The sequence below is a fragment of the Apium graveolens genome, chromosome 2, assembly GCF_009905375.1.
Source record: "Apium graveolens cultivar Ventura chromosome 2, ASM990537v1, whole genome shotgun sequence".
Taxonomy (NCBI): Eukaryota; Viridiplantae; Streptophyta; class Magnoliopsida; order Apiales; family Apiaceae; genus Apium; species Apium graveolens.
The window spans coordinates 147511112-147583200 of NC_133648.1; the positions used below are offsets into that span (position 1 = coordinate 147511112).

At 35.9% G+C, this 72089-nt stretch overlaps 1 long non-coding RNA gene and 1 other non-coding gene across 2 annotated transcripts; one reads left to right on the forward strand and one right to left on the reverse strand.

Moving 5' to 3' along the window:
- Positions 1–26352: 26352 nt before the first annotated feature.
- LOC141710341 (small nucleolar RNA R71) lies at positions 26353–26459 on the reverse strand. Its single transcript, XR_012570867.1, has one exon. It is a non-coding gene; the product is annotated as a small nucleolar RNA R71 (small nucleolar RNA).
- A 21060-nt stretch (positions 26460–47519) lies between these two features.
- Positions 47520–47954, forward strand: LOC141706476 (uncharacterized). The gene is made up of 3 exons (XR_012568838.1): positions 47520–47617; positions 47722–47823; positions 47924–47954. It is a non-coding gene; the product is annotated as an uncharacterized LOC141706476 (long non-coding RNA).
- Positions 47955–72089: the final 24135 nt, after the last annotated feature.

A 72089-nucleotide genomic window follows, 5' to 3' on the forward strand; every position in this document is an offset into this window, starting at 1 on the left:
ATCAGCAAAGTAATTGTACCTTCAATTACTATCTCCAAGCCACCAGTTGCAGATGGTATAGATCTAATTAAAGCAGGAGCAACAAATTTGAAAGTTGCTGAAAAAGGAAAGTTGAGTTTAATCAACTGGGAAAAGATTGATGAGGAAATTCAGAGAAAGTTTAAACAAGTCAAGGAGTCAGTTAAGTCAGCCATCCATCACTCTCATGTTAAACCAATCAGTGTGAATGAGATGAGCATGAACTATCTGGAGAAAGGACAATCTTCCTGCATCAAATCACAAAAGGCTGAAATAATTCTCAAACCAAGGGTAAATTATCCAAAGTCATCTTTGAAGAATCCCTTGGACACTGTGTATGAGACACCCAAGCCTGATGAAAAGAAGCTTCTGTCAAGATCCATTATCTTCTATAAAGATCCAACTGATTCAGCCTCAAAAAGGAGAATTGCTAAGATATTCAGAAATGGAAAGGAAATTTGTGTGGTACCTGGACATCCACAATTTGCTCAAGCAAAGAAAAAAGAGAAAGCAAGATTAAAGAAAGCAAAGAGACAAGCTGCTCTAGATGCAAAGAAATCTAAACAAAAGAAAGAGCAGATTGTCATCTTGGCCAAGCTACAGGCTGTAAACTCTTCTCAACGAATTCCCTCTCAACCATCTGAAGCTGCTGAATCAAAGAAGAAGATTGAAGAACAGAAGAAATCCCCAAGAAAGTAAGAATTGGCTAGAAGAACAAAAAGGAAACTGGATATTGTTGACAAGAAATTGGAAGATCAATTTTCTAAGGAATCCACACCAGTTAAAACTCAAGCATCAAAGCCCTCTGTGGTAATTGAAGATATAAGGGTGGTGGACCCCTACAGGAACATACATGGAGAGCCTATTGTGCCAAAGGATGAGCCAATAGAGTGGGATAAATTACCAATTCCTGACTTCAACTTGCCAATCCTTACCAAGCCAAAAAGGACAAAATCAAGGGCAGTCAAGAAAGTGAAGTTGTCACCTCTCAAATTCAAGTCAGTAGTTAAAGCTCAACCCAAGGTCAACAGGGGAGACTACTTGTACTTGTGTGACATCAAAGAATTCTCAGATCTAAACCTTTATCTGGATGAACTGGATGAAGTAAGGGCAATTGATGCATACAAAAACCTACCTGAAAGATTGGTGTTCAATTACAAAGGAGGAAGGGAGATTCAGTGGCCTCTTCACAGAATACTTCAAGAAAGCCAAGTTGTGTTGATCAAAGTCTATTCATCCTTCAAGAAAAACTTTGGGTTCAATGTAACTGCAAGAAGACTAGTATTGAAGAGGATTGAAGAGCTGAGGAGTGTTAGAGCTAAAGATGCACTTCCAAAGACTCTAATCATCCCATACACAGGGAGAAGAGTGCATCTAAGGCCCTACTGGCTGATGGAATTCATGGATGACAAGGGTGTGAGAAGATTCTTCAGACTAGAAGACCAATTGAGTATCTCTAGCAATGATACTCTCTTGGAGATGCAAGAATTGCTAGATATCTCAGAATCTGATTAACTAGAATTCCACAGGCAGCTCCAGAATCGAATTGAAGAAAACCACAGAAAGCTTGGAAGAAGATCCAGACCTTCAAGGAACTAGAAAAACCTGCTCAGGCTAAAGGAGCATCTTGAACTGACTGTGAGCCAAACCTTGTACATTCTGTTTAATTGAAGCACTTTCAGTTTTATCTACTTATCTTTAAAGATATATGTTTAGGATATTTTGTTATCATCAAGTATCTCTTTATTTATGGCTACAATTCCAGTAGACATAAATTGGGGGAGATTGTTGTGAATATGTTGTGTACTTGATGATCACTTAAACAAAATATCTAAGTAGATTTTAATTAGTGAAATAATGTAGCACTCGACGGATAAGAATTATAGTCCCGACGGATAACTCATTATAGTCCCGACGGATGATTAACTTATTATCCATCGAGCGAGTAGCTTATGTAACAATAAGTTTGTAGCACAGTGATGTATGCACCTTTGTATAGAATCTGTAGTAGCATATAAGTCATGTTGACTTTAACTAGATATGCAGAATAGGTTGATTAATTGTACATAAGTAATGTCTTGTAATTCTGTATAAGTGAAATGAAGTCAAGTGCCAAAATAGCTACCGACAGATGATTAACAAAGCCTTCGACGGATGATCAAAAGACTATCAACGGATGTTTAACATAGTAGTCGACGGATGATCAATTAAGTCATCGACGGATGATCTGAAAGTCGACGGATGATCATATCAAGAATTCAAACATCAGTTGAACAGTGAAAGCTAACACACAGCCGTCGAGTTGTATACAAACACATTGTGGAAGCCCATTAACTGGGTAATAGAGGACGAAAAGCAGCAAATATTAAGACTGTTAGATTTTATATTTGTTCAGTCTTTTTGACTTTGTAATCTAGGTATTATATAAACCAAGAGAGTAGCAAATAGAAAAATAACTGAGATGACTGAGAGAAACACAAAAACAGAGAAATATTTGTAAGCAGAATCTTTAGCATTTCCTGTAAACTCAGTAGTTCATTTGTTAGCAGCTATGAGCATTCTTGCACACAGAGTCCTCTCGATATATTATATATATCTCTGGTGGAATTGTTTAAATCCACAAGAAAGTTTTTAAAGACTCTTATTTTTAATTACTTATGTTTTGATTCATTATATTTCTATTCCGCATTGTGCCAATCAAAACATTATATCTATATTCGAGTTGAACATTTTTATTTCAAGAAAAAGGTTCAAGAATTTCATTCAACCCCCGTTCTGTAATTCTTGCTATATTGTTAAGGGACTAACAACATTATGTGTATATCATTAATTTATGTCATATCATAATGTCAATCTGGTCGGTACTGGCTAATTTTTGAAGCCTTAAGATAAACGTACTCATGATGAAAGAAATTATGGATGATTTTTGTAGTTTGAGTATTTAAATTGGATTTAGTTGTATTTTTTGCAAGACAAATGAGGGAAAATAAAGGTATAATGCACAAATTATATTGTTACTTATCGGAGATTTAAACATAATTTAAGATTTCCGTTAATCTTTGTCTGTGAAAGAAATTCATTATTTTAAGAAAAGGAAATGTTTTTTGTTCTAAACAATTATTTTTTCTTTAGTTACTTGACTAAAAAAAAGTTTAATTGTTGCGTGTTTTTAGATATTTGAAAAAAATGTGAATGCACGCACACACATATATTTTTAAATTTTTAGTCTTTAAATTATAAAATATTTTAATGGTTTTATTCTAACATTTTTCACAAAATTCATTTTTTGTCGGCTAATTTTGATAACAATTTAATTGTTTTATGTATGAGATATTTTTCTTTCTTTCTTTTTCTTCAGTTTTTAAAATACCATTAAACTATTTGTCCTGCTTAAAATACTCTAAAATGGTAAAATGTAACATAATTAGTTCATTCTTTCATAAAAACTTGAAATTATTTTAAGTAAATTTTGTGATATGTATATAATATATTATAATTATTTACTTAATACCTAAGTTATTCATATAATTTTTTATTAAAATTTCCAATATTTTATTTTATTTATAATTTAGTGCTTTTATTTTCAAAAATTTATATCACCTAAAATTGAATCTTTTTAAAATTGTAAATTTTTACTTAATATTTTAAAATTTATAAATATTTTGATACAAAAAAATCCCGTACAAAAAATTGGTGTAGTAAGACACAATTTAGTAGTGCACTATTTTATTAGCTATATATTTTTTGTAACAAAATCGTGTAACAAAAATGTTTAATGTATTATTTTATTTTATTCATAATTTATTAGCTTTCTATTAGAAAAAGTAATTATCATAAATTGATAATATTAGAGTGTGGGCATAATAATATATATAGTCTTTTTGTATAATATATAGTAAATAAAAGGGGAGAAGAAGTTATCGATAAAATATATTTAATTAAGTATTTTAATTTACATTTTTTTATAATATTTTATATATAACTTTTTTGTAATTTTAGATGAAATAATATTTCTTACTTTGTTGGATATACAATGGGCTAATAAATAGTAAATTTACATTAATATGGATTAATGGGCTATTGAAAAAAATATACTTTTACTTCATAAATAAAATTTACAATAAATCTTAGAATTAATTTTGTTATATTACAAGAAATTCCGTGTGCACCGGTAAGATTACTAGTTAGTGTATTAATTTAGTACTAATAGAAATGATTTTGGAAGAGAAGTAAAGATAGAAATGATTTTGGAAGAGAAGTAAAGATCCTTTGTATGTGTTCTTTAGTTTGTTGGAAAAATGAATTTTTTTTAGGAAATCAATTATATATATTTATAAAATAAGAGTGTAGGTTACTGTAAACACTACTAGGAAGTTCTAGAAATATTAACCATATGCATCTATATATATACATACATATATTCATTTATATATTTAAACAAATATCTCATTTCTTTCAAAGTATCTTGATAAAAATAATAATAAATAAAATTATAAAATTATCTCAACTTTAGAGTTCTCTTGTATAAATTATCTTATCTTTTATCAATTGTTTTATCTCATACATCTATCACTACCTGAATAAAATATTGCTATCTGGCACCAAAATTTCCCAAATATTTTAACTAATTTATTTTAACCAATTCTCGAAAAAATATTCACATAATAATAAAATAACTCGGTTTTATTCAGATAAATGAATATATATATATATATATATAATTATGATTAATATTCAAATTTCAAAATTAATAATTGCCTGTTAAATAAAAATTCATATGTTGCTTTCGCTAAATTTTGAAATATAAATAATCTTGATAATACTCTAAATATTTAAATACTACCAGATATTATTAATAACGCTCACTTTAAATAATAATACAACTTCAGTTATTCTTACTATTTTACAGAAATAAAGTTCAATAGCGACGCACCTCCAAAGTAGCAGTAGTCCCAAACTCACGATTTAGGTCATTACGGTACTCTCACGAAATTTTAAAAAAATATTAATAATAATTTATAATAAACTTTAATCACCAAATATCCATTATTAACCCCAAAGCATTAATTTCACACATCCACTAATCCAATATTTATATATAATTCCAATCGCTTAACTCTAACAACTAACTTTCCGTACTTCTTGCCTGCAGAATCCCACCTAAGGATTTCACATTATCTCGATGGAAACTGAGAAATAAGTATCTATTTTGCAGCTCATTTCCAAGTGAAGTGGAAAGAACTTCAAATTCAGATTTCTGCATGGGTCTGGTCAAGTGGACAATTCCCTACTAAGGGTCAATATACATGGACAATCGGTCTTCAGAGAAAATCTTGCATTATGAACCACAAGTATTAATAAACCATATTTAGATTATGTATAATTATGTCTTACTGGAATGAATAAGTTGCTCTGCATTCACAAATTCGGTTATATAAAGTTGCAAGTTCAACTCTATTCCTTCCCTCAGAACTTTATTGTTCTCATTTGCAAAAATGAGAGTGAATCTTGTTGAACTCTTATCTCTAATTAAGATTTTTATTTTCTTCTATAACTTCTTTTTTTTTTAAAAAAATTCTTTCTAATTAAGATTTTTATTTTCTTCTATAACTTCTTTTTTTTTTAAATATTCTTTATTAAGAATTCGTCTCAAATATATTTTTAGTTACTGCTTTAAGAGAGTACTATATGAGGAATTCTCGTCAATTAATTCAATTCTTTGATTTCTTTAAGTAGAGCCTCCATTACATCTTAAGCCATTCATTTTATTTCAGAGTATAGCTTATAAAAAATATATAGCAAAATCATCAGTTTACAAATATAAAGCAGGTTTATTGCGAGTGATCTAGACCAATACTTTTACATGCTGATGGATATTTTGTTCTCCTTGGTACTTTTGTTCCTCTACAATTGTTTGAGACACAATCTGTCCAAGATTATATTTAAGAGATCCTTTGGCAACTTTAGAATCTTAAAGAGATATTCTGGAACTTGTTATGAACTTCTTCTGTCATGCACTCACAAATGGATTAAAAATTCTTGGTATCCAACTTATTCGTTCGGGTCCGATTAATTGTAAATTTTACTTTTAACAGCGGTAACAACAATTTCATGCATTTTAAAAAATTCAATAATATCTAATTAAACCAATCTGCACAAGTGTACTAGGTAGCAAGTAGATTTATAGATAGTTAATAATTTTCTCTGGGTAACACATATGGAACAAAGAGAATTAACAAATAAATCACTAATTCTTTCTAATCCACTCATGTAATTGTATGTCATCTTATTATCTCTATTACCTAAGTCAGTTTTAGATGAATATTTGTTCTATAAATACTACCAACACGAAAGGTAATGTATCCATCTTATAAACTTATTATCCTAACAAACAATTCAGAGTGTGACCAAATCACATTATATTAGGGAGACTAAAAATAATCTAAAACAAAAGTCTTATATGCCGGAAACTTAACCCCTAAAAAATTAAGCATTATTTCCTAGGAACACTTCTATCTCACTAAGGCAGTTAATCATGTTCAACAAATATTCATACAATATTCAAGATCTTATAAAGCCACATGCACAGAGTAATCATCATCCCTAGTTACCGGAGAAGTCTTATAAAGAACTAGTTCAAAATTATCTATGCGTGATGCTATCAATACTTGTGTGTGCATTAAATATTTAACCACTAAGATCTGAACATGCATTGAATAATGAGAACTAAATACTACAGTGGTTCAAGAAATTGAATCCTCAGATATGTAAGGTGAATCATTTTCAGAGATTTCTATGGAAGCGATATATTCATGATGATCCTTCTCATCATCTGATACATCCCAACTATTTGCTTAAGCATTATTAGTTCGGTCTGAGTGCCTCCATGGATATAGTTTATGTACTCTTTCTGAATCTAACAAGACTAAACTTCCTTGACATGTGTGAAACACTACCATGTAGTCCACTCCCTCAAGATTTTCTGAAGTGTACACATCACTTTCATCAACCTAAGCTCCTCTTAGTTCATCTATCAGTAACTCTATTGTTCTGTTATAAGGTTCCAATATTAATGCATGTAGCTAAGATGTTTTAATGTCCAGTCTATTCTCTATATCCTCCTTAATTCCTGCCTTTATGATCTCTTCTGATTCCTAGATAAATGTAGTATTGGTACAAATCACTTTGTGATTGTAAAATTTTAAATCAATAGAATTGTTTTAAAATCTCAGAAGAATTGTATTCGTATAAACTATCTTTATTTCCCGCACCTCAAAATATAATAGGATCCTATGAAGTAAGTTTTTTTAAGAAGTTGTGTAATTTTTTCCAATAGGTCCTGAAATCAGTTCTATTAGTTCTATTAGAATAAGAAAACCATTAATTTCAATTTTTGTATTCGGAAATTTTTCGTCTGAATAACACATTATATTCGTTTTTTTAAATATTAAAATCATTTTTCAGTTCTGGAGGAATCATGACTCTACCCATTATTTGATAGCTCCTAATTTAATATTTATGAAAACTTAAAATTTCCAAAATGATAACGGTGAGATGTTTCATAGCACTAACTGTTAGCTGGAAATAGACTTTACATCAATTGGATGTAAACAATGCATTTTTGCATGGGGACTTAAATGAATAAGCTTATATGGTAGTTCCAGAACGTTATCCAAATCCACTCAACAAAGTGAGCAGGTTACAAAAATCTTTGTTTGGTTTGAAGAATGTATCCAGACAATGGTCTGTATAATTGGCTACAGGGTTGATTTCTCTTGGTTTTGTTTAGTCAAAACATGATTACAGTTTATTCATGTACAAAGCAAGTTTTGATATTACTATAATGGGAGTGTATGTAGATGATATTATCATCACAAGAAGTAGTTCCGAACATATCCAACATATTATAGATCATTTGAATCAGGTTTTTAGTATCAAAGACCTTAGAAAGTTACATTATTTCTTAGGAATTGAAATTTCCTATGTTATTGATGGTATTGTTCTCAGTAGAAAAAGTTTCTAAGGACTTATTAGATTATTTTCCTGATGTGATTAAACACAAAGATTTTACACCCTAGCCTCAAACTATCAAAGACTAAAGGATCTGTATTTTATAAACCATAGCTATACAGGTCTTTGGTAGGAAAGCTTAATTTTCTTACCGGTACATGACCTGATTTGAGCTATACAGTTCAAGTGCTGAGTCAGTTTATGCATTCTCCAACAATACAGTACATAATGATGCATTATTGCACACTCTTAGTTATATACAAAATACTGATGGTCAAGGAATTTTATAACAGGATTCCTATAGATTCCATTAGATCTGTAACTGGTTATGTTTTGTTATTTGGGAGTTCTCCGATGGTATGGAAATCAATCAAAGAAGCAGGCTACAGTATCTTGATCGAAATCTGAAACAGAATATCAAGCTATGGCATATGTTGCTTCTTAAATAATATGGACTGTTAATTTATTTCATGAACCTGGTGTCAATGACTTGTCTCTAGTCACTTCTCAATGGTATATTCGATCAGCCATCCATATAACAAAGAATTTGAGTGTCACTTTACACGTGATAAAGTTCTTGAAGGCTTGATTCAATTAAGCTATTTTCAAACTCAGAGTCAATTAGCATATTTTCTAACCAAGACTATTCCTTCATCTCAGTTACAATTACTATTAGGCAATTTAGGTTTGGTTGAGACAACCACCCCTAACTTGAGGGGGGATTCAAATGCTAAGGCTGATGCATTGTTTACATCAAAAAATGTGTTGATTATATCAGCACAACAGATATTCTTTATGATCCACCTTAGCTTAGTTGTTATTTTCTTATAACATAATTGTAATTTAACAACTAGTGTAGCTTTGTATATATAATCTAATGGATCATTTCTTTCAGTGTAAGCTCTACAAATTAGTTTACACATTATAACAGACCTCGATGTTGCCAATACTTGTCAACCATGACTTCCCTGAAGCATGTTTCTTGATTGCGTAAACATGCTGTATGGGTGAGTTCTTAACAATATTAAATAATCTCTTCCAACTCATTTTTGTCATTTTCCATGTTCAGACTTCAAACTCCATATATATTATTACAATAATAATGCTCGAATTAGTCGAGATGCTCTACCTTGAGAGAGAAGAATAAAAACCCTATCAATGCTAGAAAAGAATGCCCTCCCAACAAAAACCTAACGTGAAAACACTTTTATCGAATTTTACATCAAAGTTATATAATTATATACACAATATTTATTTATATTATTTATATTAAAACAGAAATTTTTGGAAAAAATTACAAAAATAGCCGATTTTTGAAAAAATTTAACAAAAATAGTCATTCTGAAAAAAGTTGCCAATTTTGGCCGATTGAATACTCCACTGTCAGTTGGATATCCCAATTTGTATAAGATACTCCACTGGTATTGGGGTATTTCATATATGGGATACTCCACTGTCAGTTGGGTATCTTATATAAAGTGGATACTCCACTGACAGTTGGGTATTCCATCGGCCAAAGTTGGCCAACTTTTCAGAAATTGATTATTTTTATCAATTTTGTCTAAAAATAGGCTAAATTTGTCCTTAACCCAAATTTTTGCTAGTAGTCGTCTGGTGACATGTATTTTAGTCACATACATATGTATACATGCATATGAGACGAACATGACACTATTTCTTTTATAAATTTTTGTAATTTTTAGAAATTAAAATGAAACATGTATATCATTTTATTCTACAGTCTCACAGAGATGGTTTTAATGGGTAAAGATTCATTTATTCATGTTATTCTTTATTAAATCTAAATAAATTAACTTTAACTATAACCTGACGGTTGTTACTTTAGTGAATTTTAGTTGTATTGTTTTATAAATCTATCAAAAAATATAGTAATTAATTACCATGAAATGATTTATTTTTCAATTCCAAGTCTTCCGTGGTTGAAATCTCTTAATAACTAAATTTCAGAAAGAACTATCCAAAATAACCATGGGCTGGGCTGGCGCTTAAAATGGCCAAAGACAAACGCATACAATATATGCGTATCTCAAGCCACACTTTTAGGTTATGCGCATCCCTATACTTGCATTCGAGTGTTGCGTATACAGAACCTCCTGACAATATTTTATTCAATATATTCTTCTATATACGCATTGTTTAAATGCGTAATCAGGCCATGCAAAAACTTAATGTCCGTACTAAATAAATATAATTTTTAGCTTTTGAATTAAAAATATATTTGATGAGTTAGGATCCACAATTAAAATGCCGTACTTGTCACTTTGGATTTCTATTAGTTTAATGATTTTCAATTTTTTTTATTTCTCGCTTTTCATGTTAAACTTTACTTTAAGTAGCGTCTTACACTTTTTAATTTTTTTTTAAAAATCAATGTGTCTTTTATTCAACTTTTAATAATTTTTAAAACTTAGGGAAATTTTTGAAATCTAAAATATTAAAAACTGTTAAATTTGGATCCAAAATTTAATTTAAAGTTGGTTACTTGTAACGAATATAAATTTTAAGTAGATCACACAATTTTAAGCGGTTTAATTTGTGCCTGACGATATTAACAAATATACGATGATATCGAATTAGTAGGATTTCGTGCATTTAGAAATTCCAATTATTGTAGATACAATGGCTTATTTTGATAAAAGGGAATAATTGTTTCACTAGTTTATTATTTTGTAAATTAGTACTATTTGGCAAATCTGAATCATTTATATCTGAATTATTAATATTTCTGAATGATCTGAATTAATCAAAAATCTGAATATCAATTGATTAAGATCATTTGTTATATATTTATTTTTATGATTTCTGAATGATTAAATTTTGTGATTAAATGAGTCTGAAAAAATTACAAGATTTTAAAATTGATATAATATTGAATGTTAAAAGTGCTAAGCATTTAAAATGCTAGATGCACTAAATATTTTAAAAAATTATGTGTTTTAATTAAAAATGTAATTCAGACAAAAACATGTATAAATTAAAAAAGGTACTAATACGCTTTAGTAAAAGTAATTGGTTAGTTATTAATAAATATAATATTTTATTAAATAAAATTGCTCGTGATTTTTTTATAAAAAGAAGTGTTTTAGTTGGGTAAAATAAAAAGAGCATTGTGTTTAACTTGAAAAAATTTATTGATTTATATATTAATTAAGTTAGGATAATTAAGTAAAAATAAAATTTAAATAAGGGTAGTTAAGTAAATTAAGCAGGTATCGTACTATCGATCCACTCTCAAAATTTTAAGGTTTCATTGATTATAATATAATATAGTGTAGCTAGATATTAAATTTGGATACATGGGAATATTATTAAAAAATTATTAACTTAATAAAATAACTTGTTTATCATAATATTTGTTTTAATGTTAGTGCAAAATGATATAATTATGAATGTCATAATAATTATAGTTAATAAAAAAATATTAAAAATAAAAGAGAAAATAGGCTTTTGCAAAAAAGAAGGAAAAAAATAATATAAAAGTTTGATAAAAAGTGTGGACAGTATCATATGAATCATTCCGATAAAGTTATCTATATGAATGATTAGATGATTTATGAATCGCTCATGTGTTAAATGTTTTCAGACAAATGACCTGAATTAAAGATGCAGTCAGATCAGTGTTCATTCACTAACATTCAGGGCCAAACAAATGGGGCCTAAGGTAAGGTTTGTTATCTTTACTATTGTTCTCACGTGACCTTTTAAAACTACACATGATGCCCAAAATTTTTACACTGTTTCTTTGTATCATCTAAAGACTGATATACTTTTAAGTTCTTTTGTGTTATATAGTGACAACAAAACCACATGAAAATCAACTTCTTATATTAAATTACTTTCTGCTCGTTGTTATTAGGTTAAGTTTCTGATTTTGTTTAGAAACTAATATATATGTTTTTTATTTCCATTTCTTTCCTAAAACTAATATGCGGTTTATAATATGTAAAAAATATTTTTTTTCTCTAAATCATATATTACCATATTTAGAAAAAACTGAAATGAACGTACAGTATTTATATCTGTAAATAGTTAACATTGGTATGTTGTTCCTAGGGATTGTATTGGCTGCAGCACACCAGTTATATTTCTGATACTAGGTTTCCCAACTTTAGAATAACTTCACAAATACTTTCCATTATTAGGCTAATTATAGTTCTTCTCGTAGGCAACAGAGTTGTAGTTTAATATGCTACATTATTAGGTATAGATTTGACTTAGTTTTTCAAACCTGGAAAATTGTTTAAATTAATTAGAGACTAGAGATACATTACTCAATGATAATAACTTAACAGAAGTGTAATACTGATCAGGTAAGATTTCCACCAACAAGAACATGCATATTAGGCATGATATATTGTCAACTTATTTTTGAACAGGTCGAGACTATTGTCAGTCATTTTTATTTTATTTTATCATACTTTTTACTTCAAAATTAGATTTATTCATTTTAATTTTAAAGGCAATTGGGTATAACTTAAGGTTTGTGGTAGTTATAGTAGTTGTAGTTTTATATCTTTTGGTAATGAAATATTATCATCTCTTGAACGCAATTTACAAAGGCCATGCTCTTTCCTTGTACCAGGAGAACATGGCTTAGTTTGTCTTGGTTGGAAAAATTATGATACAATCCTAAAATAAAACTTGATATTGGAGATTTTTGGGCTACCTTCTCAAGTGATTAAGACGAAAATGGCACTTCTATCACTCCAGCAACTCAAATTCCATGCACCCAAGGCGGCGCTTTTCAAATATTTTATCAAAGTTGTATTTCATCGTACTTTAGTATTCATACTTCGATCAAATATTATATGGTTGTGATTTTATGTTTTTTTTTTAAGTTTGGATATGTATTGAAGTAGTTATTATTGAAGGAGATGAGAATGTTGTGGACATGTGGTTTAGTGTTTTGATTTATGTTAAAATTGGGATTGTTGTATGAATAGAGCAGATTTTTCAAAATTTTATATAATTAGCCGTTGCATTTGCTTATTCTAGTGTAATATTTATATACTGTAGTGTTACGTTAACAATTGATAATGTTGCACAATTAAAATACAGTAGCGTTACAATATATAAAACAGATTGTTACATTAATCTATGTTAGATCCATTTTTGTAAAAATAATGCCAACCTAATGTAATATTATAAAATTGTTACAACTGTCCATTATAGTGTTACAATATGGCCCTGTTGTAATACTTTCATTTCTTAACAATAGGTAGCCAAAATGTTACATTAGAGGGCCTGATGTAACGCTCGCAGGTGTAATGCCTTTTGCTGTTACAATAGCTCTATTATAATGATTTTGGCCTATTGTAACATCAGAGAGGCATTGCATCAAACCACTTATGGCGTAGTGAGGTAAGATTGGGCCTTGATCATGATGTGTACATGAAGACTACTAATGAGTTAGTGGCCCACGAAAGCAAACAATGAATGACATTAAATTGTTTGGAGAGAATATTCCACGGAAGCAAACAATGAAATAGTTTTATTTGTTTGGAGCATCTTGGAAATTGTAGCTAAGGCTAGTAAGGATATTTTCTTTGGCTACTCAGTGAAATCTCTAACCTACATGGCATTTGTGGTTGATCAACAGAAGCTGATAGACAGTTTTAATGCATAGTTCAATAACATCATGCTCGAAACTGTTACAGGAGAAATTAATGGCGATAATATATATCCTTGTAGTGGTTGGTAGTGTAACTACACAGCTGAGTACTTCAACAAGTCTGACTCAATACCATATTGAAAATCATGATAACACTTCAAGAACATATCTGCTTAGACAAAAGGTTAGATGTCAAGACCATTCATAGACTCTAGTTCTCAAGTGATCTAGATGGTGGAGTGATAACTAGCAGGGCTAGTGAGCATAAATAATTATTTCTTTAGTTTTCTCTCTGAAGAATAAACTAAAAAATTACAAAAGCATTGATATATCTGGATTGGTTATTGCAAAGTAAGATGAACTCAATCAGTACCAATACATATTGTAGGGAAGTTGGTATCCAGACAAATGAAAAAATTATAATTGGTACAAGGATAACTAGAAGTTAAACTAGATGACAATGGAATTGTTACGAGGGACAATGCCAACCTGGATGCTAGGCTATTATTAAAAATCAGTATCTGAAAAAACACCAGTGACGAGACTTGAGGATAGTACAACATATATGGCACCTGATGCATATTCAAACCTCAATATTTATAAGTTAAATGTGAACAAGTGCATTCCTAGTTGGTGAGACAAAAGATGAAGTTAATATACAATAGTTACTGGACTTTGCAGTTACAGATCAATTGTACTATGTACATCTCATCTTCACAAGCTCACTACAGGTTGGTATGAACTAGTATCAATACCGAAGAAATAGTCAAGTACAACGTCTGACACTCTAATTGAGTATGTAATTTAACATGAACTAGTATAGTCGTCATATGATCAACTCTCATTACCAAAATGCACAAACATACTATTATATATGTGCAGTGATATCATGATTATCATATATGTTGGCCTACTAAAATAATTTGTGCAAATTATGTGCTAAGTTGTTATAGAGTAGGTATAGATAAGCGTGTTGGAAAAGTTATAATTCTTTTTTGAGTTACTTCAAGGAAGCCATTAAAATAATTCTTTTAGGAGCTCAAGCAAGCCAAACGAATAATTCTTTGGGAGAACAAGTAAATTAAAAGAATGATGGAAATACAAGTAAATCAAGGATCTTTTGAAGATGTAAAATTCGGAAGATTCTAGACATGCCAAGACTACTTACCAATAGAAACCACTAAAGCTTGATTAGGCAACTAAACAATAATGACAAGTAGTAGAGGTATGAACAACTCACTCTTTTACTCAAATGCAAGTATAAAATGTTTAATGTTCTCAAGATGTCAATGTGCAAGGTTCCTAATGGATCCTAGATAATCCAATCTTATAGTTATTAACAATATTTTTAGATATCTTAAAGACTACCAAATCTTGGATTAGTGTAACCTTAAGATTCAAAGGAATATGTCCTAAGTCCAATCATGTATAAGGATTTAGGAATAACTTTTATGTAATCTGTTTTGATTTCATTGATATTAATAAAAGACTTGTTTTGTTTTTATTATGGGCTTTATCTATTTAAGTGTTTAAATAAGATATACCATAGTTTAGAGTAAAGCTTTTTATGGATTATGATGAGATCATAATAGTGAGACCTAAAAAGATGATAACTCTAAACTTAAATAATTCCTGGTCATAGGATTACTAACTGGTAATTAATAATCCGCAGAGATCGGTACATACTATGCTTGCTTCATTATGAAGGATGTCTGTTCTCATAGACATTTGTGTGGTGACACTATAGCTAGTATGTAGGTACTTATTATGGAATAAGTTCACTGAACATGACTCGCACAGCTGAACAACTGATGGAGTTCACTCACGTGTCAGCAGTTGTTCACATAGTGATAGTTATACAAGTATCCTTAGACTTGAGGTCATCATAGTCATCTTGTGTACACTGAACTATGCTTTGGTTTAGTTCATAGTCTCCAGGGACAATTATTAGGGCTCTTCTGGGTATAGGAATTTGTACACGAAGATAGTGTATGATCAATAAAGGATCTACCCCTTCCAGTGAAGGAAGCGAATGTTCAAGGCTGATTCACTTATGCTAGTTCAGGAATCTCTGGCCAGAGTGAATGAAATTAGAAAGGAGTTTCTAATTTGCATAGAACTACACATAGTAAATGGTAAGCAAGTGATTAAATTAGATAGGCTTGACACAAGATCCATGCCTTGTATTTAATTGGGACATTGTAGGGTAGAAGGAGTTTATTGTACGGTAACTATTCACTGAATAGGTTCTTGGTATTCTAAGCAGTGAATTCATATTATCCGGATAGTCGCGATATGCTGAGAAGTATCCCTCACGATGTAGAATAAATGTGATTAATTAATTAATCATATTTAATAAATTAGAGAATTTATATAAATAATGATAAAATAGTTTTATTATTATTTATTTCTACTACCGGCTTAATATTGAACCTACAGGGTCACACCATAAAAAGAGAATGATTTAATGGTGGATGAATTAATTAATAATGGCTAATAATTATTTATTTGTGAAATAAATAATTAATTGGCAAATTTAATAATTGATTAAATAAAATTTAATTGATTAAAAATTAATTAAGAAAAGTTCTTAATATTATTAATTAAGGATTTAATTTTTGGAAATTAAATCAAGAGAGAGAATTATTTCTAAACTGTTTAGAAAAAGGATTAATAATTAAAAGGTGTTTTAATTATTAATGAGAATAATAAATGGGATAATAATAATAATATTTATGGGAAAATTTCAGCTGAAAATTTTATGGGAACCCACACAAAACCCAAAAAGTTTGGAAAACCCAATTCTCTCCACCTCCTTCCTCCTCCTTAACATCGTTTTCTTGGTGGATACCGGTGGAGTGCTTCACACTTGAGGAGCAACTGCTAAGGATCTCTGATCGTTGTCTCCGAATTATTTTTAAAGGTTAGGTACGATCCCTCGAATTTTTATTCATGATCTATATGCTTTTATTTGGATTTTATATGTGTAAAAGTGTTTTTCCATGCCCCCGCTGCGTTTCAAATCCAACAATGGTATCAGAGCATAGGTTGTATGCATATAGATATGTGGTAAAAATTTCAGAATTTTATGTGCTTGTATGAATTAATTATGATTTTTACAAGTTATATCATGGATTAATTTTGTCTGATGAGAAATCATTTCTCAGAATAATTTTGAATGTTGATCTGGGTTCTACAAGTGTTGTAGATCGTCTGGGTATTTTTTTCATAATTTTATGATGTATAGATTTTTTATTATGAATTTTTGAAGTTATTGTAATTAAAATTTGTAATTAGATAAATCATATATATATATATATATAAATTGTTTATAAGTATGTATATATATCTGTACAACATCTGTATGTTGTTTGTTGATGCTGTTGGCACGGAGAAGGACTGTCAGTACGGCGGCACGTAGATCGAGGAAGAAGTGACGGCTGCTGCAGAAAAACAAAAAAAAATAATAGGGGTGTCACGCATTCTGGGAATGCGTTACACACCTGTGACGCATTCACGGAATGCATTACACCCTTAAATGGCTTAAAAGGTGTGTAACGCATCACCGGAATGCGTTACAGGGCTTGTAACGCGTTTCTGTAATACGTTACAGCCCGACTGTTTACATTAAAATTGATTTTCTGGGAGTTTCGTAACTCCGTTTTGGGCGTGCAATATACCGTTGGATTCGTTTTTCCGAGACGGATCTAATGGAGTGATCAATTTTAGTTTATATAAAATTTTTGAACTGTTTATATTTCCGGAAGTGTTTTAAAGCTGTTTTTAACTGTTTTAACTGCTTTTAAATGCTTCATGTGATACATAGAGATGTATAATGCTTAGACCAATATGCTAGATGATGTAACATGCCTACCTTGATGTTTATTCATGTTTATATATGTGATATATGCTTAGTTTATCATGCGATGATAGATTTAGGTGAACTTAAATGAACATAAGGCGTTTGTTAGACAACCTAGTATAGTGAAATTGTTTCATAACCTTAATAATAATATTATGAATACAATCATGAGATTCTTGTGTTTATGAAACACGTAATTGAATATGAATTTTCGATATGAGAGAAAGGATGATTCTGTCAACAACAGATTTCTATCTGTAAGAAAGGGTTATTAAGTGACGCCTCTTGACAATGCTCCACCCGATCTGGGAATCATCTGATTATTGATTATTGATTTGAAATATTTAATTTAAAAGGAAGAATTTCTTTATAATATGATTATGATTGTAACGTAATATAATCCCTCTAAAATTAAATAATATCAAGTAGTAATTGGCCAATGACACAACGGGCTTGTGTCGGTCATAGCCTTCCAACATGATAGAAAAGTAGTTCTTATTTTTGAATCATTGTCGTTTCATGCCACAGCCGAGGGCTTTGATTTCGAAATAAGAAATACTTGTCTATTACATAGAGATGTGTACATTGAATAAGAATCTAAAGGTTGTTACGTGCCACAGCCGTGGGCCTTTGGGGACTGATTCAATTGTACGAAATGTTGGGTTAGACTTGACTTAGAATATTGAGTTTGTCGTGCCACAGCCGTGACTCAATTATTCAAGAGGCTAAAGTTTGATTAGGGAATAACATTAGATGTAATTGACAAGAGTTGTCTGCCTATTGAACATTACATGATGTTTCGTGCCACAGCCGGGGTTGTGTAATGGAATGTAGGATCCCTATTCCCACTAGCATTATGAATGCTTAATTTTTCACGTAGGGGGTTGAATAAATTAGATAAACTAGTGGGAGCCACTTATGAATAAAGACCCGATTCATATAGTGTTTTAAAATGAAATCGAATATTTGCTAAGTGTTGTTATGTGTTTATCATTTACAGATTTACAATATATATTATGTCTTCTGCACTATCACTAAGGAGCATACTGGATGCTCACAAATTGACTGGTCCTAATTATGCTGACTGGCTTCGAAACTTGAGAATTGTTCTCAGGATTGAGAAGCTGGAATACGTGATTGACTCACCTAAGCCTACTGAACCTGCTAGTGATGCACATAATGATGAACATGTTGTGTATCGTAAGTGGATAAATGATGCAGATGTTGCTCAATGCATCATGCTAGCTTCCATGAACATTGAGCTACAGAAGCAACATGAGCATATGGATGCTCACACTATCCTAATGCATCTACAAGAGTTGTATGATGTGGCGGGGAGGACAGCTCGATATGAGATATCGAATGAGTTGTTCGGTTGTAGGATGTCTGAGGGATCATCTGTGAATGACCATGTACTTAAGATGATCAATTTGATTGAAAGTCTTGGATAACTTGGTTTTGCCATGGATGGGGAGTTGAGCCAAGACTTGGTCTTGCAATCGCTTCCGAGTTCGTTCTTGCATTTTGTTGTGAACTTTCACATGAATAAGTTGGATGTCAGCCTGCCTGAACTTCACAACATGTTGAAGACTGCGGAATCGAATTTTCCCCCTAAGAAGAGTTCTGTTCTTCTAATTGGTGAAGGTTCCAATCCTAAGAAAAGGAAGAGGAACCCTTCCAAGAAGAAGAAAGTAGGTGAGAAAATGCCGGTTCCACCAAAAGCTTAAGACCCCAAGAGCAAAGTTGTTTGCTTTTACTGTAACAAGGCGGGGCACTGGAAGAGGAACTGCAAGGTTTACCTTGCAGAATTGAAAAAGAAGAAGGGTAGTGAGACTACCGCTTCTGATTCAGGTATGTTCATGATAGAAGTGAATATGTCATTAAATCAAATTTCTACTTGGGTATTAGATACCGCCTGTGGTTCTCAAATCTGCAATTTATTGCAGGGACCAAGGAGAAGTAGGACTCTTGAGGAAGAGGAGGTGATTCTACTGATGGGAAATGAGGAAGAGTTGCTGCTGAAGATGTAGAATCATTTCATTTACATATGCCTATGGGCAAGACTATTGTTTTAAATAATTGTTATTTTGTTTCCTCGATTGTGAGGAATATTCTTCCCATGTTAGACTTGGCTGAATTTTCATTTATTATTGAGAATAATGAATGTTCTATTCTTAGAGATAATATTCTTTACGGACGTGGTGCTTTAAATAATGGTCTGTATATATGTGACATAATTTACTTCAGATTGAACAAACTAATAAAAGAAAAGGGATGATGAAAATCTCACTTTATAGTGGCACTGCAGTCTCCATTTATTAGACATGGAGAGAGGACTGCAAATTTGCTAGGAATGGTACACACAGATGTATGTGGACCAATGTCTACGCAAGCCATGGGTGGATTTTCATACATCATTACTTTCATAGATGATAGATCTAGATTCGGATATGTGTTTGATGAAACACAAGTCTGAAGCCTTTGAAAAGTTCAAAGAGTATAAGTATGAAGTGGAGAAACAAACCAAACATAGTATTATAATTCTTCGATTAGATCGAGGTGGTGAATACTTGAATGGAGTGTTTCTAGATTATCTCTAAGTAAATGGTATAGTCTCCCACTGGACTCCTCCAGATTGGTATCTGAAAGGAGAAATCAAACTTTGTTAGACATAGTTCGGTCCATGATGAGCTATGCAAATCTTCCAGTATTCCTATGGGGTTACGCATCGGAAACCTTAGCATATTTACTGAATAAGGTGCTTTCCAAATCTGTTCCTCAAACTTCGTATGAGATATGGAAAGAAAGGAAACCGAGTCTTAAACACGTTAAGATTTGGGGATGTCCAGCTTATGTCAAGAAAGTTGACCCAGATAAGCTGGAATCTCGATCCGTAAAATAAAGTTTTGTGGGATATCCTAAAGAGATTTTAGGGTATTACTTTTACACCGATCATCGGGTGTTTGTCTCCAAACATGCTACCTTCTTGGAAAAGGAGTTTATCCTTGAAGGAAACAGTGGGAGCAAAATTGAACTTGATGAAGTTCAAGAAGCACAAACTACTACGGATCAAGTTGAAACACCTGTTCTGACTTAACAACCTTTTGTGGAACAGCCCATTCATAGATTAGGGAGAGTGTCTCACCAACCTGAGAGGTAATATGGCCTTGTCATTGAGAATGACAATGAGTTGTCGATCATTGATGATGACGACCCTGTGACCTATAATGAGGCTATGAGTACTGTTGACTCAGAGAAATGGCATAGTGCCATGAAATCCGGAATGGAATCTATGTATACGATATACAAAAGATAGATTATAGCAGATGGCCAGGTGGAGACCTTTAAGGCCAGGCTTGTGGCAAAAGGATTCAAACAAAGGCAATGGATTGACTTTGATGAAACCTTTTACCTGTAGCCCTGTTAAAATCAGTTCGGATTTTGCTTGCGATTGCTGCTTACTACGACTATGAGATCTGGCAATTAGCCAGATGGTTTTCTTTCCAAGGGAAATGAAAACCTAGTATGTAAGCTGCTGCGAACCATATATGGTTTAAAGCAAGCTTCTCGAAAGATGGAACATTCGTTTTGGTGAGACAATCAAAGAGTTTGATTTTATCAAAAAAACGTAGATGCACCATGCGTCTACAAAAGGGTTAGTGGGAGCGCGGTAACATTTCTTGTATTGTATTGAATTAGAGTTGACACACATAATAACATAGCAGACCCACTCACAAAGCTACTTTATGAAAGTCACTTTGATCGTCATAAAGACAATATGGGTATTAGATACCAGAGTAATTGGCTTTAGTACAAGTGGGAGATTGAAAGGAATATGTCCTAAGTCCAATCATGTATAAGGATTTAGGAATAACTTTTATGTAATCTGTTTTGATTTCATTGATATTAATAAAAGACTTGTTTTGTTTTTATTACGGGCTTTATCTATTTAAGTGTTTAAATAAGATATACCATAGTTTAGAGTAAAGCTTTTTATGGATTATGATGAGATCATAATAGTGAGACCTAAAAAGATGATAAATCTAAACTTAAATAGTTCATGGTCGTAGGATTACTAACTGGTAATTAATAATCCGCAGAGATCGGTACATACTATGCTTGCTTCATTATGAAGGATGTCTGTTCTCATAGACATTTATGTGGTGACACTATAGCTAGTATGTAGGTGCTTATTATGGAATAAGTTCACTGAACATGACTCACACAGCTGAACAACTGATGGAGTTCACTCACGTGTCAGCAGTTGTTCACATAGTGATAGTTGTACAAGTATCCTTAGACTTGAGGTCATCATAGTCATCTTGTGTACACTGAACTATGCTTTGGTTTAGTTCTTAGTCTCCAGGGACAATTATTAGGGCTCTTCTGGGTATAGGAATTTGTACACGAAGATAGTGTATGATCAATAAAGGATCTACCCCTTCTAGTGAAGGAAGCGAATGTTCAAGGCTGATCCACTTATGCTAGTTCAGGAATCTCTGGCCAGAGTGAATGAAATTAGAAAGGAGTTTCTAATTTGCATAGAACTACGCATAGTAAATGGTAAGCAAGTGATTAAATTAGATAGGCTTGACACAAGATCCATGCCTTGTATTTAATCGGGACATTGTAGGGTAGAAGGAGTTTATTGTACGGTAACTATTCACTAAATAGGTTCTTGGTATTCTAAGCAGTGAATTCATATTATCCGGATAGTCGCGATATGCTGAGAAGTATCCCTCACGATGTAGAATAAATGTGATTAATTAATTAATCATATTTAATAAATTAGAGAATTTATATAAATAATGATAAAATAGTTTTATTATTATTTATTTCTACTACCGGCTTAATATTGAACCTACAGGGTCACACCATAAAAAGAGAATGATTTAATGGTGGAGGAATTAATTAATAATGACTAATAATTATTTATTTGTGAAATAAATAATTAATTGGCAAATTTAATAATTGATTAAATGAGATTTAATTGATTATAAATTAATTAAGAAAAGTTCTTAATATTATTAATTAAGGATTTATTTTTTGGAAATTAAATCAAGAGAGAGAATTATTTCTAAAGTGTTTAGAAAAATGATTAATAATTAAAAGGTATTTTAATTATTAATGAGAATAATAAATTGGATAATAATAATAATATTTATGGGAAAATTTCAGCTGAAAATTTTGCCTATAAATACACTATTATAGACCCTATTTTTATGGGAACCCACACAAAACCCAAAAAGTTTAGAAAACCCAATTCTCTCCACCTCCTTCCTCCTTCTTAACATCGTTTTCTTGGTGGATACCGGTGGAGTGCTTCACACTTGAGGAGCAACTGCTAAGGATCTCTGATCGTTGTCTCCGAATTATTTTTAAAGGTTAGATTCGATCCCTCGAATTTTTATTCATGATCTGTATGCTTTTATTTGGATTTTATATGTGTAAAAGTGTTTTGCCATGCCCCCGTTGCGTTTAAAATCCAACAAAGATACTATAAGGTCCCGTAAGAGGGCTATATTAAGCTAGAAGGGGGGGGGGTTTAATATCTTAATTATCAATTTAAAAATTATTATGGCATTTTAAAATAATTATCCCATTTTAAAACTTTACCGAGTAGTTATGCAGTTTATATGTACGGAAAATAAAGTGCAAGAAAAGAAAATATTGGGCGGTGATTTTATCCTGGTTCGCGATGGTGCGGCCTCTAATAGATTCGATCACCCCCTACGTCTAGTCCTTGATCTCCTCTCCAGGACTCGGGATTTTCCTTTATAGTCAACTCATTGCTTTAGTAGGTGGAGAAGCCTTTACACCCTTACAAGTATTTGTCTTGGTGCGCAACAAAAGGTTTATCACCTCAAAATAAATGTAAAACAACACAACTTATCTTAAACAATAACTCCCCTCTATTTCTTCAAAGTTGATGTAGAACCTTTGTGTAGACTTGGCTTCCTTAACTTTTGTTTGACGCCCTCCAAACTCGGGTAAGAAGTTTGGGGTTCACAACACACACACCCACAATATATAAACTTGTTTATGAAAATAATATATGCAATGACTTTACTTACCATTACCACGGATCGTAACAGGTTAAAATTTGCACACAAGCCACAACCTTATTTACATTAAAAACGTACTAAAACCCAACTAGTTTAACTTACATCAGAAAACAAAACATTCCTACAAATTTTCAAACTCAAAACTAAAACAAAAGCCTTCAGCTAGCTTATTCCGTCTCAACCTGAAATACTAGCTCGCACATTTGTCTGGGGATCCTCGCTACCAACAGTTTCCTTTTTAACTGGAAAAGGACATAAATAGATTCACAAGAGTGAGCTAACTAACTCAGCAAGTCACAGTAATAATACACTACAAGAAAAATATCCATAGACATCGGTTTTTGGCTGATGTCTATGTTGTTTGGCAACCGATGTTGATGTCAGTGATGTATATTCTAGACATCAGCCATAACTCGATGTCTTTTACTTGCTTAGACATGATTTCTGGAAAACTGGCTGATATCCATGCACTATTGTTTTACAAAAAATGTTAGAAATAAATAATTTAATAAATAAATTACACCTATTACAACAGATTCAATATATATTGAGCTATGTTATTTGCCACATAGACAACATATATTTTCATTTAGGTGATGTAAAATCAGATATTAAACATTGATTTCTTTAGTAAAAGGTGATGTCTATATTTGCACATAAATATCAGTTGTATCCCAAATAAAGTGATGTCTATGTTCAATTTAGACTTGAACATGTCAGTCTTTGACATCAGTTTTTTATCTAAAAGCAATGTTCATTAACTTTTTTGACATCGGTTTTTCTCTTTTACATCAGTGATCTCTATTTTCCTTTTAGAAATAACATATATTACAATATGTACCATGATAAGTGGATTTTATATCCACTTGGAACGCTTCATTACAAGCTTAAATGGGTGTTTTTGACTCAAGTTGTTGGTATTTTGATGTGTTTTTGTGTTATTATGTTTCTGGTATCAATTAAATAAAGAAAGGAGCTTTTAAAGGAAGTATGATGAAAAGTGATCAGATTTGGAATCCAAGGCCATTGTCAAGTTGTAGAGAATCTCGTTAGCTTCGCGTGGGCAGTTGAATCGCCTAATTCTGACGAGTAGAACTCAAGTTATGGCAAAAACAAGATTTATCAGAATTTTTCCGGACAGGCTGCAGGCGCCCGCCTGGGATGTGGGGCGGCCGCTTGGGAGCTGAGGCGCCTGCCTAGAGAGTGGAGGCGGCCGCCTGAGGCGCGGCTAATTCGCTGGAAAACCCTATTTGAGTGGAATTTGACGATTTTAAGGGTCCAGGTCCACTAGGGGCGTATATATACTTAAAAAAGGGTTTTCATCATCCGGGAAGATTGGAATACTAAGGAGAAGACCTAGAAGCACAGAACAACTCCAAAAAAGATCTTGTTTTAATTATTATTCAGTTTATTAAGACCTTATTTTATACCATGCTTTCATATGAACCCATGGTGACGAGGAGTTCAATTATGGGCTAATCGTTATCATGGGATTCTAGCGGATTTACTTAAGGATTTCAATAATTAATTTGTTTCGATATCTTGGTGTGTGGTGATTGATTGATATCCTAGTATTGGTTGTACTTATTCGTCTTATGTGCATAGCTAACATATAAGATAGCGTGTTAATCTCTATTGAAGCGACAGTGAATATAGAGATTTAGAACTTGCCATGCTAGCATAGGTTCATGTATTTGTTATGCATGATTCGTAGGTAATTTTAACCATCTTACTTGCCCTATGTAATCACGATAGATAACTTGCGCATTAAACCGTTATATTTTCAATTCTTATAGACAGATAAGGACTAAGCATAATTGGTGTCTATTCAACTTCTATCTCTTTTGTGGATGCTTGGTAGTAGGGTATTCGTACAATGAAAGTTGGCATTTACTAGTTTCGTGTTATATGATTAGTGTCATCACCATTACATGCTAAGGTTAAGAACAATAAGGCTATTGAATAAAGTATTTGATGAAGTTAGAATCCCATGTTTGTCATATATAGTAATTCAACCTCAATTGTCTTAGTTAATGTTATTTAGTATAATCTCTTAGTTTAATCAAAACCCAATTTGTTATTTTTCTTAGTATTGAGCGATAACCATACATTGTTGCATAGGTGCATAAATTGAAATTAAACTAAACCAGTCTTTGTGGGAACGAATCTGATTTATATCTTATACTACTTGCGAACGCGTATACTTGCGTGAATTTTAGCGCGTGTTTTCCCCCTAACAAGTTTTTGGCGCCGCTGTGGGGGACTCGGTGTTAATTTTTAGTTTTTGTGCTTGTCATCAGTGGTCGTTAAAGTTCACTGACTCGGATTCTTTTATTTTCACAATTTATTTGTTTGTGTTTCAGGTACTCATTACAATGGGAGATTCAGCAGCACGAACGAAAGCCTTGATGGATTTTTCTCAACCCAAGATCAATGCCATTCAATCTAGCATTGTCAGGCCAGCTATCACAGCTAATACCTTTGAGATCAAGCCTGGCATAATTCAATGGGTACATAATTTAGTCCAGTTGGGGGGGTCTCTAACGGAAGATCCCAATACACACATTAGGGATTTTATAGAGATCTGCGACACCTTCAGGTTCAATGGTGTTTCTGAAGATGTTATTAAGCTGAGACTTTTCCCATTCTCTCTGAGGGACAAGGCTAAGAGCTGGTTACACTCTCTACCAGCTGGTTCGATTGCTACTTGGGAAGGTCTTGCTCAAAAGTTTCTCACTAAATTCTTCCCTATGGCGAAGACAGCTGCATTCAGAAATGCTATTACTCAATTTGCGCAAAAAATGGGAGAATCTTTATGTGAAGCTTGGGAGCGCTATAAGGAGATGCTTAGGAAGTGTCCTCATCATGGAATGCCTTATTGGATGATCATCAATTGTTTTTATAATGGTTTGGGAGCACAGTCCAGACCCCTGCTCGATGCAGCAGTAGGCGGAGCATTATGGGCAAAGAGCTATGAGGAAGCTTATGATCTAATTGAACTGATGGCTGCTAATGAATATCAGTATCCAACCTAGAGATGTCCACAGGGCAAGGTAGCAGGAGTTCTTAAAATGGATACAGCTACGGCTATCACTGTTCAACTAAAGGCGTTGTCTATGAAGATCGATTCTCTGGCTAACTATGGTGTTAAGCAGATAATTAGTGTTTCTGAGCTGTGTGTAGATCTGCATGTGACAGAGCAATGCGCTATATCTAGTGACAGAGTAATGCGCTATATCTAGTGACTCAGCTCAGTTTGTGAGCAACTTTCAGAGATCGCAGCAACCAGTGCAACTGGAATCATCCTAACTTCAGCTGGAGCAACAATCAGAATGCGATGCAACAGTCGTTCCAGTAGTTTAGAAATAAGTTATTCAACTCCCCTGGTTTTTAGCAATAAATTACACCAAAACAACAAACTCATGGTGCATGTCTATCTTCGAATGAAAAATCTGAATTGGAGGAGTTGCGGCTTATGTGCAAAAGCCAGGCTGTTTCTATCAAGACTCTGGAGAACTAAATAGGGTAAATTGCTAATTCCTTATTAAATTGACCACCAGGAACACTTTCTAGTGATATAGAAACAAGTCCAGGCAAGAGGGAAGTTGAAGAACAGGTGAACGCCATCACCTTAAGGTCTAGAAAGTTCGCAAGCCCCCCAATTCAGCAAGACGAAGAGCCTGAAAAATCTGAAGTTTCAGAAAATGCAGTTGTGGCTGAAGAAGAAGTGCATAAGGAAGCAGAGGTGGAACCAAGAAAGACTACTGTGGAACACACTCCTCCTGAGGGTAATACAGGGGAGAAACAGATCTATCCTCCACCTCCTTTTCCTAAGAGGCTGCAGAAGAAAAAGCTGCATAAGCAGTTTGAGAAGGTTTTGGAGGTGTTCAAGAAACTTCATATCAACATACCTTTCACTGAAGCTCTTGAACAGATGCCTAGCTATGCGAGGTTTATGAAAGGTATTCTCTCTTGAAAAGTGAAGCTCGATGACTTAAAGACCGTTGCTCTAACGGAGGAATGCAGTGCTGTGCTGCAACAGAAGTTGCCTCCGAAGCTTAAAGATCCTGTAAGCTTCACTATTCCTTGCACCATCGGAAACTTGTCATTCGACCAATGTTTATGTGATTTGGGAGCTAGCATCAATCTGATGCCCTTATTTATCTTCAAGAAGCTTGGTCTGCCTGATCTGAAACCAACATATATGTTATTGCAACTAGCTGACCGTTCCATCACTTATCCATGAGGTATAGTGGAGGATGCCTTGGTCAAGGTGGATAAACTCATCTTTCCTGGTGACTTTGTAATTCTTGATTTCGAGGAAGATAAGAAGATTCCCATTATCTTGGGAAGACCATTCTCGGCTACAGGCCGAAGTATGATCGATGTGTAAAAAGGAGAGCTTTCGATGAAGGTTTACGATCAAAAGGTCACTTTTAATGTGTTTAAGGAAATAAAGTTACCCACAGCTAAAGAGGAGTGCTTTAAAGTAGAGTGGGTAGACTCTGTAGTAAATTCAGAGCTTGAGCAATTTCCAAAGTTAGAGACCTTAGAGAGATCCTTAATGGGGAAATCATTTATTGATGATAAGGAGGGAGCAGAGCAACTGCAGGTTTTGAATGCACCTCCGTGGAAGAGGAAGTTAGATATGCCATTCGATTCTCTTGGGTTAGCAGAGCTAAAAATTTCTCAAGAGCGTCTCGAGCCGTGTATTGAAGGTGTTTCCATACTTAAGCTTCACCCACTACCAGATCACTTGAGTTATGCATTCTTAGGTGTACCACATGATAAGGGCTTGGGATATATTTTTGATGATGTAGAGGCTAGCCGAACGAACCCTCCAATGCCTACATAAAGTTCTTCTCATGTGCAGCAGGTAGTTGATAGGACTGGTATTGGTGATGAGCAGTACAGGCGAGTAATTAGGCGTATAAAGGCCATGCACGACATTCACTGTCATTTTGCTGCAGATTTGACACAGTCTTTGGGTACTGTTGTCCGAGACACTGGTGGGGAGGTTGATTGGCCACCTGATCCTCCACCTGAAGAGGGTGACTCTCCTGCTAATTAGGTATGCCTAAAATCCTTATTATTACCTTCAATGAGGACATTGAAAATTTTAAGTTTGGGGGTGATAATGTAAGGATTAGTAGTGTGTGTGTCCATATAGATACATATAGATTCATATTGCATGTTTAGTTGTAGTTCATTCATATTTTTGCATGATTGTTCACATAGGACATATTTGTTGTTTTTATGTGATTTCATATAATTGCATTTGCATGCATATTTAGCATGATCCCTTAAGATGAACTATGATATTTGATAAATTGATGTTGATTTGAGTGTAGTGACGACGAATAGAGGGATGTTTAAGTCCTAATGAATTGATTTGCATGCCAGAAACAAATATTTTCACAAAGTCTTATAGGGTTGCTTTTGATCTAGATCATGATCATACTTGTTTGTTGTTGAGATTTAATCACTTGGTTATATTTTAATTTGTGATATTCTCGTAATGACGTAAAAACACTGATTGTTTTATCTGGAGAAAAACTTGGATTTCATTGCTAGTTGTTGTAAGGCTAGGAGTCAAATGGCTAGTACTCGGCTCATATTTTTATGAGTAGTCTAGGGTTGAATGAGATGGAGCAAAACACACTCATTCAGAAATTATTGAAAAAAAAGGAAAAAAAAAGAAAAGAAAAAAAGTATGTGTTTATGCATAATTAATCAAGAGTGAGCTCTTTAATACTCGAGTTATTAAGTTCTAGGGGACTTTGTGCCTAGTGACCTAAGGCTTTTATAGTTTGGGATCCGCTAACCTAACGCTCGCTACATGGGTATTATTGTATCAGTCTTTTGGGACCTCATTCATTACACGGTCAAATAAGCATCTTTGTTACGTGTTCAATAATATTGTGAATACTTGTATAACTCTAGTAGAAAGGAGGTTGTGGCACCCCAAAACCCGGGGTCAGGAGTCTCGGAGGCCACGCCATCTAAACTCACACAACTCACACTACGGTATATAAATACTCACGCTTCACGACCCCACACTTATCACACACACACACTTACAGGTTATTGTCTTGGAAACGAACTATCATAACTAGAGTAATTTTCAACCATCAATTGACATTTATTACAACCCAAAAGTAATTAATCTTACCGGGGAGGAACCTTTAAGTAAGGCTAGTCTGCCGGCCAAATATACATTTCTTGTTTCTTACCTTACATAAGTCATACGTTTAAATAAGCCGAACTATAAACAACTAAAAACTAATCCAACTTATTCTGACTACCTGTGGTACAACACCAAACAATCTACGGAACAGCTGGCCATTTCCTACCCGTTTCCTGGCTGTGGTTCTCATGGCAGGCATCTTGATTCACTGTTGTGTTGTGTAAATTTAAGAAAACAAGTGTGAGCTATAATGCTCAACATAATAAAGTACAGTATGAAAATGACTGTATGATAACATCATATATGATAATTATGTTTTATTCGAAAAATGTTTTCCTTGGTGATACACACCTTCTTATGAAAACAATTTTTTAAGGGATTTTAATAACCTGCGAATACCTTAATAGTAATCCCAGCACCTAGGCTTGGGTTAGGGTATTTCATCGCAATTCCAATTGAAAGAATTAGGACACTCGTTGGAGCCACCGTATACGATGATCAGTCGTAATACGATAATAGTAACCTTTTCTACTAGTAGAGGGATGACACCTTCACATCTTGGTTATCACCCTTGCCGCATACGGGCTATGTGTCCTCATTTCGGGTATACACACACTTCGCAGGTCCATAGGTACATATTGTACCGTCTCCTACGGTACCAATAGTCTATCCAATACATGAAGTACTTGGATCCTACCCCTCCCTTGTCCATTAGGAAATCCGATCATATCTCGAGAACTCGAACCACATCGAAGTTCCTCCAACCGTTTTGCTTGTTGATAGGCATAGCTTTACTGTATATATATATGTACTTCCGAAAGTTTCGGAGGAAGTACTAAGGATGTGAGTTGACCATTGTCAACAGATAATTAATAAGGGGGAAAAGTTTCTCCTTGAAACTATATTTAAAATATTAATAAGTCGGGATAATATTCACCGACGATCTGAAATTATTCGAATGATATTCCGAAATCAGAAAGTATGTTTTAAATCAGGATCTATGATTTTTAAATCAATAATAAACCCTTTCATAAATAATAAATAATTAAATTATGATTGATAAATAATTAAACCTCGAATGAGTTTACTTTTTAAAATAATATTTAAAAATAATATTCCTCAACTAGTTTGTGTCTACATAATTATTAATCTTTAATGATTAATCAGGTTTGAAATAAATAATTGATGGGGTATACTACACCCATGATAAAAGAATAAGTATATAATATTTATTATTCGAACAATAAAATATAGTTGAGGGAATATGATCGTTGGGAAATTGTTTTAATAAAAGTTCGAGGTGTTTTAATGTTTCGTAAGTGGACGTTGAGTCCCTTTAAAACGTACTATTATGGACTTATAATCATCCTATAATATCATCGGAATGATTCCCGGGTTTTATCTTAAATCCCGACCGACTCTCGATCTCATATAATATGTCATGCTTAAAGCGAAATAAACATTTCAAGATATATATTTATTGTACAACATCACTACATTATGCGAAACTTCAACAACTACGTATCATGGAAAACATGGTATTTATGCAATGATAGTAAAACAATCGTTTCACAACACAACAGTAAAATGGAGTTGGGTTCGTAAACTTTCCTGGGTATCTCGAGGTGGAGGATGCTCTAGGTTCCGCTCGGAAATCTATAACCATAAACACATTTCATTTCGTTAGGTTCCGTTCTAATTTACGGCAACCCGCACTCATGCGTTACTTATTATGCACCCTCTCAACTTACACTACCCTTATCATTCCTTTAAGTCATATTCACATTATGGTCACTTCATTTTCCTAAGTATCTTAGGTTCATTCTTATTATCGCCGTCGGCTCCGCTTATGGATTCTCATGGTTTCTACTTGCGCGGTCTCGGCTCCGATATTTTTATAAAATTGACAAATCATTATTTTCACTAAAAATTTTCATGGAAATTAGGAAACTCAATATGTTACTCTCTGTAAAAATTTCATGATTTATGAACACTTTAAGTCTATCCTTTATATTTTCAAAGTTCGTGATTCGTAGAAGTTTTTGTCGCGTAAATCACTTTTAGTAAAATGACCATAACTTTTGATCCGTAAATCGGAATCAAGCGATTCAAGTGCCTAAACAATACTTATAACATTTTTTATCCTAAACAAAGGTTATTTTGCAAGAAACTACAGTTTACAACTTCGGGACGTTCTGCAGAAACTTAAAGTTATGATTTGTTAGTTTTAACGGAGTTACGTTTACGATCGGGGTTTCGTTTACGCCCTAACTCTTAACACAACCACCAACAATCATCATATCATCATCAACACACAAAATCCTCTCAAGAACATCATGTTCTTGAGGCAATAACAACCACCCTTAAATCTATTTAATTTAATCATCAAGATTTCACCCATAACACTCATTATACTAGGTTTACTACCACATACTAAATGGATCTTAAAATGAATCTTAAATAAAGTTGGGCCAAAGAGTTTTACCTTTATTGAAAGCTTGAGATGTGTTCTTGAGGATGGTGGAGGCTTGGAAGTGCTTGGTATGATTTTTAGAACCTAAAACCACCATTGAAATCAAGAAACAAAAGAGAGGTTACTATTCATCCTATTCACTAGTGAGTTTCTTGAATTTATTCCACCCATCAAACCTTGATAAAAAGAGATGAAAGAATTTTCTTACCTTGGTTTAATTTCTAGGAGGCTTGAGAATTAATTGGATGATTTTACAAGAGCTAGAACTTGGAGATTTGAATTTGAATTCCCCTTTTTTTCTTCAAATTGCCGAATGGAAGCAATTGGGATGGGGGTATTTATACTACTCTTGGTTGCTTCTCTTGGTTGCTTTGCTAGGTTGCTTCTATGAAGATGAGGTGATATCTTTTCAATTGATTTTGTTCTCCTAGTATAGCATTCTAGGTTGATTCTTGGTTGCAAATCTTAGGGACAAGTCTTTGTAGCTTGCTAGCTTACAAGCTAACTACAAGGTTTAGCTTCCTTAGCACACTATTTTTCTAGCTAGCTTGATCATCCTATGGTTAGCTCACTATTTGATAAGTAACCATGGTTACTTCCTTACCATGGTTTAGTTAGTGTGTTACGTTTATTTAATCGTTTACGCGTTCGCTCGGTTACGTAAATGTTCTTCGTAATACTCACTCGTATATGGTTCACGATGTAATTCCTTCTGTATTTATTCCTTATATTTTTATTTATCCTACTTGAATATAAATCCGTAGGATCTTAATCTCGTAATTATATTGTGATTCCCATAATCCTCAATGAGTCGTAAATACGGTCGTTTTTCAAAGTTCGTTTTCTTCGAAAACTAATAGCATTTACATACACTCATTTGGTACATATAATCATAATATCAACTCCGAAACTCATTTTCTCATGCATTACAGAGTGTGGGCTCAAAAGTTTTTCCCGTCCGTCAGGGTTACTATTCATTAAACGTTTTACAAGTTCTCAAAAATTCGAGTTATTACAGTCTTACCCTCTAACAAGGATTCCATCCCAGAATCAATTAGAAAATAAGTGGGGATATCTATTCGTCATTGTGTCTTCAAGTTCCCAAGTTGACTCTTCGACATTTTCATTTCTCCACAAGATCCTAACCAGCTTCAACGTCTTGTTCCTCAGTACTTGTTCTTTCTGGTCCATTATCCTTACTAGTTGCTCGATGTAGGTCAGGTCTGGTTGTAAATCTACATGCTCGTATTCTATTACATGTCGTGCATCTGCATGGTACTTCCTTAACATGGATACGTGGAACACGTTGTATACTTGTTGCAAATTAGGAGGCAAGGCGAGCTCGTAAGCTAGAGGTCCTATTTTCCTTAAAATTTTAAAGGTTCCTATGAATCTGGGACTCAACTTCTATTTCTTTCCAAATATCATCACTCCTTTCCACGGAGATATCTTCAATAGCACGGAATCTCCTACTTCATATTCCCTATCCTTCCTGGTCTGGTCGGCGTACTTCTTTTGTCTGTCCTGGGCTGCTACCAGTCTTTTCCTGATGAGTCCTACCATTTCTCTGGTCTGCTGGACTAACTCTAGTCCTAATATCTTGTGTTCTCCAACTTCATCCCAATACAGGGGAGAGCGACATCTTCTTCCGTAAAGAGCTTCATACGGGGGCATTCATATGCTAGCGTGATAGCTATTGTTGTAAGGAAATTCGATCAGGGGTAAGTGGTCATCCCAATTCCCTTTGAAAACAATGGCACATACTCGTAGCATATTGTTATAGATCAAAACTAATATATATATAATTGTTGTATTTAATACTAAGGAACGTGAGCTTCAAGGCTCGATTTGACTGCTCTTGTGTTTCGTGACTCAATCTGCCTTAACAAGATGCCTACGTACCTTGCTGATTGCCAAGGATCAAGTCAAAAAACGTAGTTCTGATCTGTGGGGTGAGACCCCTTATATAGATGTTGGGAGTCCTTGAATTGGACTTGGTATAGAAGACTTGGTGGTCAAGTCTCTGATTTAGGATAGATTTAGGAGTCCTAAGGAGTAGGAAGCTGATTCCTTATCCCATGAGGTTCCTTGGAGGCCAATCTACAAGGATTTATATCCTCACTAGGACTTATCTTAATAGAAGTTTTTCTCCCTTATTTATTAATTACGAAATTAATAAATAATCAGGGTTTTTGGGCCTTCTTTGTTCCATTAGGCCTGATCTGGTCCATCAGGCCTGATCGATATGTTAACCTTTCTGGTCTGAATGTCATACATCTTCTTATTGGGCCTAGCAGCCCATACCTTGTACAATTAATGTAATATTTAATTATACAATCAGGATTTATTCATCCCTATCATTTGCCCCCCAACTTTTGGGAAACATTGATTAGGTTTCGCAGAAGTTAAGTCTACTCATTCGCTTACAGGGTTTCGTTTTTGCGTAAAGTGTGGAGCGACCTACACATTTACAACGATTTTTCCTTTAATTCAGAAATTATCTTAATTTCCAGGAATTTTTCCCTTATTTTCTGGATTTTTCCATCATTTTCTGGATTTTTCCCTCATTTTCTGGATTTTTCCCTTAATTTCTGGGATTTATCCTTAATTTTCTGGATTTTCCCTAATTTCTGGAATTTATCCTTAATTTTCTGGATTTTTCCCTTACTTTCTGGGATTTATCCTTAATTTTCTGGATTTTTCCCTTAATTTCTGGGATTTATCCTTAATTTTCTGGATTTTTCCCTTAATTTCTGAAAATATTAGTATTTTTCAGAAAATATTTTAAGGAATTTCCTTCTTTTTCCTTTTTTTCCGTTTTTTTTATACAGATTTCGACCAGGAATCCATTCGACCAGGATCTTGGTCGAATTAACCTTCAGTGTGCCTTGGTCGACTGTATTTCGAGCAGGGTGCATTCGATCAGGAATCCTGGTCGAATTTCGGCCAGGATTTTCCCCTATATATATATATATTTTTTTTTTATACAGATTTCGACCAGGAATCCATTCGACCAGGATCCTGGTCGAATTAACCTTCAGTGTGCCTTGGTCGACTGTATTTCGAGCAGGGTGCATTCGATCAGGAATCCTGGTCGAATTTCGGCCAGGATTTTCCCCTATATATATATATATTTTTTTTTTTTGTTATTTCGAGCAGGGAATTTTCAGTCAGGATTTTGGGTCAGAACTCCTTGCCTTGACCGAATTAGCCATCCTTTTGAGCCCTGATCGAAGCAATTTCGACCTCCAGCATTTCGACCAGGATTTATTCTGGCATTCTAGTCGAATGAATTTATTTCTTGACCGAATTAGCTCCCTTTTTATCCCTGGTCGAAGCCTATTCGACCTCAAGCATTTTGATCAGGATTTTCTCATGATTCCTGGTCGAATTGGGTCAGGTTTCTGATCTTTTTATCCACTTTTCCCAGGGCTTTGTTTTTGGGCCATCTTCACTTAGCTGGGCCTTTTTCTAGGCTTGTATTTAGGAAAGTATTTAGGCCTTAATCTTGGTCTTTTTAATCAATTTTTGGTCCCTTTTTACGGGCCTTTATTCTGTTCTGACTGGATTTTGGCTTATGGGCTTTTAATCTCAAATATCTGGGCCCTTTTCTGGGCTTTTGTTTTTATTGGGCCCATCCTTAGGCCTATTTATTCAACTGGGTTTTTTTTTCTGGATTCTTCCAGATTCTTCAAAAACTCAATTTTTTCTCTTGAATTTTCCAGGAATTTCCTGGATAATTCAAGAACCTTCTAGCTTTTGGGCCCAAATGGGCCTTTTAAGGCCCATTATCCACTTTTTCTCCTATATATAGGTGGGGGGAGTGTGCATTCACTTCACACTCTTCACTCTTCATTTCATCTCAAACTTTCTCCTCTCTCTTTCTTCCCTTAGCTTCCAGCATTTCGTTTCTCAAATCCCTTCCCTTAGTTTTCCAGCTTCAGGCTTTTTCCAGCTCATTAATGGCTGACAAGAGTTCCGAGAGGGCGGCAAAGATAGCCTCGGCTTCGAAACGAGGTAAGGATATCGAGATCCGTTCTTCATATATGTCTTTAATCGATATGATTAACACTATGGGGGGATGAATATCCCTCCACTGCACATCTTGATTCTTTTTTTTTTGCTAAGTATTCTTTTAATCATTATAATACTTGGCACAATATAGATTTCGATAAACTAAATGCACGTTATAACGTCCTTCCTCCTCTTAAATTAGTTCCAGTCTCTGGTGGTGACCGTACTTGCCATTGGAGACCCGACACTCTCTTTATTTACACAGATGCCCTTAATGCTGGGCTTAGGTTTCCTTTCCACCCTTTTATTCCTCATCTTTTAGCTGATTTACAAATCAACCCGTGTCAGCTTCCTCCAAACGCCTGGAGGAACATTTTATGTTTTATGGTCTGCTGCCTTAGGGAGGGCTTTCCTCTTTTTGTAGTTGTCTTTAGGAAGGTCTTTCAGTGCTATAATAGCTCTTCCAGTATTTCTGGCTGGGTCTATGTCAAGCAAAGGCCCAAAAGTAAACACATCTTTAACAGCGCCTCCATTCCTGATAACAACCAAAACTGGAGGAATAGTTTTGTTGGGTTACGTTGGGAGAATGGTGACTGGGGCACACTCTTCCGATCTTTCTTCGGGAAGGTCAGTGATGGTAGCCTCAAATCCATTCACTTAACTCCTGAGGAAACTATTATTTATAATGGGCTTAATCAGGACAACGGCACTACTACCAGCTGGACTCTCTTAGAGGAGTTCTCCCTCATTCACGTGGGACTATCCTCTGTTTCTCAACAGGGTATTTTTCTTCCCTTATCATCTTTATTTCATTTCATGCATTATTAACATCACTTATTTTGTCTTTTTCTTTGTTTTGCAGCTGCTAAGGAGATCAACGAGGACAATGTACCTCTCGTTGAAGAGACTGCTAGGATGAAAAAAGCCCGTCTTGCAGGCCTAGACACCCAAGGGAAGGCCACGGAGCCTAGCTTCTTGAGAAAACACAAGGAGCCTAGCTTCTTGAGAAAACACAAGGAGCCTATGGGGGAGGCTTCAACTGAAGTAGCTGAGGGCCACAACGCTCCCATCACTGCTGATGTTCCTGCTGCTGCTGCTACAGGCGCCTTCCAGCCTCTCTGGGGATTTCGCCGAGGGGATACCGTGGTTGGATCCACGAAGCATGCATGGGATTGGTCCTACCATAGCGTGACTCCCAAGGACTTTACTGATGTGGTGGCCACCCCTGACCTTGAGAGGATTAAGCTCATGGGAGCTCAGTCTCTGGCTTCGGTATGCCTTCTCTTTTTTGAACTTATCTTTCGCTCTTGTAGCATTTTCTTGCCTTATACTTTGTTGATTGCTTTATTTCAGTCTAACGCCTATTTTCAAGGCGTTGTGAGGCAAGCCGAGTCATGGAAGCGGGCTTCTGATAAGGTCGATAATGCCCTCAGGAGGCAACAGAAGAAGTATGCTACCCTGGAGAAGAAGCTCAAGCGCAAGGAGGAAGAACTCGGAGAGTCTAACGCCGAGCTGGTGGTACTTCGGGCGGAGAAGGATAAAGCTATAGACAACTATCTGGACTCGGAGGAGTTTGCCCAATCCATGAGGACTAGGGATGATTCAGTCTTTCCCGGGTTTTTTAGGACTGGTTGGTACATGGCCCTTAGGACGGTGAACGAGGCTTGTCCTGATATTAACCCGGCGGACTATGTCTGCCCTGATGATGAGGCTTTGCTACAGAGGTTTCGTACCTGAGTAGTTGTCTCGGATCATGTTCCTCAGGATCCACTCCTTCCTCCTCCTGAGTCTTCTTCCAGACCTGCTGAGGACGATAGCTCTTCCTCCTCCTCCGAGACGACAGAGACATCCAGTGAGAGCGGAGAGGATGATGATATGGATGCCGAGGGTACCTCAGCTCCTTAGAGCTTTTTCAGCCCTGCGTGGCTTGTCTTATTTTCGAGACTTTATTTATCGAACTTCTTGTAATATTTATCCGATCTATTTTGTTTATCACCTTTTATGCTTGCATCCATGCATTTGGTTTTTATTTGTTAGGCCACAAACATACTTTGAAGAACTCATGAATTTCATAAAATTGTCTGGGATTCATCCCTTACACAAGTCTTAATAAACATCGTAATAAAACTAAAACATATAAATCCTAAGCAAGCAAAGCTTCAAGGTGCTTTTCAACCTACTCGCCATCCTGACAAGTGAGAATCGTATCCAATTGCCCTACACATAGTAAACCTTTAGGTTTTGTGCATGCCATGTTCTCGGGACTTCAAAACCATCCATAGTCTCTAGCTTGTAGGTTCCTCTACCTTGAACACTCTTGACTCTGTACGGGCCTTCCTAATTTGGGGCAAGCTTCCCTTTTTGTCCTACACCAGATGCTTCTATCTTCCTCAAGACCAGATCACCTTGTTTGAAAAACCTTTCTTTAACCCTTAGGTTGTAGTAGAATGAAGCCTTTTTCTGATATTCTACTATCTTTGCATGTGCCTTATCTCGCACTTCATCAATTAGATCCAGGGCTAACCTCTGCCCTTCTTCATTTTCTTCTGCATTGGAAGCCAGAATCCTTGGAGAGGAATGTGATATCTCCACTGGAACTACTACTTCTGCCCCATATGCCAACATGAAGGGAGTCGCTCCTGTCGTGACTCTACAGGTAGTCCTATACGCCCATAATATGGGAAGTATCTCATCCACCCAATTATTTCTTGACTTCTCGATCCTCTTCTTTAGTCCATCCAGGATTATTCGATTTGCTACTTCCGCTTGCCCATTGGCTTGTGGGTGAGCCATAGAGGTGAATCGTAACTCAATTTCATTTTCTTCACAATACTTCTTGAATTCCTCGTTGTTAAATTGTGTTCCATTATCAGTGACTAGGATACGGGGAATTCCATATCAGCACATAATGTTTTCCCACAGGAATTGTGCAACCTGCTTAGTTGTGATTTTGACTAAGGGTTTGTCTTCAATCCATTTGGTGCAATAATCAATGGCTACAATCAGAAACTTTCTTTGTGCCGTGGCCATAGGGAAAGGCCCCAGGATATCCATCCCCCACATAGAAAAGGGAATGGGCGAGTTGATAGATGTCAGCATCTCGGGAGGTTGTCTAACAACAGGTGCATGCTTCTGACAGTGGTCACACTTCTTCACATATTATTTGGCATCAGCCATCATTTCTGGCCAATAAAAGCCTAGACGAGTTATCTTATGAGCCAAGGCCCTGCCCCCAAGTGTTGTCCACAAATACCTTCATGCACTTCTTCAAGAGCCAAGCGTGCTTCATCGGGCCTGAGACACCTCAAGTAAGGAACCACGAAAGATCACTACTAGAAATAGTAGATACGATATCGGTCCTTAGACATCGGCATGTAATGCACCTGATGTTAAAATGCAGTTTAACATCGGTTTTGTAAAAAGCGATGTTGAATACGCATATTGACATCGGTTTCACTTAGTAGCCGTTTTCTATCTTCAGAAATTAAAAAGGCCACAAATTTGTTTTTAACTTTGACATCGGTTCATTTTTTTAACCGTTGTCTATGGCCTTTTAAAAAAAATAAAAATTACTTAACTCCCCCCCCCCCGCTTTTCAGTACACTTTCCCCCTTTAATTTTAACAAAAAATTCACTTTAACATATTTTCCCCCCCTTTTCCAAAATACCTCCCGCGAGCCTCTCATCTCTCCCCGACCCTCGCCTCTCTCGTCTCTCTCGCCTCTCCCCTCCTTCTCTCTTAGTCTTCTTACCTTTCTTCTCTCTTTTTACCTTAGTCTCTGTTAACTGTCTCTTCTCTCTTTTCTCTGAAACCCTAATTTTAGCCCCAATTCTAATTCAAGATTTGGAGCTTCAAATTAGAGCAAATTAAACTTGAAATTGAGCTAGTATCTGGAGGTTGGAGCTAGTATCTGGAGGTAGACAGCATCTGGAGGTTGGAGCACTGAGGTTTTAGAACATTGGGGTTTCGGAACATTGAAAGCATCCGGAGGTATATTCTTCTTTACATCTTTACTGTTTATCTCCCTCATTTTTATGTTTAATATCTTCTTTGTGCATGTAAATGTTTTATGTTTATCTTCTTTTGTTCTTTACTGTTTTTCTTCTTTGTGCATGTAAATGTTTTATGTTTTTGGGGGTTTTATGTTTGTTTCTTTTTGGGGGTTTTATGTTCTGTTTTTGGGAATTTTATGTCGTGTTAAATATTTTAGGTACACTGATGTAAATCAATATTTTAGGTACATTGATGTAAATGTAAATGTTTCTGTTCTGTTTTTAATTATGTGTTTTCTGGGGTTTGTTCATACATATTAGTGTGTTTTGGGGGGGTTTTGGGGGCTGCATTTGAACAGGTCTCAGATATGAACAAGTCTCTGCATTTCTTGTTTTGTATGATAGTCATTTCTCTGATATGAACAAGTCTCTGCATTCCTGATATGAACTATCTGTTACTTGTGTTGTATTATAGTAATTGTTTTGTATAATTATCCTTCTCACATATACAAGTAACAGATAATTTTAATTTATTTATTTATGGGCTAAATTTGTTTCAATACTCAAGTTCTCACTGAGTTTTATTTATGTGAAGGAAATTTAACAATTGTCTGGGCTATGAATGTTGGAATTATTGGTTTTTAATTATGTGATATTTTCAAATATCTTGGTTTAATTTGTTTTAATTATCTTGGTTTAATTTAGTCTAGTTTATAAATTTAGTCTAGTTTTGTAATTAATTGGGTATATGTATAGGATCTTAGAGTAATGAATTAGTACTATAAATTATTAGGATATCAAGGTATTTACTCCTTTCTAAGTTTATATAATTAATCCCTACAGTAACCAACACAAATTTGATATGACTTTTATTAAATAATTATAAATAGGTATGTGATGGATTTTTAATATTTATAGTGGCTATCAGGTAGGGAAATTTGATGGATAAGACATGGATTTTGCAAGATAGGGATTCTTTAGCATTTGAAATGGGGGTGGAAAACTTCTTGATATATGCTGAAGAAAATTCTGAAGATCGTAACAAAATTCCTTGCCCTTGTGGACAATGCGCCAATTTTAAAAAATTCTCTATAAAAACAATCAGGGGCCATATCTATGACAATGGCTTTTGTCTAGGTTATGTGCATTGGGTTTGGCACGGGGAGACTGCTTCTACGGGTCCTAAATCTTCAAGTGCTAGTTGTCCACCTGAAGAGCAAGCTCCAGACCCACCTCCTGAGCAAGCCTCTGATGAAGCATCAGAGCAAGATCAAGAGCATGTCGCTGCTTCGGAAACTGTTGATGTTTGTGAAACGGCATATAACTCGAGTCAATATGATAATGATTCATATCAGTTTAGGAGGTTATTAGCCGATGCTGAGCAACCTCTATATGAGGGTAGTGACTGTACTAAGTTAGAGTCGATGTTGAAGTTGCATAACTGGAAATCTAGGTTTAGTATTATCGATAGTGCCTTCACTAACCTCCTTTCTTCTGTTGGGTCTCTACTTCCCAAAGATAATGTGTTACCTAGTAATGCATATGAAGCAAAAAAAAACCCTCTCCAATTTAGGTCTAGAGTATATAAAGTTCCATTCATGTCCGAATGACTGTGTACTGTACATGGGTGTACATGTTGATGCAACCAAGTGTCCTAAGTGTCGACTTTCTCGGTGGAAGTTGACAAAGAAAGGTGAAGAGAGGATTAATCTTCCAGCCAAAGTCATGTGGTATTTTCCAATAATTCCTAGATTTAAACGTATGTTTAAATCTCCTTCCACCGCTGAACTAATATGTTGGCATGCACAACAGCGGACACAAGATGGTAAAATGCGACATCCAGCCGACTCTCCATCTTGGAAAAATATAGATTATAGGTGGCCATCCTTTGGTAGTGAACCGAGAAACCTTCGCTTGGCTTTATCGGTGGATGGTGTAAACCCGCACAATAATGGCCTATCTAATAGATATAGTTGCTGGCCAGTCATATTGGTGACTTACAATCTTCCTCCCTGGTTATGTATGAAAAGAAAATTTATGATGTTGTCGATATTGGTCCCTGGCCCGCATGAGCCTGGTAATAACATCGACATCTACTTACAACCGATGATTGATGATTTAAAAAAGCTTTGGAAGGAAGAGGAACCAAATATGTATGACGCGTATAACAAATCATTTTTCACTTTAAAAGCAGTTTTAATGTGGACGATAAATGACTTCCCTGCGTACGGAAATTTATCTGGCTGCGTTAATAAGGGTTATAAGTGTTGTCCAGTTTGTGGAGATGACACCGTAGCTAAATATTTGACTCATAGTAGGAAAATGTGCTACCAAGGGCATTGTCGATATTTGCCTCTACATCATCCTTATAGAAGGCAGAAGGCTGCTTTTAATGGACAACAAGAGTTTGGGCATCCGCGTCGAACCCTATCCGGAGAAGAAGTGTTAGCAGAGCAAGAACAAATCAAATTTGAATTTGGGAAGAAAATGAAGAAGGCAAAGAAGGTTGAAAGTCCATGGAAGAAAAAGTCAGTATTTTTTGAGTTAGAATACTGGAAATTTCACCATGTTAGGCACTGTATTGATGTCATGCATGTCGAGAAGAATGTATGTGATAGTCTGATTGGCACATTACTAAATATGCGCCATAAGACAAAGGATAGTGCGGCAGCCCGTCGTGATATGATGGAAATGGGCGTTAGATCTGATTTGGCTCCCCAAGTAGGAGTAAAGAAAACCTATTTGCCTGCTTCTCCCTTTACTTTGTCAAAGGCAGAAAAAAGGACTTTCTTGTCATCATTAATGTCGATGAAACTTCCATACGGACATGCATCGAACATAAAAAAATTGTGTTTCCATGCCTGATTTGAATATTTACGGGCTGAAATCACATGATTGCCACATTCTTCTCCAACAATTACTCCCGGTTGCAATATGCTCCGTTCTTCCGAAGCATGTTAGGGTCACAATTATTAGATTGTGTTTGTTTTTTAATGCTTTGTGCAACAAAGTAGTAGACGTGTCAAAACTGGATAAGTTGTAGTCAGATGTTATACTAACCTTGTGCGATCTAGAAAAGGTTTTCCATGCGTCATTTTTTGATGTAATGGTACATATAGTAGTCCACTTGGTCCAGGAACTACGCTTATGTGGACCAGTATTTTATAGGTGGATGTATGCGTTTGAACGGTTTAATAAAGTACTAAAGAGTTATGTTCGAAACCGTTATTATCCCGAAGGTTGTATGGCAGAGAGTTACCTTGGAGAAGAGTCCGTAGAATTCTGCACCGAGTTTTTTAGTCAGAATTACTCCACTGCCGGTCTTCCAAAGGACCAAGATAATAAGATATCAGGTCCATTATCCGTTGTGATAATAAAATCAGTGGAAGAGAAAGAGCGAGATGAAGCACATCTACATGTCCTTCTAAACAACGCTGAAGTGTTTCCATATATTCTATGAGTTTATGCAGTTTGTTATTTTCAATTCCTCATTATCCAGTAATTAGTCTTGTAATGTGTCTTTAATATATCATTCCATATGTATTTTTCAGAATGCATAAGGAATATCTTGAAGAAATTCACCGAGGGAAAAGGAAAAGCTTACATTGGCTCATGAGAGAGCACAATCGGCTCTTTGCTGATTGGTTTTAAAATAAAGTCAGTGTTGTATTAGGTTCTTTGATCTGTAGTGTAATGACGACTATTAGCTATTTAGGAATTAAAATTTCTTATCATATCTGTAGGTGAATGATGAACTAAGGGAGAACAACAAAGGTGTTTTAGATACGATAAGATGGCTCGCTGCCAAGCCATCATTTTCAGTACTAACTTATCAAGGTTATCTAGTGAATGTAGTGCGATATTTTACAAAGGAACGAGATGACATACGCGTTGTTCGAAACAGCGGGGTGTCTGTCATTGCTAAAGCGGTCCAGGTTTCTAGTGCCAAGGACTTGAACCCCGTAGAAAGTGATTTGACATTTTATGGTATCATACAAGAGATATGGGAATTAGACTACCATGCATTCAAAGCTTCCTTGTTCCTGTGTAAATGGACAAGTAATGATAAAGGAATAAGGGTTGATAATCTTGGGTTCACACTTGTGGATTTTAGTCGACAAGGTCACAAAAAAGATAAATATGTTTCTGTTGACCAAGTCAAGTAAGTGTTTTACCTTGAAGATCCCGTTGATGTTACCTGGTCTATTGTTCTGTCCTCCACAACTCGAGACTACCATGAATTGTATAATGAAGATGACTTAGGAGACACGATCATGGAACATCCCCCATTCTGCACTGACATCCCCGCAACTGATGTCACTACTGATGATGTCGCTCATACTGCTAGACCTAATGTTGAGGGAATTTGGATTAAAAATACTGCTACTAAAACTCCTGCACCTAATGTCGTTACTGACTGATGATGTAGCTTTATGTAAAATATATATCTAAATGGGAATTTGGATGACTGAATGAACCATATATATTTGCCTTTAATTGTGTTATAATGTGTAAAATATATTGTTAATTTTTTTTCTTTTATTTTGCATTGTTATAATCATATAAGTAATTCATCCATAATTACTGATTGTACTGATTATTTTTTCTTTAATTATTTTGCATTATTTAATTGTACTTCTTTAATTAATGACAGACTGAAAATATATTGTTCAACTGATGGCTTTATTATTCAGTTTAATGCAGACTAAGGGAGCAAAATGGCAAAGAAGCAAAAAGCCAAGAAAGTAATTTTTCGAAGAAAATGACAGGAAGAATAACTCTGAAAAGGTTGAGGATGAGATTGTTCCTGATGTCAAAACTTCAGAGACTTGTAATGATAAGTTGGTTCAAGTCCCTCCACAATATCAAACTCAAAGTAGTGGTGAAGAAACGATGACCACTTCTGAATCTGCAAAAAAAAGGCTAGGAGGTGCGCGTGGTGTTTCAGCTCTTCACAAAGTAGTGGTGAAGAAAGCTCGGGGAAAGAAATTTAAAGTTAGATACAATGATTTTGGAGTTCCCATCGGAAATACCAGGCCTACTTTACAGTCTTACATAGGAATGCTCGCAAGGACAATGATTCCAATCGACACTGAAAACTGGCCAAAAGTGGATTATGATCTAAAAGCAAAATTATGGGATGATGTCCAGGTAAATTATATCCCTTGTTGACTTCTTCATTTTATTTAAATTGTGACTGTAAATTATGTGGCTAATTTATATTATGTGGCTCTTTAGGACACATTCAAAATTGCCCCAGAAAGTGAGAAGCTTGTGCTACAATCGGCAGGTGAAAAATGGAGGCAGTTTAAAGCTGATTTAACTGCAAAATATGTGATGCCATTTATTGGAAAAAAGAAGAAATTGATGAAGCCTCCGAAGAAGTATGCGTTTGTTGGTAAAGAACCTTGGAAGAAATTTGTTGCAGAGAGGACGAGCCCCAAATGGCTGGTATGAATATATTCTACTAATAAAATATACAGGATTACCATTTTACTTGCTAAATGATTAAATAGATTTTGGTTAAATAATATTTATTAATTTTTACTAATTTATTTTGGTGCAGGAACAACGTAAGTTACAGAGCAATAGAGTGGGTAAACGGAAATATCATCACCGCTTGTCAAGGAAGGGGTATATTGGTTTGCGAGAAGAAGAAGTAAGAACCATATCTATTTGGCTTTGCAATTCTAAGTTTTAAGGGAGTTTAAACATTTTCTCTTTTTTAACAGATAAAAAGGGAACTTAAAGCGGAAATAGAAACCTGATCGTACAATTTTTTGGTGGAAGGCTAGGATGCCAAAGAATCCTGATGAGCTTACTGAAGAGCAAGCGGAAATAAATGCGAGAATTGTAAGTGATATTTTTAATACTGCATTCCCTTCAAAGATAATTGCGTCATAAATAATGCACTAATTGTTTGCATTTATTTTACAGGCTGAGTTACTTGAAATGAAGGAGAAGGGTGAATTTGTTCCACATGGAACAGAAGATGTGTTGACTACGGCACTTCAGACTCCTGAGCACGCAGGAAGGGTTCGAGGGGTTGGCGGCTTTGTCACTCCAACAGCATTCTTCAATTTGCCGAAAGCGAAAAAGACTAAAATTACCAAGGCAGAGTTGTTGGATCAGTTGGAAAGAAATCAGCGGGAGATGGCTGAACTTAAGGCCTTGGTTAATGCTTCGAATGGTCACTCTCCTATGTTCTCTGACAAATCAAGTTATCAAGTACCTGTTAATAAAGAGGGAGCTGCTGATAAGTGGAATGTTGGAGTTGCTGTTAAACCGCTGAGTGCCAAACAGTTGTTGGTAAATGATGAAGACTTTGTTGGTTTTGACCCATCTCCTCCGAGCGGAAAGAAGGTAAAATATTATTAAGATCTACTAGATATATGCCTACAGACTTGGGATTTATGCAATAAAATTAAATTGATCCCTCACTATAATGTAGGGTCCACAGTCATTTGAGCTTGCACTGGATTGCATAGAGAACAAGGTTGCTTTTGGAACAGTTTTTGATGATCACGAAGAGATGAATGTTTCAGTAGACGGAGTGCCTCTAAAGCCCGGACATGTTCGTGTGTCGGTTGACGGACACATCCAGCCAGAGGCGTCGGTTCCAGTGCCCATACCTGGTGAAATTGAGGTTATACGCCAAGCAGTTGGCTCTCACGTAGCATGGCCTCGTGAATTGATCATCTACCCAACTGTGGCGGTATGTTATATAAAAATTATGTCAATATACTCTGAATTGATTGTTGCATTCTATAGTAGTTATGTCAATAATAATCGATTATTCTTGTTTTATTTAATTTTGTGTAGAAAAAGAAAAAGGAAGTGTTGCAGGGGCAGTCTAAGCGGAAAGATGAGTTGCAGAAACTTCAAGATGATTATAGAAAAATGAAGCTAAACAAGAATGTGCCAAAGCAGTACAAGGTGTTATACAAACATGCTGCAGTCTTCATGAAAGCCACTGGGGAGTCAATACCAATTCCGTGTGATTCAGACGTGTTTGGGACTGAGAAAATAATTTATATATTGCATGAAAATGTGAAAGCATTGTTGGAATTCGATATGATTGGCCAATCTGCAATATCTGCTTATATGGCGTAAGTTAATTTTTTATCGTTACATATTCAATATTCATGTTTTATACGGATATTATAAGTAATGTAATTCACTCCCTAGTAGGCTCTTGCAAAGACTGATTAAGATTGAGAAGGAAGAATGATGATGTGGTCTTATATGGATTTTTCGATCCAGGAGCTACATTTACGTTGAACAAATCTTTTCATTCTTATTTTGTTAATCGGTTGAAAGAGAGTAGTCCCTATCGCATGTACTTCATGCCACATAATCATAAGTAAGTATTTTTAATTTAGACATGCTTTTACAAATTAATATATTTAGGTAGTTTTTTTAAAATTTCTGACTTGTGTTTTTCTTTTTTCTTTTTTATAAACATAGTTGCCACTGGATTTTGGTTGTAATTTGGGATGGCGACATTTATATTCTGAACCCTCTGCCACATCCAACACATTTTGACGAGTTGGAAAAATCATTAACAGAGTAATATATTTCTGTTAATTACTATATATAAATATATATATAGTAAATATTCTCCCTTTTGAAAAATAATCATGTATATTTTTGTTGTTCTGCAATGTAGAGCGATGAAATCCTACAATGCTCAAACTGGAAGGGGAAATAAAGCTCCTTAGATAAAGAATCTTCTTGTAAGTTTTTTGTATTTTTTTATCACTTTGTAATTTTAATTAATTTCTGGTGCTAATTCAGATTTTATATTGTAACAGGGATCTCCCAAACAACCAGGAGGGGTTGAATGTGGTTATGTTATAATGCGATACATGAAAGATATCATTGCTGATAAGGAGCTATCTTTTACTACCAAGGTATATATGCAAATCATTTTCGATAGATGGCATGTAGAATTTTTTTGTGTAGTTTTTCAAAATAGATAAATATGAGTGCCATTTTTATTATCAGTTTTTATTATTAGTGATTTCCAGATGGATCTTGTTTTTATTAGTGATAAGGAACTATCTAGTATAATTTTGGATTAACGAAGAAAATTACGGTTAAATATAGAAAAGGTCCTCTTCTGGTTAAATTATAAATAGTTGGTTCTGTTTATTTTTAATTATACATATGGCAATTCTGGTTAATAATATTCTGGTTGCTAATTTTTACGTGTGTTTTATAGTGGGCAGCCAAAACTCGAAAGTCCTACACAAGGCAGGAGCTGGATGAGGTGCGGATGGAGGTGCTTGAATTTATCCAAGACAAGATGTAAAAATGATAAGTATCTATATATATAGCTTTCCTCTGAAGTATGTGAATTGATATTGTGTTTGCTGGTGGTTGGTGGTTAATTAAGGGATGTTTGGTGACAATTGCATCCATCATTCTGATTTATGTTTGGAATTGTCGAAATTTGACAAGTGGTACATATTAACTAGTCAAACATGTTTAGAATGTTGGATGTAATAACTAGAGAATTTGGGTTTTATTGTTTTTAGTTGGGATGTTTTTTTTAGACTTGGAATGTAATGTCCGAATTGAGCTCTTGTTGGATTGAATGTTAGTAAATTTGGTATCAATGTATACCTCTATGTTTTTACAAATTTGGTTGGATGTATTGCATATTGTTGGTATTTTTCTGGTTGCAATTGGTTCCCTGGGCTATTAATAGTACCAGGATGGCATATGCAATTTACAGTACATTGACATCAGAATGGTAATTTAAAACTGATGTAAAAATGAACAAAAGACATCAGGTGAAACAATATTAAAAGAAAAAGAACAACAAAAACCAATGTCAAATAGTCATTTGACATCGGTTCTGTAAAAAAATCAATGTATTTTAAGCCAAATAACATCGAATTTTCAATAGCTGATGTCTTAAATTTTACAATATTAAAGATTAAACATCGGTTAGAAAAAAACAGTGATGTTAAACAAAAGGATTTAACATCACCAAATGAATGAAACCGATGTCTAACCCATTATTTTACATCGGTTGATAAAAGTACCCGATGTCTGATGGACCATTTCACATCGGTCAGACAACATAACCGATGTCTGATCTAGATTTTCACATCGGTTTGTTTGAAAGATTTTAAAAAAAATATCTTTTAGAGCTTATAGGTTTCATGTTTTAATGGATAATTACCCCATAATATACTCATATTCACCTAGAAATACTGTAATATAAGCTGAAATTTGTTGCAAAGACATCAGAATTATTCTTAAAACTGATGTATAGCACTGTAATAGACATCGGCTGTGAACCGATGTCAAAGGCTGATGACATTTAACATCACACGCGAAGATATCGGTTCAGTTTTTTTTAACATCGGTTCAGAACCGATGTCTGATCCCATATTTTTAATAGTGGATCTTTTGTAAAGAAACCCATCTATCAAAGAGTACCTTAGTGCTCGAACACTTAACTTCTGTGTTTCAGTTGCATCGCTTGGAAGCCAACCAATTTGAATGTGAGCCTTGATGGGATCAATCCATGACGTCCCCAGGCCTATAGGAGCCACAAGCTTAACATCTATGCTTCGTGTCTTCAAAACACGGAAGTACACACTTCCTGAACTTTCTTCTATCTCAGATGAAGCAAACTTTGATAGCGCATCTGCCTTAGCATTTTCTTCCCTTGGAATGTGTTCAACATGGCATTCATTAAATTGGGTCATCACAGCCCTTACTAGGCGGACATACTTAGCCATCGTATCATCCCTTGCCTCAAATTCTCCCTTTACCTGGGATATGATCAGCTTCGAGTCTCCATGAACCTTTAAGTTTTTGACTCTAAGTGTCCCAGCTAGACCAAGGACAGCTATCAGGGCTTCATATTCTGCCTCATTATTTGTGGTTGGGAAGTCTAGCTTCATAGCATACTCAATTAAGAACCCATCAGGGTTTTGCAAAACCAATCCTGCTCCACTGGAGTTTGTTTTTGATGCTCCATCAAAATAGAGAACCCAATATTCTTTATCATCCTTCTCTTTGCCCCCATTATCGACTCTCTTGTCTTGAGGTATGGCATCTTCCTGCCCCCCGACTTTTTGGTTGGGTATGGTACATTCCACCACGAAGTCAGCTAGTGCCTGGGCTTTTATTGCCGTACGTGGCTTATACTTGAGATTGAACTCTCCCAGCTCTATTGCCCACTTAATCAATCTCCCACTTGCCTTGGGACTGTGAATGATATTTCTCAGGGGCTGATTTGTTAGCACCTCAATCTGGTGAGCCTGAAAATAAGGACGCAACTTTCTCGAAGCCATTACCAAGGCTAAAGCGAATTTCTCAATAGTTGAATAATTCAACTCAGCACCATGCAAAATTTTGCTGACATAGTATACGGGTTTCTGGACTTTCGGTTCCTCCTTAACCAACACCGCGCTCAAGGCGCTCTCTGAAACAGCCAAGTACAAGAATAAAACTTCACTCAGAACTGGCTTGGCTAACGGGGCCTGGGCCATATACTTCTTTAACTCTTCAAATGCCTTATGGTTTTCCTCACTCCATACAAAGTCTTTGATGTTCTTTAGTGACTTGAAGAATGACAAGCACTTGTCTCCCGACTTGGAGATGAATCGTCCTAGCGCAGCAACCCTTCCTGTGAGCTTCTGAACATCCTTGACAGTTTTTGGTGGTTCCATGTCCAGCATCGCCTTTATTTTATCGGGGTTAGCCTCAATTCCCCTCTTTGAGACCATCATCTTGTGGTACCTCGGGAGCTCAAAAGCACACTTCGTAGGATTCAACATCATCTTGTGGTACCTCGGGAGCTCAAAAGCTTCCCTCGAATGGGTTATATGATCAGTCTTTACTAGACTCTTGACTAACATGTCATCAACATAGACTTCCATAGTCTTACCAATAAGATCCTTAAAAATTTTATTCACCAACCTTTGATAGGTGGCTCCTGCATTCTTGAGACCAAACGCCATAACAAGATAACAATAAACACCAATGTCAGTGATGAATGATACCTTTGGAATGTCATCCTTATGCATTTTGATCTGGTTGTATCCGCTAAATCCATCCATGAAACTCAGCATCTCATGTCCAGCAGTGGCATCAATCAAAGTATCAATTCTTGGCAGCGGAAAACAGTCTTTAGGGCATGCATCATTCAGATCAGTAAAGTCTATACACATCCTCCACTTTCCATTAGCCTTCCTCACCATTACAGGATTTGCTAACCACTCCGGAAATTGGATCTCCTCAATGAAACCAGCCTCTAAGAGCTTTTCTACTTCCTGTTTTATAGCCTCTTGTCTTTCTGGGGCAAAATTTCTTTTCTTTTGTTTTACTGTCTTCCGACTTGGATCCACGTTTAACCTGTGAGTAATCAATTTCGGGTCTATGCCCGGCATATCAGCTGCTGACCATGCAAACATATCACTATTTTCTTGCAAAAATTTCACCAACTGCCCTCTAAGGGGCTCCTCTAATGTGGCTCCAATGAAAGTCATCCGCTCAGGATTTTTGGGGTCTAAAGGAACGGAAACCAAGTCTTCTGCTGGCCTTCCTCTATTCTCATCATTTTCTCGGACATCCATATCTTCAATAGGAAGAACCTGCCCCCCGACTCCATCTGCTCTCAAAGAGGCCACATAACAGCTTCTAGCCATTTTTTGATCTCCTCTCTCTTCTCCAATCCCGTTTCGGGTGGGAAACTTCATGACTGAATGGTAGGAAGAGGGGACTGCCTTGAAGGCATGCATCCCTGTTCTCCCTATGATAGCATTATAAGTTGAACTAGCCTTTACCACCACGAAATCCAGCATCTGTGTTGCTTGCCTTGGTTCCGTACCTATGGTGGTTGGCAATTTGATTATCCCTTCCACAGGACATTCTACTCCAGCAAATCCATATATCGGCATGTCGGTTGGTGTCAACTGGGAGTCGTTATACCCCATCCTTAGAAAGGTCTCGTGGAGCAAGATATCCACAGAAGCACCATTATCCACAAGGACCCTCTTAACCGGGCTATTTCCTATTATCGGTGTTATGACCAGCAAGTCGTCATGAGGAAACTTCACACCCTCTAGGTCGGAATCATCAAAAGCCAATGTTACTTCTGTCCTGGCCCTCTTCGGGGCTTCTCCAACAATATGCATAACCTCCCTAATATATGCCTTTCTGGAATTTTTGGACAATCCAGCAGCAGTTGGACCTCCAAAGATCGTGTTTATCACAGGTCCTCGAGGGCGTCGCGGTCCTCCAAAAATTGCATTTATAACCGGCCCTCTAGGTTGGGGATTCCACCCCTGATCGTCTTGGTCCCTCCTACAATCTTCAAAGTTCTTCCTTTCATTATTATTTCTGTCCCCTCCATCTCCAGTATACTTGTTCAATCTTCCTTTTCGAATCAAAAACTCAATTTCATCTTTCAATTGCCTACACTCATCGGTGTCATGGCCAACATCCTTGTGAAACCTGCAATATTTGCTCTTATCTAGCTTGGCGGGATCAGCCTTCAAGGGCTTAGGCCAGCGAATATCTCTATCTTTCTCAATCTCCATCAAAATCTGACTTCTAGGAGCATTCAGCTTAGCGTATTCAGTGAACTTTTGACCAGGTCCTCCCTTCTTGGGGGTTGAATCAGGGTTTTGTTCGGTTCTAGGATATTTTTCCTTTGCAATATATTCTAAATCATTTTTCCGCTTCTTGCCTCCAGTGGGGTCATTACTTACTACGGTCTTCCTCATACTTTCTTCAACCTTGATATACTTCCCTGCCCTCTCTTGGAGCTGCAACATGCTTTCAAGGGGACGTTTGGCCAAGGACATCTTGAAAAACTCGTCCCTAGTTCCTTGTTGCAGTGCTATGATGGCTACCTTATCATCAAAGTCCGGGACTTTTAAAGCCTCCTTTGTGAAACGATTCAGGTAATCTCTCAAGGATTCCTTAGCTCCCTGCACAAGACTCATAAGAGATGCTGAACTTTTCTCATGGACTCTTCCAATGATGAATTGATTAATAAAAGCCTGACTTAACTCTCTGAATGATCCAATATAGTTTGGGGGTAAGCGACTGTACCATCTTTGAGCCATACCCGGCAGGGTTTGAGGGAAGGCCCAGCACTTAATAGCGTCATTCACGGGTTGTAGCAGTAGTGCATTAGAGAATGTCCTAACATGATTAGCGGGGTCTCCCGTGCCATCATAGGCTTTGATAGTGGGCATCTTGAATTTCCTTGAGATATGGGCATTCATTATCTCTTCTGTGAAGGGTGGAGTTGGATCATCAGGATCTCCAAGGGGAAGGAGATTGGTTGGATCAGTTCTTGGGACGACAGCCCTTCTTCGTACCGGACCATCCAGGTCTATGACAGGGGGAGGATTTCTCCCCCTAGGAGGTATCTGGGGTCTGGTGGCCTGGTGAGCCTCCAAATCACGCCTCAGCCTTTGGATCTCAGCCTCATGAGCCCTGATCCTTTCCTGCACTTCTTGGGGATTCGCCCCTTGGGTGCTTTGAGGGCGTTGCCTTCCATCGGCCATTGGCTCTTTGCCAGGATGCCTCCTTCTCAGGGCCACTTCATCATCCGAAGATCCAGAGTCTCTCTCAGTGTAAGGACCAGAAAATTCCCGATCCTCGGGGATAGGAGCCAAACCTCGTATATAGGGGGGCGATTGCCCTCGTGCTTCACTTCGTCCAGCATATCCACTTCCTCCAACCTCGGGGGGAAGGGGCATCCCATAAGGGGGGTTAGTAGTAACAACAGTTGAATATTCATATCCGACGGGTCGAGAATTCACAGGTATATGTACTTGTTGAACTTGAGGATTCGTACCTTGAATAGTCGAGGGAGTCGTCCCTTGTGGCTGAGGTTGAGTTGCCTCTATCTGGGTTTCCACCTGAGTAGATGTATAAGTCGAATGAGGAGGTATCTCCACGGTGGACGAAATCATTTGGGTTGTTCCCGATGGTGTTCCTTCATCCAGAGCACTAGTTGTTCTCCGTGTTCTCGCCATGGTTGTTGTTGTCAAGGATCAAGTCAAAAAACGTAGTTCTGATCTGTGGGGTGAGACCCCTTATATAGATGTTGGGAGTCCTTGAATTGGACTTGGTATAGGAGACTTGGTGGTCAAGTCACTGATTTAGGATAGACTTAGGAGTCCTAAGGAGTAGGAAGTTGATTCCTTATCCCATGAGGTTCCTTGGAGGCCAATCTACAAGGATTTATATCCTCACTAGGACTTATCTTAATAGCTGTTTTTCTCCCTTATTTATTAATTATGAAATTAACAAATAATCAGCGTTTTTGGGCCTTCTTTGTTCCATTAGGCCTGATCTGGTCCATCAGGCCTGATCGATATGTTAACCTTTCTGGTCTGAATGTCATACATTTTCTTATTGGGCCTAGCAGCCCATACCTTGTACAATTAATGTAATATTTAATTATACAATCAGGATTTATTTATCCCTATCACATATCTTCTAGAGTCTGAATAGTCCTTTCTCTTTGTCCATCAGTCTGGGGGTGGTAAGCGGTACTCATGTTTAGTCTGGTGCCTACGCATTCCTGGAAGCTTCTCCAAAATCAGGAATTAAACCTTGGGTCTCTATCAGACACTGTGGTTACAGGAACGTCATGTCTTACTACAATTTCCTTCAAGTAAATATCTACCAACTTGTCTACGGTGTATCTTTCGTTGATTGGTAGGAAGTGTGTGGACTTGGTCAATCTATCTATGATAACCCATATGGAATAATGATTGGTCTTTGTTCTTGGTAAGCCTGTAACAAAATCCATGGCTATATGCTCTTATTTCCATTCCGGAATATCTAGGGGTCGTAACAGTCCACTAGGTCCCTGATGTTTAGCCTTCACTCTCTGACATGTCAAGCACTTGATGACCCACTCTGCTACTTCTCTCTTCATGTTAGGCCACCAATAATATTCCTTAAGGTCACAGTACATCTTCGTACTTCCTGAGTGGATTGAATATCTGGAGCTATGCCCTTCGTGCAACAGCTCGTCCTTTAACTCTTGCATATTTGGTATCCAAATTCGGGACGCGTATCTCATGATCCCTTTCTCGCCCTTCTCGCACCTCACTTCCTCACCAGTCAATGTTCCTCTTTCTTCGCTCATCTTCTTTTCCTGACATACTCGTATCTTTTCAGTCAGTTCCGACACTAGCTTAATCTCAAATAATCCTTCTGTTCCTTTACCGGTCATTCTCACGTTGATTTCTATTTTCTCAAATTCTTTAATTAACTCCTCTGATGTCATCATCATCTTGAGTCTTTCCTTCCTACTAAGGGCATCAGTCACCACATTGGCTTTACCCGGGTGATACAAAATTTCATAGTCGTAGTCTTTTATCAACTCTAACCATCTCTTATGTCTCATGTTCAGTTCCTTTTGAATGAAAATATATTTGAGGCTTTTATGGTCAGTGTAGCTCACATTTCTCACCGTATAGGTAGTGTCTCCAAATTTTTAGGGCAAACATTATGGCTGCTAATTATAGATCATGCGTAGGGTATCTGCTCTCATATTCCTTCAATTGCCGAGAGGCATATGCTATAACTTTGCCGTGCTGCATCAGTACACATCCTAATCCTTTAAGCGATGTGTCGCTGTATATTACAAACTCTCCCTTTCCATCGGGAAGAGCGAGCACTGGTGCTGACACCAGCCTCCTTTTCAGTTCTTAAAAAATCTCCTCACATTTCTCTGTCCATACAAACTTTTCTGTCTTCCGGGTAAGTCTAGTCAGTGGACTGGCTATCTTAGCAAAATCTTACACGAACCTTCGATAATATCCTGCTAAACCCACAAAACTCCTAACCTCCGTTGGGGTAGTTGGTCTTTCCCAATTGGATACCGCCTCTATCTTGGCAGGGTCGACTAAAACTCCTTTGCTACTCACCACATGTCCTAAAAACTGAACTTCTCTCAACCAAAACTCGCACTTCGAGAAATTGGCATACAATTTCTCATTCATCAAAATTTCTAAGACTATCCTCAAATGTTCTGCGTGTTCTTGCTCTGTCTTTGAGTAGATCAGAATATCATCGATAAAAACTATCACACATATATCCAGGTACTTTTTGAACACTCTGTTCATCAAATCCATAAAGGTTGCGGGTACATTGGTTAACCCAAACGACATAACTAAGAACTCATAATGTCCATACCTAGTGCGAAAAGCAGTCTTCCGTATATCTTCCGGTTTGATTTTCAATTGGTGATATCCTGTTCTTAAATCTATTTTGGAGAAATGTACAGCTCCCTTGAGTTGGTCGAATAGGTCATCAATTCTGGGGAGAGGGTACCTATTCTTTATAGTCAGCTTATTCAGCTCTCGATAGTCTATGTATAATCTCATACTGCCGTCCTTTTTCCTTACGAACAGTACTGGCGCTCCCTATGGCGACACACTGGGCCTTATCATTCCATTATCTAATAACTCTTGCAGTTGAGAAGCTAGTTCCTTCATCTCAACTGGGCTAGCCTATATGGGACCTTGGATACTGGTGTCATTCCTGGTGCTAACTCTATAGCGAACTCTATTTCCCGGTCAGGTGGCAATCCTAGTAAGTTTTCCGGAAATACATCCTCGAATTCATTTACTACGGGTATGTCCTGTATATTAGGGACTTCCTTCTTGGTATCTATTATAACGACTCGTGTATTTTTGAGTTATTTATATATGTGATTATTATGGAAATTATTAAATAAAATATGTGTGTTGGTTTTGACCACTATGTGATGCTTGAGTATTATCTATATGTGATTTATAGTGCACCGGGTTGTCCGCGCGATTAATTATGGGATCGTATTGAATTGTTTTCACTTTTAAAAGTGGATTATTGCAAATTTATTTTCATAAATACTGGAACTATCTTTAAAATTGTTTTTATGCTTTTATAATGACAATATTTATTTTTGGGATTTATTAAAATTGAAAAATCAATATTTCATCAATTATTTAACCCTATATGATTTTCTGATTGTATTTATTTGTAAAACTTATATTTAATTCAGGAAATCTTTAAAAATTATGAAACTTATATTTATTTAAAGTTTAGAATATTCCGAGAATTTTAAAATTATTTTGGAAATTTTCAGGATTAATTTTACCCGCGCGTTGTTTCATTTATTTGATTAAAGCATATATAAAGTGCATTTAAAAAATAATTTTAAATTTCAAAATTCATGTTTTTATTAACTTCGGGATATTTATAATATTTTAAGATTATTTTCATGATTTTTTGAATCTGTTTTAAGTACACCTCGGTTCGTTAAATGAGAAATACGAGTATATACTGCTTTTCGGAAATTATTTTTAAATTATAAAACTTATGTTTTTATAAACTCCAGGATATTTCTAACATTGTAAGACCATTTTGGTGATTTTATGAATTTGTTTTAAGCGCGACTCGGTTCGTAATTGCGAGTTTCAGAATAAATCGGGCCTTAAAAGGTTCGTATTTATCCTTGTAGACACGTGTTAATTTATCAGCAATTGGTTGGACACGTGTCTTGACTCTGTTTAATTTTGTTTCTAGCGAATAAAACACACACGCAGCTCACTCACTTCCTCTCCTCTTATCATCTCTCTCGCACATCTCTCTCACTCCTCTCGCCTCTCTCTCACGCATCACTCTCTTCTCTCCCCCTTTATTTCTTTTTCTCCATCTTCAATCTTCCTCCATGGATTCCTGTTGTTTTTCTGGTATTGCCGCGATTCCGATGTTGGTAATTGCCAGTGATTCGCTGTTTGTTCTCTGGATGTTATGCTTCTGTGTATATACATATACACGCGTGTATGCGTGTGTGTGTGTATATCCATTTATTGATGTGTGTATTGTTGCGGTGGTACAGTTGTTGTCTGGTTTTATTGTTTTCCGGCCAAAATTCCGGTCCTGTGTTAAGGCCGCGTGTTATATTCGTGTGTGGATAATTAGATTTTAACTGTTTCACTGAATTTACTGCAGAAATTAGTTGATGAATTTCGTGAAATAAATGTTTTGTGCCAGAACAAATTTTATTTGATTGGTAGATTTTGCGTTGGACACCCGAAATTTTTCGGTTACCCGCGAATTTTACCGCCGTCGGCAATGAGCCTCGGCGAGCCGACGGTGGATCGTGATGATCGATATCTGAGTCCTAAAATTCAAAATATTAATTTGGTTCATAAATTATTTTCGAGATGTAAATAATCGGATAATAATAATTAATTGATTTGAATTGACGTTTAGGAATTTGTGACTCGTGATTGGGTTGTTGGTTCGAGATTATTGGATTGCGTGGCTGGGTTATGAATTTGAGTTGATTAGATTGATTGTTGATTGAGATGTCGAATTGTATCGACGGGTAGTCCGATAAACAAAGGAGACGCTGTCCAATTTTCGAAAAATCAAACTACGGAAATACGAGAGCGTATCCGAGAATTATCGGGACGTCGAGCGAATATAAGTAAATACATATACGCATGTTTTATACATAACCTGATTGTATGTTGTGTTGTATGTTTTGACCAAAACACAGTAACCCTAATTTCATAAAATGACGAGTATACGTATTTTCTGAAAATGAACACTAGATCGATTTCGAGAATGTGAACCCTAATTATTCTCTTTGTTATTCTGATATGAATAATTACGAGTCAGGTTTGAATATCGTTGAGTAAGAATTAGTATCGAGGATATGTCAAGCATACCTAGACGTCTAACGTAGGGTATTTCGACCCTGTAGGTTATAGTCCGGAACCTGAAAGTGGACGATGGACTAAAGATAACCTAGTGGTCAGTCGACAAGCTCAGTAGAGTTTCAACAAGAACACCTGAGTGTCAAGGTCGAATCCAAAGTGATATAGTGGTTGGATATAAAAGCCTAAGCGGCAGAGTTGGTCCAGAATTGATCAGTAATAGTTATAAAGCCTTGTAAGGCAAGTACTTCTGAACTTTGCTTCAAGATATATATTACCAATATTTTCGAACTGTTGTATAACATGTCGCTATTATACAAAATAACTCATGTTTTATATTGTAAGAGCTTCAAACCATTTAACCTCGAACCCTGATTTTCTTGATCTTGAGCCGTAAGCCTTATTCCTTGTAAACCATCCTTTGTTGATCCTCAAGATACCAAATCACACAAATACGATACTACTTCCCAAATGTATAACTACCAAACACTGGAAGAAAATTTGTTTGAACACACATGAATTTTTATACTCCAAACATTTTTAATACCATCAAAGAACCATACCCTGAAACATCATTACTGGTCTGATACCTGACCCTTGTACAAACTGGAAGCCGTTTCTTTTACATACCTTGATATACCTTGAGATATCCATGAGTTTCCTTATGTTCTTATGCGAATGTTTAATCATCAGTGATTATGATCTTGTGTTATCGAATTATATTGTTTATCATATTAAACTGCTTTAGGATTGGATAGTTTTTATATATGTGGACCAGATTCGTGGTCAGACCATACCAATGGTCAAGTTAGGCCAATGTGTTCCTTGGATCCAGTAATTAGAGGAGTGTTGTGTGCTTTGCTCGGGGTTAGTGCGTGACTGATCAGCAGCCTAACCTTAGTTTAAAACTTAAAATGAATATCCAATTCTAATGATTAGTTAAAAAGAAACTTGATTCATTCGAATCATTTCACTTGATCATTGTTTAACCTCAGTTATCGTTATTATGACTTGCTGAGCTAGATAGCTCACCCTTGCGATTCTTTTATATATTTTACAATTGAAAAGAATATGGATGATAGTGAAGTTCCTCAGTCCAACGTGCGGGCTAAGGTTCCAGTCGAGTGGGATCAAGCTAGCAGAAGTTTCATACGGTAAAGAGATAGTCAGATTGTAAGAATGATTTTATTATCAATTGTAAGTTAAATTAGTTGGGATTTGGTACGATGTAATAATTAAGGTTATGGCTTGTTTTCATACTTTACCTGTTGCGATCCGTGGTTTCGTGAAGCAGGGTCATTATAAATAATATTTCTTATACAGGTTGATATATTATGTTTGTGTTGTGGACCCCAAACTTCTGACCCGGGTTTGGATGACGTCACAGGTTGGTATCAGAGCTACAGGTTATAAGTCACTGAAACAAGCCTAGATTATTGGGATTGGGTAGAAGGTTAGGATTAGGAATAGGAAATAGAAAGATAAGACGTTGTGAGGTTGAGTGCGATGGTATAGTAGGTCTCCGGCACAATTCGTATTGTGATTCAGGATTCTCAGCTTATGACGTGATTTCCAGACAACGGCAATGGCAGATCCTGATTTCCTGATTCGATCGTTTAGAGCTTTCCGTTTGAGGATCGTCATCTTCTTTCAGATTGGATTTGTACCTTGTTCCTCCACCAGCATTAATGGTACTACCTTCTGTTATAACGAGTGCACTTCTTCAAGCTATTCTACGCTACTTTTCTACCTCTTGATATGAGACTACCTATTCAAGAACCTGCATCTGTTTATTCTTGTTTTACTGGACATTCGGCTGTGAGCGTATCTCTTTAATCTACCCTACATCCTGTTCTATACCCCCAGTTTAGAACTTGTCCTATGAAGCAATTGTACCTACAAGGATGGAATTCGAGAGCTACAGTAAATGGTGAGCGCTTGAGTTATAAATAGAGGTGAGACGAAGTTTAGAAAGGAGATTTAAGTGTTTCCGAGGATAGCTGTTATCGGGTTAAAAGAAGCCCTTAGTGACTAAGCCACCCGTGAATAAGTATGGGATGAACTAGATGAATTTTGAAGGAGTAAGAGAGAAAAGTATAAACTTGGGATTTTTGTGAAATTAAATGATGATGATATGATAACTGCGATATGTAAAGTAGTGATGTGATGTGATACGGGTAAACTTTGTTCTATAAAATAGACTTGTGGACTATTGGACAGTCTATTCTATTTAACTACCGTAACGATAATGTCGGGAGTATCACCAGTATGGGAGCTTTGATATGAAACTACGAATAAGATAATGTGCGACAACAATTGAAGTTTCATCGATTAAGGTAAGTGGACACGATAAAGAAGAAAAGGTAGATTGGAGTGAACGAACTTTTATGTGATTGTTTCTTTAATATGGTACCTCGTTATAGGTCGGAAGGACAACAACCAACTCACATAGTAAGGACAACCAGGTTTGTGATTTTTCAAACTTTTTAGACAAATTTTCGAAAAAGATTTTCCTTTACAAATTTCTAAAAGCCTTTTTGAATAAAATGATTTTTAAACATTGGTTGTCGAGTTACTACTTGAGTTTCTTGTTTGTTAGAAAGCCTGGATTACCTGGAAAGATGCTGTTTCAGACCTAGTATTGCTAATTCCAAGAACGAAGTAACGTGCGATTATGAAGAAGTTGATTATTCCTAACAGTAAGGTGCAAGTATTGTTGGATAAAATTTCCAGCATAATCAGTATACGGAGTAACTATACATTCAATTACTAGGACTATCAGAGTTTGAAGAATTCATTGATTAAACAAAAGCCGGAGTATGATCGAAAAGGTTGGAAAGATTTCCAAACAACTCTAAAAGAAGAATATTGTTAACAAAAGGATCGTTATATCGTATGGTTCGTGGTTATTCTAAATTAAAAAGAGGAAGCCCGAAGCTATCAGATAAGAACACCATTATGATTGAATTGTTAAAGTATTATACGTATAGGTGCGACGTTACAGACGTAAGACTTAACAAGTAAGAATCTACCATAATGCTTAATTTGCAAAAGCATTTCAGCGTACTTTCTAAAGTTGTTATATGATACAATTGAGATATGATCGAACAAACTCGGAAGAGGAATATAAGTGAAATGTGGATGGTGACTAATGGTATCGTTCTAGTTTTCAATATTACAGCATATATTCCTTCTCAATTCCTAAAAAAAAAGTATGAACTTCTTTTCTCAAATAAACTCTTTTCTATAATATCGAAAAGGAGGATATTGCATTCCTTTCAAATTTAATTATTTCCCCCAATTTTTGCTTTCTGATTGGGACAAACAGTGTTATGGTGAGACACTTTCTCAGAATGACGAAGAGTCGGGTGGGACACCACCTAATCATATGTTGTATGCCATATGGTACGAAAGACTGGCCATCTTAAGTACCAGTGTGGTTGTCTCATTCATATTCAAATCCTTACTTCTTCTTTCTTTTCAACTCTAATTTTTGTTGAATTTTGAATCCTTCTAGTCGTTTCGTTGTATTGTCATTCTTTGTAAGAAGTTTTCAAACAGAAATTAACGTATCCTGAATCAAGTGGACGAAGTTCCATCTACATTTTATGTATAGGAAGGAAATAGGGGCACCTGGCAAGGATTTCAAATCACTAGTCCCAATGAAGAATCCACTAAAAATCAAGGGAATCTACTCCAATAAGGAATACATTTTCGAGAACGAGAATATGCGATTTTCCTGTGAAATATGTTATTCAGAATACGGACGTGATGATATGGATGATCAAGATGAATACCTTATACGTTAAAGTATTAAAAGATGTGGGAGAAACTTAATTGTTTATCTTTCAAAGTTTTGTTGATAAGATGAATTACCCTGTTGAATTGATAAGATTGTGATTAAAGGACTAGCAAGTCAAGAACGTGTAATTATTAAATAAGTGAGTACCAATGGTGAAATTGAGATTCCTGGCAATAAGTTGTGTAGAATTGATATCCTAGAAGGTAAGAGGATTTGATATTATTCTAAGGAATGGATTGACTGCTAAAGCGTGATGTCCAGACAGACCGTCGTGACGAAAAGATAATTCTGGGGATGCTAAATAAGAAGGTGAGGAGGTTCAGAAGATGAAAGAAGGTAACGAATTTGTTAATAATAATTACGGTGATCAAAATATGAGCATTATGGTGATTATGGAATACAAGTCGGAAGCAAACAAATTTTGAAGATTTTATAATAATTAAGGAGTTTCAAGATATGTTTTTGGATGAGTTATCAACATTTCCTTCGGATATAGAAATTGAGTTCGTGACTGATTTAGCACCTGAAATGAAGCCAGTGTCCAAGGCTCCGCACAGAATGGCGCCAGTTAAAGTGAATGAGTTAGCAAAGTGAATTCAAGAAATGCTAGAAGAAGAAACGATTAGACCTAGTGCACCCCATAAGGTGCACCGGTATGAAATATTAATAAGAAAAATGGAAGTATGAGATTATGCGTCAACTAGCGAAAGCTCAACAAGTTTAGTATCAAGAGCAAGTATCTGTTACCTTGACCCAATGATTTGTTTGATCAGACGAAGGAAGCAAAGTACTTTTATAAGATTGATTTAAGACTTGTTATTTCACCAATGGAAGATTAAACATATGGATATATCAAAGATAATTTTCAGAACCAAGTACTGTTCTCGTACTGTCATTTGGATTAACCAATATACCAGTGATATATGAACTTGATGGACAGAATCTTTAAAGAATATCCGAGTAAGCTATAGTTGTGATACTTAAAGTTAACGGAGGATCATGCAAAACATTTAATGATGACTGGGAAGTTGGAAAAGAAAGAAATTGTGTGTAGTATAGTTCTTAGCATAAATAGTCAATGTAAAGATCAAAAGAGATTCAGCAGAAATTAAAGTTGCTATGAATAAAAGAGAGACCCGAAACACCAACAAAAGTAAGCAGTTTTATCATGGGCCGGTTACTATCGGAAAATTTGTGCAAGATTTCTTGAAAGTTACAATACCTTCGACGAAGCTAACCAGGAGAAATAAGAAGTATATATGAAATGGAGAGGAATAAAGAAGGTTTTGTGGAGTTAAGGGAAAGAATGGTTACAACACCTTCTTTATTATTTCGAAAGTATCAAGGAGATTTGGTAGTTTATAGTGATGTTTCTCATTAGGGAATATGATGTGTGTTGATGCAGCACAATAAAGTTATTGTATATGCATCCAGACAACCGAAACCTTATGAGCAGAAGTATCCTACTCATAATGTGAGATTAACAGTAATAACATTCGCTTTGAAAGATTAGGAAACGTGATATGTATGGAGAAAGGTGTAATATCTATACGGGCCATAAGAAGTTGAAGTATGTATTCACGAGGAAAAGAAAAGATAGAGGAAAGCAATAATGGACATAGAATCTATATTGGAAGAATTTTCTAGGGAATTTTAGAAGATAGAATTGGAAGTCGGAGTTTATAATCCAAAAGAAGCAAGGATGGATAGTATGACCTATTCAGTTGAAGTTGTTAAGGGAAAATAAGGAGATGTCAAGAAAAGATAATGGATCACGATGTTAGCAGTAGTGAGAGGAAATTTATGCGCTCAAGAGAATGATCACGATATCCCCAGGTTCTCTTCCAGCACTTGGAAGTTACGAGTAGAAGAATTAAGAAATGAGATGTCACAGGGAATTAATAGTATAAAGTATCTACTCTATTAAAGAAATGTCAATATGTACGGAAATTTAAAGAAAATAGTGATAACCAAGTATAAGAAGAGAATTTCAAAATATACTGGGAAGTATTGGGCATGTCAAAGAATTAAGACAAAGTATCGGAGGCCTAGTGGATAAGGCAGACCCAGGGGGTGGTTTTACAAGAAGCGAATTATGAAGTGAATCAGTGATGTTAATAGAGAAAAAGAATGAAATTATAATAATATGTACTGATTATTGGGGGTTTAACAAAACCATGAATAAGAAGAAGTGAGACCCTATAAAGAATTGATTACTTAAGAGACCTAATTTAAGAAGTGTGTTATGTGTTGAGAATTAACTTAAGATCTGACCTGAGAAGATATCAGAGATTATAATTAAAATAAATTAAAAGCATTATAAGCTCTGGCGATATTATATGAAATAACAAGTGTATCAGTTGTTTATAAGGAATTAAGGAACATGGTGTATAAGGAGTACTTGGATAAGCAAATTGTATGTATTGATAACATCCTCAGCTATTCAAAGAATAAGAAAGTTTGTGTGGAACGCCCAAGGATTTTTCTCCAAAAATCAGAAGGAAAACAACTATACGCTGAGTCTTCAAGAATGAAATTTTGACTAAGGTTAACAAAAGACTCTAAATTAATCCATTAACAACTACCGAAGCAAAGCTGCATGATAACAGATGCATTATGCCAACTGGAAAGATTGGATGTAAATAAGACCACCGAGGAGTTAGTAAAGGAATTGGAAAGAGGAAGAGATGTTTAAATGTTTGGAAACCAGGTTGAAAACGAGTACTGCCTATCATCCTTGAATAGAGAGTCAAAGTACGAAAGTGATTCAGGAACGGTAAAATATGTTGAGAGGTGGAGTTTTAAGGAAATACTGGAACGATCATTTATCAGCAATGTCAGCTTTGGAATGCCACTGTATTAAGCTTCGTGTGAACGCAAGTGTAGGTTCCCATTTCTATTAGAATAAAGTGGGAAAAAGAAAGTTGTTAAACCCTAAGTTAAATCGGCACACCAAGAGCGTAGTGCTATTAGTTGAAGCAGCTCGGAGTAGACAAAGAAAGAAAACGAAATTGTATTGAGAGAAAATATGAGTATAGAGATAGGACCAGTAGTATTAGTAAAAGTGTCATCTTGAAAGGAACTAGATAAATTTGAATAGAAGGGACAAGCTAAGTCCTAAAATTAGTGAACCATTCGAGGTATTGATAAATATAGATAAAGTTGTTCATAAATGATATGACCGTCACACCCGCGTGTATACCTAATGTATTCTACTTGTTAATATTAAAGTGATAAGTATGGGGTTTGAACTAAGTGATTGATCAGGAGCTAATGGGGCTCTTGTCCAAGTTTGTTTTGCATATAGTGATCAATCCAAACTCGTGATCGTTAAAGGCGAGTCATTGGAAATGAGTGTATATACATAGACAGTACATTCAAAAACCTCGAGTAGAAGAGTCTACTTAGAATCTAGAGTCATATATGCTTGACAAATATCCTCACTTGTGTAATTAGATCAGATTCTGAGGACAAAATCCTTTTAAGGGGGGAAGGATATAACGACTCGTGTATTTTTGAGTTATTTAAATATGTGATTATTATGGAAATTATTAAATAAAATATGTGTGTTGGTTTTGACCACTATGTGATGCTTGAGTATTATCTATATGTGATTTATAGTGCACCGGGTTATCCGCGCGATTAATTATGGGATCGTATTGAATTGTTTTCACTTTCAAAAGTGGATTATTGTAAATTTATTTGCATAAATACTGGAACTATCATTAAAATTGTTTTTATGCTTTTATAACGACAATATTTATTTTTGGGGTTTTATAAAATTGAAAAATAAATATTTCATCAATTATTTAACCCTGTATGATTTTCTGATTGTACTTATTTGTAAAACTTATATTTAATTCAGGAAATCTTTAAAAATTATGAAACTTATATTTATTTAAAGTTTAGAATATTCCGAGAATTTTAAAATTATTTTGGAAATTTTCGGGATTAATTTTACCCGCGCGTTGTTTCGTTTATTTGATAAAAGCAGATATAAAGTGCATTTTAAAAATCATTTTAAAATTTCAAAATTCATGTTTTTATTAACTTCGGGATATTTGTAATATTTTAAGATTATTTTCATGATTTTCTGAATTTGTTTTAAGTACACCTCGGTTTGTTAAATGAGAAATACGGGTATATACTGCGTTTCAGAAATTATTTTTAAATTATAAAACTTATGTTTTTATAAACTCCGGGATATTTCTAACATTGTAAGACCATTTTGGTGATTTTATGAATTTGTTTTAAGCGCGACTAGGTTCGTAATTGCGAGTTTCAGAATAAACCGGGCCTTAAAAGGTTCGTATTTATCCTTGTAGACACGTGTTAATTTATCAGCAATTGGTTGGACATGTGTCTTGACTCTATTTAATTTCGTTTCTAGCGAATAAAACACACACGCAGCTCACTCACTTCCTCTCCTCTTATCATCTCTCTCGCACATCTCTCTCACTCCTCTCGCCTCTCTCTCACGCATCACTCTCTTCTCTCCCCCTTTATTTCTTTTTCTCCATCTTCAATCTTCCTCCATGGATTCCTGTTGTTTTTCTGGTATTGCCGCGATTCCGATGTTGGTAATTGCCAGTGATTCGCTGCTTGTTCTCTGGATGTTATGCTTCTGTGTATATACATACACACGCGTGTACGTGTGTGTGTGTATATCCATTTGTTGATGTGTGTATTGTTGCGGTGGTACAGTTGCTGTCTGGTTTTATTGTTTTCCGGCCAAAATTCCGGTCCTGTATTAAGGCCGCGTGTTATATTCGTGTGTTGATAATTAGATTTTAATTGTTTTACTGAATTTACTGCATAAATTAGTTGATGAATTTCGTGAAATAAATGTTTTGTGCGAGAACAAATTTTATTTGATTGGTAGATTTTGCGTTGGACACCCAAAATTTTTCGGTTACTTGCGAATTTTACCGCCGTCGGCAATGATCCTCGGCGGGCCGACGGTGGACCGTGATGATCGATATCTTAGTCCTGAAATTCAAAATATTAATTTAGTTCATAAATTATTTTCGAGATGTAAATAATCGGATAATAATAATTAATTGATTTGAATTGATGTTTGGGAATTTGTGACTCGTGATTGGGTTGTTGGTTCGAGATTATTGGATTGCGTGGTTGGGTTATGAATTTGAGTTGATTAGATTGATTGTTGATTGAGACGTCGAATTGTATCGACGGGTAGTCCGATAAACAAAGGAGACGCTGTCCAATTTTCAAAAAATCAAACTACAGAAATACGAGAGCGTATCCGAGAATTATCGGGACGTCGAGCGAATATAAGTAAATACATATATGCATGTTTTATACAGAACCTGATTGTATGTTGTGTTGTATGTTTTGACCAAAACACAGTAACCCTAATTTCATAAAATAACGAGTATACGTATTTTCTGAAAATGAACACTAGATCGATTTCGAGAATGTGAACCCTAATTATTCTCTGTGTTATTCTAATATGAATAATTACGAGTCAGGTTTGAATATCGTTGAGTAAGAATTAGTATCGAGGATATGTCAAGCATACCTAGACGTCTAACGTAGGGTATTTCGACCCTGTAGGTTATAGTCTGGAACCTGAAAGTGGACGATGGACTAAAGATAACCTAGTGGTCAGTCGACGAGCTCAGTAGAGTTTCAACAGGAACACCTGAGTGTCAAGGTCGAATCCAAAGTGATATAGTGGTTGAATGTAAAACCTAAGCGGCAGAGTTGGTCCAGAAATGATCAGTAATAGTTATAAATCCTTGTAAGGCAAGTACTTCTGAACTTTGCTTCAAGATATATATTACCAATATTTTCGAATTATTTTATAACATGTCGCTATTATACAAAATAACTCATGTTTTATATTGTAAGAGCTTCAAACCATTTAACCTCGAACCTTGATTTTCTTGATCTTGAGCCGTAAGCCTTATTCCTTGTAAACCATCCTTTGTTGATCCTCAAGATACCAAATCACACAAATATGATACTACTTCCCAAATGTATAACTACCAAACACTGGAAGAAAATTTGTTTGAAAACACATGAATTTTTATACTCCAAACATTTTTAATACCATCAAAGAACCATACCCTGAAACATCATTACTGGTCTGATACCTGACCCTTGTACAAACTGGAAGCCGTTTCTTTTACATACCCTGATATACCTTGAGATATCCATGAGTTTCCTTACGTTCTTATGTGAATGTTTAATCATCAGTGATTATGATCTTGTGTTATCGAATTATATTGTTTATCATATTAAACTGCTTTAGGATTGGATAGTTTTTATATATGTGGACCAGATTCGTGGTTAGACCATACCAATGGTCAAGTTAGGCCAATGTGTGCCTTGGATCCAGTAATTAGAGCAGTGCTGTGTGCTTTGCTCGGGGTTAGTGCGTGACTAATCAGAAGCCTAACCTTAGTTTTAAAACTTAAAATGAATATCCAATTCTAATGATTAGTTACAAAGAAACTTGATTCATCTGAATCATTTCACTTGATCATTGTTTAACCTCAGTTATCGTTATTATGACTTGCTGAGCTAGATAGCTCACCCTTGCTATTCTTTTATATATTTTACAGTTGAAAAGAATATGGATGATAGTGAAGTTCCTCAGTCCAACGTGCGGGCTAAGGTTCCAGTCGAGTGGGATCAAGCTAGCAGAAGTTTCATACGGTAAAGAGATAGTCAGATTGTAAGAATGATTTTATTATCAATTGTAAGTTAAATTAGTTGGGATTTGGTACGATGTAATAATTAAGGCTGAGGCTTGTTTTCAAACTTTAACCTGTTGCGATCCGTGGTTTTGTGAAGCAGGGTCATTATAAATAATATTTCTTATACAGGTTGATATATTATGTTTGTGTTGTGGACACCAAACTTCTGACCCGGATTTGGAGGGCGTCACATCTATCACATAAGACAATTAGGCCTCGTTACCTTTCCTTAACAATCTTTTTGCCTGTAGCATGGTTAGAAATTTCTGGTTCTGTCGTTGACCTTTAAACACTACTTCTTTTTCATTCTGCACTCTTATATTTACTTTCTTCCGTTCACAATCTATTTGTGCTCCGTTACTGGATAACCAATCCATTCCTAAGATTACATCAAATTCTCCTAATGCGAATGGGATTAGGTCAACCTCGAAGATCTTCCCTTCTAATTTCAACTTGCACTTAGGGTGTACTTGATTTACAGGAATTATTTCTTTGTTTGCTATTTCCACTCGTAATATCTCACGTAAGGGTAAGGCATTAAGTTTTAACTTTTTAGCAAAATATTGAGATATAAAAGACTTGGTTGCTCCAGAATCAAATAGGACATTTGCATGTTCGGAATTTAACAAAAGGGTACCTGCTATCACGTCAGTGTTTCGGACAGCATCCTGAACAGTCATGTTGAATGTCCTAGCAGCTGGGGGTCGGTTGGATACAGCTCTGCTCATACCTGAGACTGGGGGCTTCATTATCGGGCAATCCTTCCTCATATGTCCTACTTTCCCACATTGGAAACATGTCTTGCTATATTGGGGACAGTTGTTGGCAAGGTGTCCGGGTTGGTCGCACCTGTAACATTTCAGAGGGGCTCTCGCCTGGTTGCATATCCCAAGGTGTCTTCTCTTACAGGTCTGGCACTCTGGTATTGGGGCACGGGGTTGGCTATGAAATGTTTCCCTAGATTGTCCGCCGCCCTGGCCAACACTCTCACTCGGGGCCTTTCTGAATCCGGGTCCTCGTGCAGGTTAGGACACCGCTTCCCTGACAAACCTGCTCGGAAGGCTCTTGTTCCCGGTTCTTATTCCTTGGCTTCCTATCTTCCTTTTCCTATTTTCTTTCTCCTTCACACTTTGATCACTGTCAGCTTCAATAATCGAGGCTTTTTGCACTAAGGTGGCATAGTCTGTCAGCTTTAACACTGCTACTCGGTTCTGTATCCACTGTTTTAGACCAAGCTGAAATCTTCGCACTTTCTTTTCTTCGGTATTCACGAACTCGGGCACAAATATCGACAACTCAGTAAATTTGGCCTCATATTCTGCCACAGTCATCTTATCCTGTTTCAACTCCAGAAACCTAATCTCCATCTGGGTTTCCATAAACCTAGGGAAATACTTGTCTAAGAACAGTCGGGTAAATCTATCCCATGGAATCACAACGTCAGTCTCTAGGTTTCGTTTGGACTCCCATCAGCAGTTAGCTTCTCCTTTCGACATGTAAGAAGCGAAAATAGTCTTATGTCATTCCTCAACTCCTAGTATCTCGAAGGACTTTTCTATCTCCTTGAGCCAGGCCCGTGCTTCAACGGGGTCGGCAGATCCTAGAAATTTTGGAGGTTTTAGAGATTTGAAGGCTCTAAAGGCAGTAGCTGCAGTCTGTTGGGCAGCATGTGGCTGTGGTGGAATAGGCTGTTGGTTCAGATTTGCTCTTAACAGTTCTATAAATTCATTCATGGGTTTTCCCCCTGATGGGTATCCTCAGCCTCTTCTTCTACATATTTTTCCTCATCATATTCATTATAGTCTAGGTCTTCTTCACTTTCCTCATTCACTACAGGGTCAGGTTCACCTCGTTGTTGGTTAACAGATTCTGCGGGCTGTGCCCTGGTTCCTCTTTTACGGGGTGGCATTGTTCTGATATTGAAAATTGGTCAACATAGTTGTAACTATAACAGTTGGATTATTTCATTCGCATGTAAGCATGTCATTTATTATCTAGCAGGTTTTTATAAAGTTCTATAATATAAACATCATTTCTTAATAACTGCTTAGATATATATTAATAAGATCTCCCATTTATATCTTGGGGATGAAACAACTAGCCGAGTTCATACATGCCTGATTACAATCTATCACTACTAGTTCTTAATACTGAAATGAAAATACATAAGTCGTGTACACTAAAGGGCTAGAAACGCTATCTACTACTAGCTATCCTATCAAAATTGGTGACAAGTCACCCAGCCTTCTTCAAGGTCCATATCTAGACACTAGTCACCCATTCACTATCACTGCGAGTGAGGTCACGCACCCTCCTCGTCGCTCATGCGAACATCAGCTCTGCATCAACTACCGGGATGTATCCTCCCACTATTGTCATCCTCATCTGAACCCTGGTACGGAGCTCGATCCCATCGATCTCTCTGCGGGCTATGGCTGGAGAAGCAGCTCTGAAATCTCCTAGGTATCCTAGTCGGGTGGCTCTCTCAGCTGTCAGTGCCTGGCGTAACTCCGCAATGCGAGCAGATGCCACAGTGATCTCAGCGTTAAGCTGACCCACTACCCAGTCATGTACGACTACATGCATGGTCGCCGGTGG